The sequence below is a fragment of the Triticum aestivum genome, chromosome 2D (genome assembly GCF_018294505.1).
Source record: "Triticum aestivum cultivar Chinese Spring chromosome 2D, IWGSC CS RefSeq v2.1, whole genome shotgun sequence".
In the NCBI taxonomy this organism is placed as follows: domain Eukaryota; kingdom Viridiplantae; phylum Streptophyta; class Magnoliopsida; order Poales; family Poaceae; genus Triticum; species Triticum aestivum.
In genome coordinates, this window is record NC_057799.1 from 562,000,361 (window position 1) to 562,072,449 (window position 72,089).

Here is a 72,089-nt window from a genome sequence, read left to right on the forward strand (position 1 = left end):
AAGTTTGCCTTAAGAAGGCTAGCACAAACTGGGATTCAGATCGAACGAGGCGCAGGCCTCCTGCCTGGGATCCTCCTAACTACTCCTGATCGTCGTCAGCGGCCTGCACGTAGTAGTAGGCACCTCCAGTGTCGTAGGTGTCGTCGTCGACGGTGGCGTCTGGCTCCTGGACTCCAGCATCTGGTTGTGACAACCAGATAGAAAAGAAAAGGGGGGAAAGAGGGAGAGAAGCAACCGTGAGTACTCATCCAAAGTACTCGCAAGCAAGGAGCTATACTACATATGCATGGGTATATGTATAAAGGGGCATATCAGTGGACTGAACTGCAGAATGCCAGAATAAAAGGGGGATAGCTAGTCCTGTCGAAGACTATGCTTCTGGTCATCTCCATCTTGCAGCATGTAGAAGAGAGTAGATTGAGTCCTCCAAGTAGCATCGCATAGCATAATCCTACCCGGCGATCCCCTCCTCGTCGCCCTGTTAGAGAGCGATCACCGGGTTGTATCTGGCACTTGGAAGGGTGTATTTTATTCAGTATCCAGTTCTAGTTGTCATAAGGTCAAGGTACAACTCCGGGTCGTCCTTTTACCGAGGGACACGGCTATTCGAATAGATAAACTTCCCTGCAGGGGTGCACCACATAACCCAACACGCTCGATCCCATTTGGCCGGACACACTTTTCTGGGTCATGCCCGGCCTCGGAAGATCAACACGTCGCAGCCCCACCTAAGCACAACAGAGCGGTCAGCACGCCGGTCTAATCCTAAGCGCGCAGGGGTCTGGGCCCATCACCCTATGCACACCTGCACGTTGCGTACGCGGCCGGAAGCAGACCTAGCCTAGTGGCGTTCCAGTCCAATCCGGCGCGCGCCACTCAGTCGCTGACGTCAAGAAGGCTTCGGCTGATACCACGACGCCGGGATACCCATAACTACTCCCGCGTAGATGGCTAGTGCGTATAGACCAAATGGCCAGACTCAGATCAAATACCAAGATCTCGTTAAGCGTGTTAAGTAACCGCGAACGCCGACCAGGGCCAGGCCCACCTCTCACCTGGGTGGTCTCAACCTGCCCTGTCGCTCCGCCACAAAGATCCACTTGCGGGTACTCCTACGAGCCGACCCGACTTTAGTCATCACATGTGTCATGTATAAAGTATATAAGTATATACCCGTGATCACCGCCCAGGTGATCACGGCCCGATAGTATAGCACAGCAGACGGACAAGAATGTAGGGCCACTGATGGAAAACTAGCATCCTATACTAAGCATGTAGGATTGCAGGTACAAGTATCAGCAGTAGTAGCAAGGATAGGCTATGCATTAGGATAGGATATCGGAAAACAGTAACATGCTACACTACTCTAATGCAAGCAGAATAGAGAAGAGTAGGCGATATCTGGTGATCAAGGGGGGGCTTGCCTGGTTGCTCTGGCAAGTAGGAGGGGTCGTCAACTCCGTAGTCGAACTGGACAGCAGCAGTGTCGGTCTCGTAGTCTACCGGAGAGAAGAGGGGGGAAGAAACAGTAAATACAATGCAAACATAAGCATGACGATGCGTGACATGACAATGAGCGGTGCTAGGTGTGCCCTAACGCGACAGTAGGTGGTACCGGCGAAGGGGGGGAACATCCGGGAGGTATTCCCAATGTTTCGCGTTTTCGGACAGACGGACCGGAGGGGGAAAGTTGCTAGTTCGATAGGTTAGGGAGGTGTGGTGGACGAACGGACTGCGCATTCGGATTCGTCTCGTCGTTCTGAGCAACTTTCATATAGAAAACATTTTCATCCGAGTTACGGTTTAAAAGATATGAATTTTCAAAGTTTATTTGAATTTCTGGAATTATTTAAATTAAGCAAAAATGAATTATGACGTCAGCATGAGGCAATGCTGACGTCAGCAGGTCAACAGGTCGGCTGACCAGTCAAACCAGACAGGTGGGTCCAGTGGGACCCACATGTCAGCCTCTGTTAGTCTAATATTAATTTAAACTAAACTAACAGTCTAATTAGAGGGGTGGGCCCCATATGTCAGTGAGTGATTAGTTAATCTAATTATTTTTTATTTATAAAACAATTTTCTTTTTCTCTTTTTTTTTAATTTTGCGGCGGGGCCCGCATGTCAGTGGCTGGGCCTGCCCAGTCAGCAGTTGACTGGGTCAACCCAGTCAACTGGGACCCACGGGGCCCACTGGCAGTGGCCCTGGGGTGGCCCCAGGCCGGCCACGTCGGCGGCCGGCGCCGGAGCAACTCCGGCGACCAAAACAGCGGCGGCCCCTCGCCGGAGTTGGCCGGAATCGCGCTACGGGGCTCGGGGAGGAGCGGGGCTAGGCCCATTCGAAAGGGCTCGCAGCGCCGCATCCAGGGGTGGCCGGGGCTTCGCCGGACTTGGCCGGAATCGGCGCCGGCGAGCGTCGGAGGCGGCGGCGCGCACGGGTGCCCGACGGAAACGAGGCTACGGCGGGCTATCGAGCAAGCGGAGGGGCTGGGGGGCATCTACGCGAGGTGGGGAGTGCAACGGGCTTGAGCCCGTGACCAAAAGGTCACCGGAGCCTTGCCGGCGGCGAGCTCCGCGGCGCGGCGTTCGGGCGCGCGTGGGGAAGCCGCTAGGGGGCGCGCGAGAGAGAAAGGACAGGGGAGGAGGGGGAGAGGCTCACGGCGAGGCTGTAGGGGGACGGCAGCGTGCTCGGGGAGGCTCGAGGCGGCGAAACGGGGCGGCGATCGACGGCGGCCGTGCGGGGAAGACGAGCTCGGGGAGGCCGTTGCAGTGGCTCGGAGCTCCAACGGAGAGGTGGAGGTGGTGTAGTCGAGGGCGGCGACGGCGTACGACACGGCGAAGTGGCGATTGGGGCACGGTGGCTGCGGGAACGACGGTGAACGGCGGCGAGCACGCTCGGGCAGTGGGGATCGAAGGGGAGAGGGAGGTGGATCTGACGGGGGAGGCGCAGAGGCCGAGAGGGAGAGCGGGGGGTGAGTGGGAGAGGGGCCCGAGGAGGCGGGGGGCTGGCGTCCTTATCCTCCCCGTCGCCGGCGAGGGGGTGCGGCGGGGACGGCCCCTGTTCCGACCCCGGTCGGGGGAACAGGGAAGGGGGCGAGCGGGAGAGGTGGGCTGGGCCGGGGGTCGGCCCAGTCGGGCCAGGGGTCCAGTGGGGGAAAGGGCCTTCTCTTTTTTTTTCTTTGCCTTTGCCTGTTCTGTTTTCTGTTGTATTTTCTTTTTATTTATTTATTTTCTTTTCTGTTTTATTTCATTTAAAAGTATTTAGGTATTTTATAAAAATGTGTTTTCTCCACCATAATTACCAGTGTATTATTTGGCACCCACCGAACATTTTTGTTTAAATTTTTGAAAACTTTTATTTTCCACTTTGATTTTAATTGAAGTTTGAACTAGGAGTTTGAAAAGAAATGTGATGCAATTGTGATCAAGCCCTGTTTAGCAACATGATTAGCCTAATCTCAGAGAGTTACTGTAGCATGATTCTCGGGGTGTTACAACAACGGCAACTAATCAATTTAGAGAGCAGGGACACGAATCATGGACAGATATGTATGCATGTTTTTGCAGTTTGCTGCTTGTTTTTTAGTTTTGCCATCTTGATATGCGGTGTCAAGTCTAGTCCCCTTGCAGAATTTGCCAACTGGAATTGGACAATGTTTGTGCACTATGTTGCCTGAAAATTCAGAGTTTGTGTACTTGAACATGTTTTTATCTGTACTTATGTTTTGAACAAGATATATCTGTGATTCACAAGTAAATGATGGCACCAGAACTGCTAGTATATAGCAGAATTTAGCAGTTTTGTAGTCCCCTCGCTGAATTCACGCAAACTGGAATATGTTTTGCGTCTTGTCCCCTGGCTGAATTCGCTAACTGGAATATGTTGCGTCTAGTCCCCTTGTCTAGTCATTCAGTGATTTGTGAGCATGGGAGGGATTTTGTATTTTGTTGAGATTGCGTCTTAGGAGAATGTACGCACCTAAGAACGTTTTACAATTTAGGTCTGCACAATTTTGTTGCAAACATCCTTCCTGAGTTTAGAAGCAAAACATTCAGCCGGATGAAACCATTTTTTTGTGAAAGAATGCAGCATGCTCCAAGATGGCAGGTGTCTTTTTTGGGATAATTTTTTGTCGCTGTTTCAAACCCAAAAAATATACTATTTGTGATTCTCTTTCTGCTACTTGCAACTCTTTTTGAGAAATGAAGTATATATTAGGCCATATTCCTCTTTGAGGACAATGCTCGGTTTATTTTCCTATGCGTAAATTCCTCTTAACCAATTCTAAACCATATCCCGGCTCTGTATCTTATTTTCTTAGCTAAGTGGCACAGTAAAGTTTTTGAGAGGAAATCCAGTGATCATTTTTATTTTTTGTCTTTTGTGTGTAAATCCACTTTTGTGATCTATATTTTTTAAATTAATGCGCCTCTTTTTTTTATGGAGCAGTGTCTGATGGATGCCCGCAAGAAGATTGAACACGAGATCGAAAGTAAAGCCAAGGCGTCTTTGAAAGAAGGGTTAGGTCAAGAGCTTAAAACTGTACGCACTCGAATCTCATCATCATTTTTTTATGTGTTTTGATTTAACCCCTTTTTTGTACATTTTATTATGAATCTCATCATCATTTTTTTTGGGCATGAAGTTTGTGGAGATGGAGTATATGGTGTGAATATAGATTCTGGGATGGAGTTTTTGGCAATGCCTGTTTGAATTTTTTTCTGAGGCATTTGGCATAGTGAGGTAGTTGGTTTTTTGTTTTGAGACAATGTGTGTGTTCTACACCAAGCTGGGCCAGTGTTGTGTTATACATAGTTCTGTTTCTAGGCAATTCTAGCCAGACTCCATCCCCTCACACAAATCTAGGCTGAGCTAGTACTTGCGACGGAGGGACACGTGGGTGGGCGGCAGCGGCCAATGTGGGGTATGCGTGCGTGCGTGCTTCGCGTGGCGCGACGAGCATTGTGGTTGGGATTGGATGTCCACACCGCGAACCAGGCTGTGACTTTGAGTATTCTTTTTCCTCACACACGAAAAAATAAACCTACTACTTTTATTAAGTATTGTTTTTGCGTAACTGCATCTCACTCAGCAACACCTTTCTCAAGCCTACACTACTAACCGAATCAATCATTATCTGAATTTAGACTCCAAGATCATAATCCTTGTCTCTGATGCATAACTTTTTTGAATGATTTTGGTGCAGTATTTTTTTCTTTAGCTAACTGCACAGTAAAGTTTTGAGAGGGAATCAAGTGATCATTTATCTTTCTCTTTTTTGTGTTTGTGTTAAATCCACTTTTTCTTTTTAGCTAACTGCCTCTCTTTTTGTTAAATGCAATCACCCATTTTTGTATGCTTTTTACAATGTCAACTGCTTGGTTTTTCGTTAAGCATTAGCAAACAAGGGAAGTTACCCTGCAACATATGTGTGTTGTTTTTGCTATTTATCTTTTTTTGGCCTAGAGTATGTTCGCAAAAGATACATGTTACTATGCAACACTAATGTATCATATGCACTTTTTTTGTGAACACAGCCACACCCAGGTACAGATATTGAAGATGAAGAAGGAAACCCTGGTAGTGATAGGAATGAAGAAGGGAGACATCAGTGTGTGGAAGATACTGATTTAGATGAGAGAGGCTATGATGTCGAGATCACCGACACTGAAGCATCAGACGATTTGCTGTATCAAGAAGTTCTGACGGTGGTGTGTAACTCTTTATATACAAATACACACTTTTTCTTTTTCCAAGGTTATTAGTTCATATAGGAAGTTTTTAACTAGGCAACACATGTTGAAAGAGAGGCTATGATTTTTTTCTTTTTTGATGTTTAAAAAAATAGCTAATGAATGATTTGTGTTGCCTCTTTTTTTCTTTGCTCCACCCTAATGATTTTTTTCTCTTTTTTTGCTTTTTTCTAGCTGACTAAGAGTGCTCAAAGGAAAGAACATCGGAAAGCTGTTTTGCAACGAAAAAAGAAGGTACGTCACTGCTCTTTTCTTTTTTTCATTGGTTGGGGTTCCATTCTTTTTATAGTTGTGTAGCTCAAAAAATTTCACACACCTTCTCTTACCTTCTATATTTTTTCTTTTTTGCAACAAGGAGCAAGGATTGACCCAAACACAATCAAAGCCACAATTGATGAGATTGCGACCAAAGCTTACAGCCGGTGTAGCGTGCCATACTTCTCCGAGATTGTGAGTTTCGTGTGTAAGAGCCACCACAGGGTCCAGCTTGTTAGGAACAGCGGTTTCGGCTATCTGTTGGAGCTGGTTGACTGTCCTGTACCCAGGGGTTTTGTGCAGTGGATCGCTGACAATGTTGACACAAAAGCAGAAGCAATTGTTTTCAACAAGAAGAGCATTCCACTTGCTCAGTCAGTGGAGTTTGTGTTGGGGATTCCTTCAGGGGAAACAATCATAAACACTAAAACAAGTATAAGAGAGTAAGCATATTTTTTCTGTCACACATGGGGGAAAGGGCAGTCGGATATGTACATATGTAAATGAAATCATACCTCACAAAACCCCCTGCCACCAGAATCTTGTTGTTGACCAGAATGTTGAGATCTACCAATACCAGCCTGTGACCACAAACATGTTATGTAGTTTATATTTTATTTGTTGACATTTTTCAACATTTTTTGTTTCCACTATACATGTCAAAGTCAACAATATAAAGGCACTTATAGTACCTCTTGATCAGCAGCCATCAATAATTGTGTGTAGCTCATGTAACCACTTCCAAGGAAATTCATTTCCTGCATTATTTCCCCTTTTTGCATGTTAGAATTTGGTAATAGTATAAGTTACTTTCTTTTCTTTTTTTATGTTCTTCAGAGTTATAAGTGTCTGCAACATAGCAGAAGAACAAGTTTTTTCATGAAAAGCACATGACTTGAAGAGGGCACAAGCTATCATTTTTTTCATGAAAGCACGTACATGCGTTGCAAATGGACTTGAAGATGTTTGAAATGCCAGTCGCGTCCCAGCTTGTTGCTGCTGCACATATTGGGCACCAACGTATGGCTCAACTGGGACTGGTCCACGACTGATTGGAATTCCTTGTGCCATAGTTTCACCCGGCACCTACAAAATGAAGAGGAATCATTAATTGTGAGGTATACATTTTCTATCTTCTGTAGTCAGCAAACAAGATGTTACATATACTGTACATTTCCATCTTTCTGTATAGATCCAGAGGGGGCAGGGGCATGTATGCTTTTATATGCTTTTTCTTATACAACCCACTATAGCAGATCTTGAAAAAAAGTTCTGTTTTCACTGTATTTGTACTGGGGTAATCATGGGAGGGGGCATGTATAAGAATTTGCTGAATTTTTACACCTAGGTAATTCTGTTTTTTTTTTGCCCTGAAACATGAAATCAAAACAGCTCATATACATGTTTCTGTAGGGAACTGTACAGCATCAATTTCCATGACATATGTTTATCTTTTTTTTGTCTCATGCAAAGAACCATGTTCATTAGTTTATCATATTCAAAAAGTGTCAACAACAACAACAAATTTTCAACTTCTCTGTCCAAAACAAGCATACAACCTTTTCTCTATCCACAAACAAGCGCACTACATGTTTTTTTCAGTGTGTCTTGAACTGTATGTGTGTTGGACATACACAAAAATAGTAGCAGCATGGAAATTATTATCCTTTATGTCATCAAACCACTGAATACCCATGCTTCTAATATACTACATGCTTCTAATATACTACAATTTTCTTCTTCATTTTTTTCTTCAGAGAAACTTTGAACAACATGTGAGACAAAGATGGAGTTTTCCTCCCATGAAGTTATCTCAGAGACAAACCTGCGTGCCCATCAGGAAATTTCCATACTGCTCCAAGATTGCTGCAGAAAAACAAAGGGAGAAGAAGAAATCAGAAGGTTTTCAGATCCAAAAAGAAGAAGGGAACAAGATCAGGAGAATTGAAAAAGAAAGGAGTTGCAGATGGATCCATGGACGCACAAACTCACCCTGGTGAGTTTGTTTCCCCTTATCCATGTTCTTATCTTCATCATCTGCTTCTTTCATGTCCAAGAACAGCCGCCACCTACACTAGGGTTGGGTAGGGGAGGCAGGGACGGGGAGGAAGGAGGGGAAAGGTGGGAGGGGTGAGGACTGGCGTGTTCTCTCAGTGTGGGAGGGTGGGGGTTCAGGGTTTTGACAGAGGAGCAAAAGTTTTCCTGTCTTTTAGCTATACATGGGCTTTCTGCTTTTTTGTTTGTGTGTTTAGTGCATCCAGGGATAGGGACACAGGTACAACAGGCCTGACAAACAGCAAAAACCCAGCAGAAAGCCCATACAACAGTAGCAGCTTGTTGGTCCAGCCTCAACCACGACAAACAAAGTGAGAAGCCCAGCCCAAAGTAACAAACAAACAAAATAAGCCCAGATGCTAAGCCGTTTCAACCCAGCAGAAACAGAGCTACTTAACAGGCCTAATCTGCATGCGATGACGTCAGCTGACTGAGACTTCGCGAAGTCTCAGTCGACTGAGACCTAGACACTCCCATCGGCTATTGATTAAAGAAGAAACCGTGCCTCTAGGAGAGACCATCGAACGTTGATTTACCACACACACCAAACTATCGCCGGAGAGAACCACATGCATTCTCGTTTCTGGCCGTGGGGCGTCGATCCTCCCTGCAGACAATGAGGATTGACAGGAAGCCGTCAGGACTTCCCATGCCAGAGCGAAAGGGGCACTAAGATATGATCCGAGCTTGCCCGCTGGTAGAACGGGACTGGAGGGTAGCCGAGCTCCACGACAACGCCCCCAAGTGGGTGATGACTCAACACAACGTCGTTATTGCGACCGAAGGTATGGTCAAGGGTTTTCACTTGAGCCCTGTCATGGGGAGAGGGACCACAACGACGCCACCAAGAGAGACATGACACACACATGCATCGCCATAGCCAGTGTCGGAGCACGGAAATTTTTGTCGTAGTCCCATCACCGCACACACCGAGGTGTCATGGTCCCAAGTATCCCGCCACCAACCAAGCCTCCACACCACGATCTGGGGGTGCCACTACTGAAGCACCGCCGCCTCCAATATCCCCATCGCCTCACTCCTCGCTGTCCATACAACCAAGGAGAAACGCCCCCACCACCGCAACGTTGCTAGCCGTATAGACAATCGCACTACCTCGTCATCATATGGGCCACTGCCCCAACATTTTTAAGAACCCCAAACCCCTGCACCACCGTCAGTCAACACATACTTCACATGTAGAAGGCTACCCACCATGAACCATGTCGATGGCCCCACGTTCAACTAATGGTGCGAGGCACGGGGAAGCAACCCGGTGACAGGAATACCAGGCAACGTGCAGAAGACGGCAGGCACGACCTCGTAGTCACGACCGCCCATCCAGCTCAACAGCCCCCCAAACTACCCTAATTCTTGGTATGAGTGGGCACCTCGGGTAGCAAGCCACTGGCCCAAGGCCGGGCGAGGTGGCCAATGACGCCCTCGCCCTACCTCACAGGAAAAAGAAAGTCACAAGCCCCCCCCCCCCAAATTGTGACACCTCGTCGGGCCCCAGATCTGGTCTGGATCGGGCTCCTAGTCGGCGCGCCCCCAGGCCAAGGGGAGGCAAAGCGCTGGCCCTTCTGGCTAGCTATGTCGACCAGCTCCTAGGACGCCCAACCCCTAGCGGTGCGACGTGGTGGTCAGGTGACGATATCGAGCTAGGGTTAGGGATAGAGGGAAGCGAGGGGGAGCAAAGGAAGGAGGAAAAATGCTCCACCGTCGCCAACCCATGGCGAGAATTTGCTCGATGGGTCGACTGATGGCAACGAGGGGGAAGGGCGGGGTCGGTGGCGACCGGAAGGGGCTCCGTCTGTGTCACCCTTTGGGGACGACATAGTGACATGAGCATTTTTTTTCAGAACAAAGTTAAGATGTTAACTAGCATTCATTGTGTACTAATTATGTATTTTAAAATTTTGTTTCTCACGTATTCTAGTTTTTTTTGCCATGTAATTAAGCAATGTTTAACATGTATCCTAAAAATGTTCAACATATTTTTAAAATACATTCACCGTGTATTTAGAAATATGATCGACACATATTTTATGTATTTAAAAATGTTTAACATGTCTTTAAACATTGTTTGCTGTATATCTATTTTTTTCAATATGTATACTAATATGTTCACACATTTTTTTGTAAAGTTCAGCGTGTATTTAGATTTTTTTACTTATATTTAAAAAATGTTTAACTTTCCTCGCAAAAAAAGAAAATTGTGTAACTTACATTTTTAAAAATATTCATGATGTATTTAAAAGTGTACAGCACGATTCAAAATTTGTTGGACAAGTTAGAAAAATATTCACCATGTATTTTTAAATATATTTGATATGTACATGAAAAATGTTTGACGCATGCATAAAAATGTTCGACACATATTTAAAAAATTTCCAACTAGTATATATAAAATATTCAACATGTTTTCAGAAAAAGGTCAGCGTGTATTGAAGAAAAATAGAAAGCAAACAGAAAAAAGAGAAAAACAAGAAAACACATAAGACAGAAAAATAAGTAAATAAAATATCAAATAAGTATAGAAAATATGTTTAGAGTGTATACAAAAGGTGAGATAGTTCAGATGCCTCAACAAGCAGGTATGACGATCCGGGTGCTAGCAACAAATTTTTTACGAGCAAACACTCCAAATCAGCCTACTCGCAAGCGGGACCATATATGGAAGAAGCCTGCGGTGGGAGCTGTTAAAATAAATGTCGATGCTTCTTTTCATGCGGATAGGTTCACGGGATCTTGCGGTGTAATTGCCCGTGACGACCACGGTAAGTTCCTAGGTGCAGCGACTCATCTATTACCGCATGTGGCGAGTATAGAAGTAGCAGAACTAATCGCTATTCGATGTGGGTTAAATCTGGGGTGCACGAATTTGGCAGTCGAGTCTGACTGTCTCAATGCACTTGAGGCCATCTCTGATCCAAACACATATATTGGAACAGGCATACCAATCATAGCCAAGTGCTCCCTCCTGGCACTGGAGTTTGCTAGTATCACTTTTGATCACTGTAGTAGAGAGGCCAATTCGGTCGCGGATGATTTAGCAAAACATTGTGTTAGTTCTGGCAAGTCTGAAGCATGGGAAACTGTCATCCTTGACTTTATTCTCCACCATTATGTAAACAATCTAGCTATCATTTGATGAATAAAGTTTATGATGCTCAAAAAAACATTGTTCAAATTGTATTAAAAAATGTTCATACACTAAAACTGGGCGGATTAACAAAAATCACAAGTTTGACGTAAAACATAAAACAAAGAAAAACAAAAATTAAAAAGGTGAGATTGTAAACCAAAAAAATTAAAACAGAAAAATTAGAAGATAAGACTCAAAATAAAAGGAAACACAAATGGACAACAAAACGAAATGCAGAGAAGGAAAAAAACCTGGCTCGGAACATTAATCGAACTGCCAAAAGGCGCTTCCTATTACGTGCGTAAGTCGCTGGATAATAACCTAAAAAAAATCCCCCCTGCACGCTTTGTCCTCCCTATCGGCCAGGCCATTCTGGCCTTGGAAAAGCCCTGTACCATTTTTTCTTTTCATATCTTTATTTTCTTATGGTTTGTTTACTTTTTTTTCACTTTTTTATTCAAATAAGTGAACTTTTTTCAAACTCATGTATATTTTGAATTCGTGAAGTTTTTCCAGATCCATGAATGTGTTTTTTCAAATCAAGGAACATTTTTTTAAAATACGCACAATTTTTGTCTAATTTGTGACCCATTTTCAATTTGTTCAACTTTTCTAAAATATAACAGCAATTTTTGAATTCATAAATTTTTTGAAATCCAAGAGTATTTTTTGAAATCCATGAACATTTTTGAAATATGGGATCAATTTATCAAATTCGTGAACGTTTTGTGTATCTACTAACATATTTTGAATCGACGCAGATTTTCTTAAATTTTGGAACAACTTTTGGAATTCACAAACTTTTTTGGGAACTCGCAAACAGTTTTTGAATCAGTGATCATTTTTTGAAATTTAAAACATGTCTTGAAATTCATGGAGTTTTGAAATCGATGCATATTTTTAGAATTAAAAAAACAAATTTGTGAATATTTACGTAAATGCAGATTTTTTCGAATTTGTGATTATTTAAAAAAATTTGAGACTCTTTTAAATTTTATGAAATCCTTGAGCATTCTTTTTAATTCATGAACATTTCTTTAAGTGCGGGAACATTTTAAAATTTGCAACATTTTTGGATCATGAATGTTTTTTAAAATATGCCATTTTTTTAAATCTCAAATATTTTCTTAAAGAAGAAAATAAAGAAAAGAAAAGGACAGAAAAATATGAAAAAGAACATAGGTGCCCGATGCCACAATGGGTCGGCCGGTTGACTCAAAGCGCTCACGAGATTGTGGGTTTGTTTCCCTAGCGCCGCGTAGTGCGCGGATTAGGAGCTCCCCTGTCGAAACCAGAGTAGAAGGTTCCAAACTTGCTCTCAGTCATATATAGATTCATTGAAGAACAAAGTGGAGGCGGGCCAAGGGTAGCGGAGCGACCCCGAGCTAGGGTTCCTCCCCTGCTCCCCCCGCCGCCGCCGACCACCCTCACCCCCTCCCGCCCGTGCCGGCCGCCGTCACGCACGCCCCCAGCCCATCTCCCCCTCCCCCGGCGCTCCCGTCGCCCCCCGAGGCAGCGGAGCGCCCCCTGCCCTCCTCCCCGTCTCGACCCCCTCCTCCTCCATCTCCCTTCGCCGCCGCCGGCAGCGGCCTCCGGCATGCTCGGGTGGCGCCGACGGCGGCGGACGTCCCTTCCCCGCGCGCTTGGAGGGCGAGTCGGGGCTCCCTCCTGCCCGGCGGCGGTGCTGTTCGGCTGGCGGCGGCGGGGCTCAGCGGCGGAGTTCTGCAGGCCTTGGGTGACCTCGACGCGGCGGCGTGGCCGCTGGCTGCGGGGCAGCACGGTGGGCGGCTCGCCGGCGACGCCCGCTCGGCCCAGATCTGGGCCCTTTCAGGCCCCATTTGGGTTGGGCGGGCTAGCGGCCCAGGGCGCGATGGCGTAGCTCCCTGGTGGTGTGGCGAGGCGGCCGTGGCTACGGTGGTGATGGCTCCGGCGGTCGGCGTGTTGCAGCGTGGCTGATACGTCTCCAACGTATCTATAATTTTTGATTGCTCCATGCTATATTATATTTTGTTTTGGACATTATTGGGCTTTATTATTCACTTTTATATTATTTTTGGGACTAACCTATTAACCGGAGGCCTAGCCCAGAATTGCTGTTTTTTGCCTATTTCAGAGTTTCGCGGAAAAGAATATCAAACGGAGTCCAAACGGAATGAAACCTTCAGGAACGTGATTTCCGGAACGAACATGATCCAGAGGACTTGGACCCTACGTCAAGAAACAAAAGAGGAGGCCACGAGGTAGGGGGCGCGCCTACCCCCCCAGGCGCGCCCTCCACCCTCGTGGGCCCCCTGTTGCTCCACCGACGTACTCCTTCCTCCTATATATGCCTACGTACCCCCAAACGATCAGAAACGGAGCCAGAAACCTAATTCCACCGCCGCAACCTTCTGTACCCACGAGATCCCATCTTGGGGCCTGTTCCGGAGCTCCGCCGGAGGGGGCATCGATCACGGAGGGCTTCTACATCAACACCATAGCCTGTCCGATGATGTGTGAGTAGTTTACCTCAGACCTTCGGGTCCATAGTTATTAGCTAGATGGCTTCTCTCTTTTTGGATCTCAATACAATGTTCTCCCCCTCTCTCGTGGAGATCTATTCGATGTAATCTTCTTTTACGGTGTGTTTGTTGAGACTGATGAATTGTGGGTTTATGATCAAGTTTATCTATGAACAATATTTGAATCTTCTCTGAATTCTTCTATGTATGATTGGTTATCTTTGCAAGTCTCTTCGAATTATCAGTTTGGTTTGGCCTACTAGATTGGTTTTTCTTGCAATGGGAGAAGTGCTTAGCTTTGGGTTCAATCTTGCGGTGTCCTTTCCCAGTGATAGCAGGGGCAGCAAGGCACGTATTGTATTGTTGCCATCGAGGATAACAAGATGAGGTTTTTATCATATTGCATGAATTTATCCCTCTACATCATGTCATCTTGCTTAAGGCGTTACTCTGTTCTTATGAACTTAATACTCTAGATGCATGCTGGATAGCGGTCGATGTGTGGAGTAATAGTAGTAGATGCAGGCAGGAGTCGGTCTACTTGTCTCGGACGTGATGCCTATATACAAGATCATACCTAGATATTCTCATAACTATGCTCAATTCTGTCAATTGCTCAACAGTAATTTGTTCACCCACAGTAAAATACTTATGCTCTTGAGAGAAGCCACTAGTGAAACCTATGGCCCCCGGGTCTATCTTCATCATATTAATCTTCCAACACTTAGTTATTTCCGTTGCTTTTTACTTTGCTTTTATTTTACTTTGCATCTTTATCATAAAAATATCAAAAATATTATCATATCATATCTATCAGATCTCACTCTCGTAAGTGACCGTGTAGGGATTGACAACCCCTTATCGCGTTGGTTGCGGGGATTTATTTGTTTTGTGTAGGTGCGAGGGACTCGCGCGTAGCCTCCTACTGGATTGATACCTTGGTTCTCAAAAACTGAGGGAAATACTTACGCTACTTTGCTGCATCACCCTTTCCTCTTCAAGGGAAAACCAACGCAGTGCTCAAGAGGTAGCATCGGCTCCGCGCGGCGGTGGAGGTTGTTCCCTCCTGTCGGTTTCGTTGCGGTTGCCACCGAGCCCGGTGTCTTCTCGTCCTACCTCCAAGTCTCATGTTGGTGGCCTCAGTGAGACGGTGAAGATGGTGCGCTGTCCGTGGTGGCACAGGCTAGTGGGCCACATGTTGGGCGGTGCGCTTCCGATTGTCTGGATGGCGGTGGTGGTTTCGGGGCGGGAGAAATCTCTGGTGGCTCGTTCGCCACCGGCGCGGCTGCGCCCGTGGGCGCTGCCGGACCCTCCTGAGGGGCGTCAGTGATACCCCTTCCCCAATTCCATCCGCGTACCGGGGGAAACCCTAGGACTTGTCCGGGCAGCAGCGGCGTCGTCGTCGCATTTCTTCATGAAGATGTTGCTTGGTACGCGAGGCTTCGGAGTGCTTGGCGGGCAGTGGTACTTCTCCGGAGGGTGCAGCCACTACAAGAAAGATGTCAACTTGTGACCATCACTATTGGCCGCTGAAAGGTCATAGTTTTTCATTTGCGACCTTTTTGTGACAAAAACAGAAGGTCAAAAGCTGGCAGTCGTAAACTGAAATTAACGACCTTCTCATAGAGGGTCATTGAACCCATGACCTTTTGTTTTGGTCACTGGCTGTTTGCCCAGGCCACGTCGGATCCGACGTGGCAATCTGACGTGGCAAAATTGCGACCAATTGAAAAGGTCATTACTTAGAATCAGACCGGTCCATTTCGGTGCTTTAGATGGGCCGAGCCCATTAATTCAGCCTTTTTAATATATATTTTTTCTGTTAATTTTCTCTAGCTACATGGGCCTGGCCCAACAATTTGGCCTTTTTTATTTTGGGCCATGGCCTTTTTAATGTTTCAGTCAATATATTTTTCAAGCTGGTCCCACAAGTCAGATGGGTCCCACTTGTAATAATCTCCTATATTGGTCCTACATGTCAGAAATGTGAGAATTGTTTAGATTATTTTCAGAAATGGGTCCCACTAATCAAGTTTCCATTTCACACGTCTTCGAATCACACAAATAATCAATATTTTAAATATGAATAGAACAAATGTAGAATTTCCTAGGCCTGGAGCTCTTGTACATAGTCTATTACATTCTGTGCATAGTCTATTACAACCCAGATATGCCTACTATTACAGTACTATAATCTTTACAGTCTATTCCAGCCAAACAGAACAAATCTTTGCTGCGTAGGGCTACACGCGACTTCGAACTTGAAATTTCCTAGGCCTGGAGCTCCTGTAAAAGGGTGAACACAAAGGCATTAGAGTAGCCTTTTCATTCATGGAGTAGATATTCAAACCTCCGGGTTTAGTGTACAGACCATCAGGAAATAACATATTTAACGAAATTTCACAGAAATGCAGATTTATGGACCGAATGTATGATAAAGCAACAGACTCAAACAACTTCCAATAACTAGATGTTTTAGAGACCAACTATATTAGAACACTAGATGTTTGTGATGCATATTCGCAGAACCTAGGCATACTCACAAAATCTTAAATTAATCCTAAAGCAATGTTGCCTACAAGGAAAACTTAACACATTATTTATTCTTTACAAAGTAGAATTTCCATATATATCATTATCAGACACCAAATAGAAAGTAACATGTACAGAATGCGACAACATTTAGTTCACTTTATTGTACAAGCTGGGTCTAGTTTACTTAGTTGGACAAGATGCATTTTTTAGCTGCGAAGAGAATGACACTATTATGCGATATAACTGTTGTGTCGCTAACAATCACCATGTAAGAATGCTTTGTTGTGTTAATACATGCACATCAAGTGAGAGTGGCATTCTGCTCTTACCACAGCGGCACAAGTGAGATGATGCCCGATACGACTTGCTTCTCCACAAGACTCGACCAGCAGCACGCATCCTCAAAGGAACCAGCGGCACTGCTTGCTCCCTTTGCTCAGCTCCTTGCTGCGGAGGACAGCTGGGACTCGGATGCGGAGATCCCTGCGCACGGCATATTGTGTCAATGCTTGCAGCAAATAGAAGGACCTCACATATCATAGAATTTGCAGCAAGTTCAAAAAGATGTAATAGAACTGATATAGGTGTACGAAGCAATAGGTCAACTGGAGATTCATGTCTATAATTTGCTAGAGAAGAAAATAACAAGCCAGAATACATATTATATCTGTCAAAAGAAGGACCGATTTCAATCCCCTGCTCTCCCTCTAGCTTGTAGCTAGCCTACCAGTAGTTTAATAACACTAATAGATTTGCATCTGATGCTGCCACTTAATTTCAGCACATGACAAGACAAAAAGCATGGCATCAACAGGAGCATCAACAGCATACTAACACCTAAATTGATGGATTGGAGGGGAACTGGAACGTAGGAGCCAGGGATCTTATTCAGCAGTTCAAGAACATGAACATGGAGTAGAGCAACGTATCAAAGACAGTTATTTACTTATTGCAAAGCACAAGGGGTGCAACAACCAATGTGACAAAAGATATCACTCCATTTCAAGGTTTCCTTAAGACCGAAAAGCTAGTTTTTCGCATAAATACCACAAGTTTCTGAACCAAAAATAGGATTCATGCAACATTCATAGTACGACTAACAACAAATGATCCTCAGCAGAGCAAAATTAAAGCTCCTCATGACAATCATAGAAACAGCAGGACTACCAGAGAGCAGTAAGTTTCTTGATTGCCACGAGTAGAGTTGAAAGATAGCCTACAGCCTCCTTCCCCTCCTTCCTCCCTTCCGGCGGGTGCTGTCAGTGGGAACTAGAGTCATGTCCTCTGCAGCACCAGAACAAACATTATGGTTAGCCATATGCAGAGACAATAACATGGACATATGTGCTTCCACAAACACTATATCAGAAGAAGCATGGCGTACCAATACGCCCAATTTTCATCCCAGAACGAGCAAGAGCCCTGAGAGCAGACTGAGCTCCAGGACCTGGTGTCTTGGTCTTGTTGCCTCCAGTGGCACGGAGCTTAATGTGCAGTGCGGTGATACCAAGCTCCTGAAAGAACAGAAACAACTCTGAGACACATCCAAGGAGAGCAATGCAGGACTACATCCTAGTCATGTACCAGCATTCCATGATAGTTGGCAAACATCAGTCTAATGAGCAGAACACAGCTGATAATAGAAAAAGCATACAATTGATGTGACATAACAAACTAGACAACCAAGAAATTGATGTGACATAGCTAGTTTCCAGCAATATCCAACGACAAATTGATGTCACATATATGTATCTATCATGCAACAACAAATACAGGACATTCAAAACAGAAATGCACAGGTGTAGCCGATGAGCAGGTAATAGTCCTAATTCAGGTCATGTTATCATATCAGGTATTTCATAAGGACATCTAGGGACATATATAAAAGATCCTCAAATAATCAGCAGACGCCACAATTAGCTCATTCTGGTCATCGAACACATCCCCTGCATATGTAGACACACACCCAGACAAACTAAGCATTAACTTGTGAGGATCAGAGCAACCTACCTACTACAGTAACTTACAACGATGAGCAAGTGAGTGGGTGAGAACTAGTTATCACAACAAATGAAGGAGGATGTGTAGGATATATAATCCGCGAGCTAGGAAAGAAAGCAAGTATGCTTATTACATAGTAGTGGTTGAAAAAATCCTCTGAAGGCTTGATAGAGACTTTGTAGTGGTTGGCAAGTAGCTGGATGGGCTGCCCTTCTTTCCCAATCCATTGGGAGGCCTGGCCATTATGTGCCTCCTAGGTTTTGCTGGCTTGCTTGGAGGTGGCGGTCGCGGTTCGCTCTCACTGGCAGTCGTCAGCCTATCAGCCTCCGGACCCTGTCCTTCTCAGTGTTCTCCAGCAGCCCCTGCATGCATCATCCACAACAGCAGACCACCACATCAACCGCAGCTCAAGGAAAGGATTTTTACAACAGTATTAGGTTGCAAAAACAACTCTAAGAGACTGATATTGTAAGTTCATTGACATTCACAAGCCATTTGCATTTTTATTCAGAACTATGCAACACCATTGACATTACTTTCACAACAGAAACAAGAAACCATGGTGCATTGTAAAAAATATATGCACTCGTTTGTCACTTGAAAGGAACTTCCAGAATGAGTGTGTAGTGTATATATTCTGGTGAGCCAGTATTGATCCAGTATGAAAGATCTAACACAGAACCATCATTTTTTTCCTCTATGGAAATACAATGCTAGCATCCAGAGGCAAATATAATACTTAGTGAGAACTTACTACTGTGCATGGAAACATGAATGTACACAAGACTTTGCAAACTGGCAGACTTTGCCAACCATAACAGACAACTAAATATCGTTTTGGTCATGTATTTATGTATGTCTAGCAGCACATGACAAGTAAGCACAGCGGCGGGGGGTATATGATCAAGGATTTTCCAACAAGGGGGGTTATCTTCAATTGTCCCGCACAAGTTCACATCAAATCTGGATGAATGTTGGCAAAAAATCAAAAGGGGCTGCTCATCTTGGCAGAGGAACTCATGGCCAACGACTGGGAGGAGGGGAGGGGGCACGAACGAGGGTCCTTCACCTAATTGGGTCGTCGGCCGGAGTGGGGCACCGTTCGCCGGAGTGGTGCCCCGGCCGGACCGACCAGGAGCTGCTACGAGGGAGGAGCCGCGCCCTAGGAGTCGCATCAGAGGATGGAGAAGCGGCGGAAGATGGGCTCCTACCCGCCGTCCAATGTGGACGGAGCTAGCCGCGACGAGGAGCCAGAGACCGGCGGTGGCCTCTCCTTCAACTATGCCTTCACCTCGTACACCTTGGCCAGCCTCTCCTTCAACTGCGCCTGCGCACAAGCACACGAGCGCTTCAGAATTGCCGACGAAATGCAACAGAGCTAAGGAACGAGAGGAAGGGGGCGAGATCTCGAACCTTGGAGACCTTGGCGGACTCACTGGGCCGCCGCTCGTCGCCGCCCCGGCCGCAGCCGCCATCCCCGCCAAGCCTCCTCCTCCTCCTCCTCAGATCGTCCGCATCAAGCAGTCACTACCACAGAAGCAGTAGCGCCCGCATTGGATCCAGCCCCGCGCGGCCGCGGTGCGCGCCAGCGATCTGGCATGCGATGGAAGCGTCGTGACGCGTAGCGGGGAGTGGGCGGGGATTAGGAGTTGGTTAGGATTTGGTGCTCGGGTGGATGACCTCGAGCACGAACTGCTTGCGGGCGAGCAGGCGGTTGGTCATGAACTTGCGGGTGCGGAAGGGAGCGGGAGCGGCGGCGGCGATGGGGAAAAGTGAGCTAGGGTTGCGTGGGTGGATGAGGATGATTCGGGAGGGGGGAGAGCGATGAGGGGGGTGTGGGCTACCGTTGGATCCGGGTGCATCCGACGGTGCTTAATCCATGATCCGCGTGAGATGGTTTTGGACCAATCAGAACGCAGTACCCCTTTGATGATGTTAAGACCATTTAAATTGGTCATAACCGATTGAAAATAAGATGTTAAATCATGTCTGCTATTTGACGGCCTAGGAAATTTATAAAAACAAATAGAAATCAAAAACCTTCGCATTGTGTCGCCAAGTGTGACCTACTTTTCAGTAAAAATAACAAACTTTGAATAATGCAAATATCATTAAAAAGTGTTCTAAGAAATGAGTTTTTTGTAAGAAAGTCATTTTCCGAGTGCCCAAAATGATTCTTTTATGAAGAACCTAGCAATTATTTGTTGCAAATTTGTACCACATAGATTTTATAAAATCATAGGTCATATTTAATGTTCAGTGGACCAAATGGTTGGGTGTCAAAAGCTTTGTTCCACCTGTGGTGAAAAAGACAAATTTCCGCCGATTCAGTAGGAAACGGGTCAAATTTGAACCGTACCTGCCTCATAGTTTGCTTTTTATTTTTCGAAAACTCATTTCTAGGTACATAAGTATCTATTTAATAAGAGAAACACCAAAAGTTTTCCAAGATTCAACCACTAGCTAGGAATGGTCATGCCCGCCGTTTTTACCGCATTTTCAAACGGGCATAAAAAATTCAGAAAAAAATCAAAAAATTGGAAAACCTTCGCATTGTGTCATTACATGTGACCAAGTTACTAGAAAAAATAATAAACTTGTAATACGACAATTCTTTTAAAAAAAATGTTATAAGAAATGAGCTATCATGTGTGAAAATTCACGGCTTTCAAGCCAAATGATCAATCTTATGGCCACATTCATGGCATAGTTTGTTCAAATGATCTCATATTGTGCACAAGGGTGCATGTTGGAATGGCAAACAATGTTGCCTAAGGAAGTTTTCATTTTCTTTGGACGAAAAAATCATTTTCCATTTTCCGAGTGCCCGAAATGAGTTTTTTTGTGAAGGACCTACCAAATAATTGTTGCAAAATTGGACCAAATCATTTTTCTAAAATACTAGGCCATATTTAATTCACAATTGACCAAATGGTTGGGTGTAAAAAGTTTTGATCCACCTCTGGTGAAAAAGACAAATTTCCACTGATTCAGTAGGAAGCGGGTCAAATTTAAACTGCGGTTGCCTCATAGTTTGCTATTTATTTTTTCCAAAAATCTTTTCTAGGTACAAAAGTATCTATTTAATCAGAGAAACATCAAAAAAATTCCAAGATTGAACCACTAGCTAGGAACGGTCATTCCCGCCGTTTTGACCGCATTTTGAAACGGGCATAAAAAATTCAAAAAAAAATCAAAAAATTGGGAAACCTTCGCATTGTGTCATTATATGTGGCCAAGTTCCCAGGAAAAATAACAAACTTGTAATACGGCAATTATTTTAAAAAAAGTGTTCTCAGAAACGAGCTATCACGTGTGGAGATCAATGGCTTTCAAGCCAAATGATCAATCTTATGGCCACATTCATGGCATAGTTTGTTCAAATGATCTCATATTGTGCACAAGGGTGCATATTGGAATGACAAACAATGTTGCCTATGGAAATTTTCATTTTCTTTGGACGAAAAAACATTTTCCATTTTTCGAGTGCCTAAAAGGAGGTATTTTTGTGAAGGACCTCCCAAATATTTGTTGCAAAATTGGACCAAATCAATTTTATAAAATACTAGGACATATTTAATGCACAATTGACAAAATGGTTGGGTGTAAAATGTTTTGATCCACCTCTCGTGAAAAAGACAAATTTCCGCCGATTCAGTTGGAAGCGGGTCAAATTTGAACTGCAGCTGCCTCATAGTTTGCTATTTATTTTTTCCAAAAATCATTTCTAGGTACATAAGTATCTATTTAATCAGAGAAACACCAAAAAAATTCCAAGATTCAACCACTAGCTAGGAACGGTCATTCCCACCGTTTTGACCGCATTTTGAAACGGGCATAAAAAATTCAAAAAAAATCAAAAAATTGGAAAACCTTCGCATTGTGTCATTATATGTGGCATAATTCGCAGGAAAAATAACAAACTTGTAATACAGCAATTAGTTTTAAAAAGTGTTCTCAGAAACGAGCTATCACGTGTGGAGATCAATGGCTTTCAAGCCAAATGATCAATCTTATGGCCACATTCATGGCATAGTTTGTTCAAATGATCTCATATTGTGCACAAGGGTTCATATTGGAATGGCAAACAATGTTGCCTAAGGAAGTTTTCATTTTCTTTGGACGAAAAAACATTTTCCATTTTTCGAGTGCCCAAAAGGAGGTTTTTTTGTGAAGGACCTCCCAAATAATTGTTGCAAAATTGGACCAAATCAATTTTCTAAAATACTAGGACATATTTAATGCACAATTGACAAAATTGTTGGGTGTAAAAAGTTTTGATCCACCTCTCGTGAAAAAGACAAATTTCCGCCGATTCAGCTGGAAGCGGGTCAAATTTGAACTGCAGCTGCCTCATAGTTTGCTATTTATTTTTTACAAAAATCATTTTCTAGAGCGCGTAAACAACCAATTTAATCATAAATACATGGTTTGGTGGCGATACGTCGAGGTTTGGGCGGTGGCCGAGGGCCCCAACTCTAGAGCGCGTAAACTCGCATGCCCGCCACGTGGTCACCGCGTGACCGTGGAGTTGCCATGTGTTCTGGACGGCCTAGGCATGTCTAGTGGGTTGGGAGCTCCCCAGGTAGGTGATAGGAAGAAAATTACAACATAAGATTCTCACGAGGAGACCGATCGATGCTCAAACATGAATTAGCAGCCAAGTGTTTGATTAGCGGTACGGGAAATGTACATGGCTAATGGGCGTGAGTTTTGGCTGAGGATGATCAGTTACTAAGAAGACCGTCTTCACAAATTTTTAGCTCAAAAGGAGGAGCCTAGGTGGTACTTGTTTTGCAAAGTACCACACTGGACATAAATACGAATGTTGAAGCTGGGCTCAAAATAATGAATGGATTGAGCTGGCATTTGGTGGAGGATGGTTATTTGGGCATAGGAAAGCATTGTAGAAAATGGATACTATTTGGACATGCCAAAGTGGTACTTCCTTCACAAAGTGTTGCTCTGAACAGAATAGGAAAATGAATATTGTTGAATTATTTTTGAACTACGCAAGGAAGGTTTTTGACATATTTGATGAAGATATGATCCAAACAATTTATGAGAATTTTTTGGGAATTTTTGGAATAACAGAAATATAGGTTGCTTCACAACCTAGGGCAAAAATTGACACATGGACATGACACATAGGAAAAACTGATGAGATGGCGCCTAGTCATCGCAACCCACCACAATTTACAAGGCTATGACCATCTATATTGGTCGTTAACAACTAGAAATAAGGCAGCGGACTAGCGTTGTTTGCTTTATGACCATTTCGTGTAAGGAAATTACGACCTTTCTGACCAAAATGGTCGCAATGGTTTAGGGTTTGGAGCCCCCCGAACAGCTTTTGACCAATTGGTCTCAAATGGTCATAGATCTATGACCAATTCTTCCAGGGTCACTGACAGAAGGTCACTAGTTGACATATTTCTTGTCGTGAGCGGGTGTCGGCCATCTTTGCTTAGTTGAGCTGCCGGCGTCGGCATTTGTTTTTCTCTCTCCTTTTTCTTTTGGGCTTGTTTGTGCTGCGGCCCTGGCAAACTGGTTGTATCGGTTGGTTGTTGCTTTATAATCTAAAGCGCCCTTTTTGTCAAACTTGGTCTCGATCTACTACTGGGCCATGGCTAGCTCGCGATTGCAGTTGGCGAGTGATATATCCTTCTCGTATTTGACGAGATATAGCACTAGTGTTCTATGCTAAACTCCAATACTGCCCATCGCATGATCTAAAGGGGTATGATGACCGCATGGTCAGGGTTCTATGCTAAAGGGGTATGATCATTAGTGATATATATATCCTTCTCGTTTTTCATACCCCTTTAGATCATGCGGTCATCGTATTTGATCAGGGTTCCAAGCTTAAACTGGGCTGGTCCATACTCGAATGTGTGTCTACTTTCTTTTATAAAGAGACCGCCCCCTCCGATTTTCATTAGTGGAGACCACAATTTCTATTACATGTACCAGAACAAACATGAAATAGATGATGACCGCATGATCTAAAGGGGTATGATGAGAACTACCCATCAGCTTCAAAAGACCACAAGGGGATAAACTCAATAGACTCCAACTCCATCTCGTGGGACTCTACAAGTCAGAAATCCAGGAGAAGGAATAAAACATAGGTTTTCTAGTTTCATACAAACGGTAGATGAGACTGAAAGAAAAGCATAACAGTAAATGGAGTCTTAACAGCAGCCTGGGGAGGGGGTAGAGGACTTTCCTTACAAATCATCTAGTCATGATTCTGTCAGACCCAAATCTCCATACATGTGTCGCCTTGAAGTTCTCATTGGCAATCAGCGCAACCATTCTTATGCCTATTTTGCTAAGTGGTCCATGAATCTGGTACTATTAATCTGCATACATGGTTTCGATTTATTCATAATCAATCATGGGCCCATAAGTTCTCATTGGCAATAAGCGCAACCATTCTTTTAATCAATCACTAGCCCAGACTCCGTCTCAAAATAAGTGACTCAACTTTGCACTAACTTGAGACGAAGGGAGTAGATATTGTTAAACTGTATATTGTTGTGATCTAGGAGGCTGTTATTATCTGTACTTATCTCCTGTAACAACTTGTGTAATCTGTGCCCTAACTGCACCCATATATATACATCCCAAGGCCACCATATTGAGTGCGCCGATCGAATCTACTTTTCCTTCGTTTCACATGGTATCAGAGCCAAGAAGTCTTGAGTTCAAAACCCAGCTGGTGTAATTAAATTGCAGCCCACTTTCGGTCCACGTTTAGGCCTGAGGGAGCCACACATGAGGGGGAGTGTTGACGTATAATGTGCTGCCAAGTCTCTTCCATCAGATCGGTCTTTTGGTTGCATTGGCTAGAGCATGCACTTCTACACGCGTAATCGCACGATGGGCTCCCCTACGGCTTCCGCCTCCTCCTCCTCTGCCCTAACCACGCTCTCCCTGCCCGCCGCCTTCAACGGGCCGCCGGCCTCTGCCGTTCCCCCTCCCTCCACTAGTCTCATCACCGCAAAGCTTACTACCTCCAACTTCCTCCTATGGAGGGCTCAAGTCCTTCCTCCCCTGCGCATAGCCAGAGCCACGGGCTACGTTGATGGCACTCTCCCAGCCCCTGCCAAACTCCTGGACCCCGATGACAAGGGGGTGCACGCTCCCAATCAGGAGTATCTCAACTGGTACCGCCAGGACCAGATTGTTCTCAGCTACCTCCTTGCCTCTCTCTCTCCGATGAGGTCCTGCAGCAGGTGCATCGGTTGGAAACTTCTCGTGCCATCTGGGCGCATGTCGAGGAGATGTACACCACCCACTGCCGCGCCAGTATCGTCTAGATCAAACTGGACATGGCAGTCTTCAGGAAGGGAAATCTTTCCATGGCGGACTACTTCGCCAAGATCCGTGCCAACGGTGATCAGCTTGCAGCTGTCGGCCGCGCCATGCGTGATGAGGACATCATCACAGCCGTCATCACTGGCCTCGACAGCGACTACGAGCCGCTCATCACAGCTGCTACCACCCGCCTTGAGGGCATGTCTCTTGGGGAGTTCTACTCCCATGCGATCGCCTTCGAACGCCGCCGCGAGTACAACGCTGCTCGTCTTCACCTTCGGCCCGGCGGCTCCTCTGTCAACTACGTCGCCCGGGACTCGAACGGCAACAACAACACCACCAACCGGGGCAAGGGCAACTACCGCGGCAAGGGTCACGGCAACTCTGGAGATCACGGTGGCTACAACAACAACTCTCGCGGTGGTGATCGCGGGAACCGCGGTGGTGGTGGCCCGCGCCAGCAAGGTGATTTTGGTGGCACCCGCGATGGTGATCGCGGTGACTACGGCGACCGCGGTGACAACCGCGTCCAGTGTCAGCTCTGCCGTGGCCCTGGGCATTACGCCTGGGAGTGCGGCCAGCGCTACAACCATGCCTTTCAGCCTCAACAGTCCAAGATGGCAGGGCTTGCTGCTGCTTCTCCTCCATCCATCCTAGGTGACCCCGCCTGGTTCACTGACACCGTGGCCACAGACCACATCACCGGCGACCTGGATCGCCTCACGGTCCAGGAGAAGTACCCAGGGAGAGATCGCATCCACACAGCCGATGGCTCAGGTTTGCACATAGCTCATCGTGGTCATGCAATTCTTCCTACTCCTTCTGCAAATCTCAAACTTCGTAATATCTTGCACGTTCCTAATGCTGACAAGAACCTTCTTTCTGTCAATCGTCTTGCCATTGATAACTGTGCTTATCTAAAGTATTACCCTACTCATTTTCTTATGAAGGATTTGATCACCAAGAGGGTTCTACTTCAAGGCAGATGTGAAAACGGGCTTTACCCCATTCAACCATCATCTCATCATGCCCTGTCTTCGGTTAGGTTGTCAGCTGAAGATTGGCATGCAAGGCTTGGCCATCCGTCCACTCAAGTCGTTCAGCATGTTTTATCATCCAATAAACTAGCTTCTTCTAGTCGGTCTATGACCCATGTGTGTAATGCATGTCAACAAGGCAAAGCACACCAGTTTCCTTTTCCTAGATCCTCGAGTGTTTCTTCCTTTCCCTTAGAACTTATTTTCTCGGATGTGTGGGGACCAGCCAAAACATCATCTGGTGGGTTCCAGTACTATGTCTCATTTATTGATGATTATAGTAAGTTTGTGTGGATTTATCTTCTCAAAAGAAAATGTGATGTGTTTGATGTTTTTCGTGACTTTCTTGCTCATGTTGAACGCCTCCTCTCTCATAAGATTTTATGTGTTCAATCTAATTGGGGTGGGGAATACGAAAAGCTTAGCAACACGTTTTTTTCGTCAAATTGGCATTATGCATCATGTATCCTGCCCACACACACACCAGCAAAATGGTTCAGCTGAAAGGAAGCATCATCATATTGTTGACATGGGGTTGTCTCTATTATCACATGCGTCTATGCCGCTACGGTTTTGGGATGAGGCCTATCTCTCGGCATGTTATCTTATCAATCGACTTCCTAGTCGTGTCAGCAACCTTAGTCCTATGGAAAAATTGTTTAACACCAAACCAGACTATACGTCACTTCGTACGTTTGGTTGCGCTTGTTGGCCCAACATGCGTCCCTACAACATACACAAACTTGCCTTTCGATCTCAACAGTGTGTGTTCGTTGGTTATAGCATTCGCCACAAAGGGTATAAATGTCTTCATCTGCCCACAGCCCGCGTTTACATCCTCGTGATGTCACGTTTGATGAGAAATTTTTTCCTTTTGCCAGCCCTTCTGCCTCCCCCATACCACCTCGAGTTGCAGTACATACCATCCTGTTATTTCCGCATGACCACATGAATTATGGCATATCTACTTCGTCTACTAACCTGGATGCAGGATCTACCCCGGCGCAGATGATCCCAAGTGCAACAGCGCCTGGCTCCCAGGAGGATCCTGGCACAGGATCCGGAGCGGATCCGGCCTCGGATCGCGCGACACCTGCCGACAGCCACGCAGCCTCCCCTGCGCCAGGCGAGCGCAGGGCGTCGTCCCGCCCGTTGGCCCATGTGGCGGCCTCGGATGGCCCGGTCGCCTCTCCACCCGCCCCGTCCCCCTTAGTGGCAGGGCCCGCCTCTGGCCTGGTTCCCTCCAACCCCGACCCGCCACAGGCTGCCGTCCACGTGCCCCTTCGCCAGCCGGTGGGCCGGCCCTCTTCCACGACAGGCTCGCCAGTGTCGCCTGGTTCCTCCTCGGGATCGCCGCTGGATCCATCTGTTGGATCTGCAAGCGTGACGGGATCCCAGGGTGATCTAATTCCCTCCTCAGCTGCCTGCGCCCCCGGATCTTCTGTGCCTGGATCTACTGCAGCTCCTGCCCATGCAATGGTGACACGCACACGTGATCATACTCGCAAGGTCGTGCACCGTACGGATGGTAGCATCAACTACGATCTGTCTCGGCGTGCATTTCTAGTCTCCAGGGAACCCACTGATCATCGTGAGGCCATGGCGTCTCCTGCTTGGCGTGCTGCTATGCAGTTCAAGCTTGATGCACTCCGTCACAATGGCACATGGACCTTGGTTCCACCACCACCTCATGCCAATGTGATCGACTGCAAATGGGTTTTCAAGGTCAAGTACAAGGCTGATGGCTCTGTTGATCGTCACAAGGCTCGTCTTGTTACGAAAGGGTTCAAGCAACAGTATGGTCTCAATTATGATGATACGTTCAGTCCGGTTGTCAAACCTGTTACTGTTTGCCTGGTTCTTTCCATTGTTGTCTCTCGAGGTTGGTGTCTGCGACAGTTGGATGTTCAGAATGCATATTCCATGGGGTTCTTGTGTATATGCGACAACCTCCTGGTTTTGTGGATCCTGCGGCTCCTCGATATCCGTGTAAGCTGAGGAAAGCTATCTATGGACTCAAACAGGCCCCTAGAGCCTGGTATTCTCGCTTAAGCTCTCGGCTTCTCCAACTTGGTTTCTTGGCATCTAAGGCAGACACTTCTCTATTTGTCTTTCATCGTGACAATGTCACCATGTTCATGGTTGTTTATGTGGATGACATCATTGTGGCCAGCTCATCGCCTACTGCAACAACCAAGTTACTTGTTGATCTTCATGCCACGTTTGCTCTCAAGGATCTTGGTCCCTTGCATTTTTTTCTTGGGGTTGAGGTGAAGTCGTCGCCACGGGGGATTGTGCTCTCTCAACAGAAGTACATTGGCGACATTCTTCACCGTGCTAACATGGAGAGTTGTAAGGTTTCCACTACTCCCATGTCCTCGAGTGAGAAAATCAGCAAGGATAGCTGGGCACCTCTCTCTCAGGATGACAGTACTAAATACCGCAGCTTGGTTGGAGCACTCCAGTACCTGACGTTGACCAGGCCAGATATTTCTTTTGCTGTGAATCGTGTTTGTCAGTTCCTTCATGCCCCGACGACTGCACACTTCTCGGCAGCTAAAAGGATCTTGCGGTACTTGAAGTATACTCATGGTATGATTCTATCCATCAGAAAGTCACCTTCAACGATGTTGAGTTGCTTCTCCGATGCGGACTGGGCCGGGTGCAGTGATGATCGCAGGTCTACAGGAGGATTTGTTGTTTTCCTTGGATCCAATCTTGTCTCTTGGAGCTCCGGAAAGCAGGCCACAGTCTCTCGATCAAGCATGGAGTCTGAATATAAAGCCATTGCCAATGGTATGGCTGAGATAATTTGGATACAGTCAGTCCTTGGAGAACTTGAAATCTTTATGTCACGACCTCCAATTTTGTGGTGTGACAATCTGGGTGCCACTTATCTGTCTGCAAACCCAGTGTTTCATGCCAGAACCAAGCATATAGAGGTGGATTTCCACTTTGTTCGAGAAAGAGTTGCAGCCAAGGCATTGGATGTTTGGTTCATCTCTTCGAAGGACCAAGTTGCTGACATATTCACCAAACCACTAGCTGAGGCACCATTTGTCTCAAATAGATACAATCTGAATCTTCGCGAGGGAACTTCAGATTGAGAGGGGGTGTTAAACTGTATATTGTTGTGATCTAGGAGGCTGTTATTATCTGTACTTATCTCCTGTAACAACTTGTGTAATCTGTGCCCTAGCTACACCCATGTATATACATCCTAAGGCCACCGTATTGAGTGCGCCGATCCAATCTACTTTCCCTTCGTTTCACAAATATCTCTATATTTATCACTACTGCGAGCTTGGAATGCCATGTTTTCGTCCCATTCACTTCGTTCCAAGACCACAGACGAGTAAGAGACAATGAGCCACAGCCACTCAAGCAGTAACCGTGGGCAATAGAAAAACGAGCTAACATCAAATGCAGTCGTTATTATGTACTCCCTCCATGCATATATATAGGTCCTAATGAGTTTTTGAAGACAGCTTTTGACCATTAATAAGATTAATAGTATATGAGATGTATAATGTCCAAATTATATCATTGAAAGCTCCTTTCACATACGAATTTGTCAGCATGTTTGTGTAGCTTGCATGTCATATATTATTGCTCAAACATGTAGTTAAAGTTAGCCTCCAAAAACTCATTAGGCCCTATATATATGGATAGAGGGAGTATGCAGAGTAACACTGCTCAAACATGTAGTCAAAGTTAGCCTCCAAAACTCATTAGGCCCTATATATATGGATAGAGGGAGTATGCAGAGTAACATTTTAGAAGGAAGGCTTTTATTATTATTACTCGGATCTCAGGGTATCATGCATCCATGGCAGAAGATACATTCTACGGTAGCTCACTACAGCTCAGCGTACAGGCACGCCGCACGCGCGCATTTATTCAGTTATTCTCCCCTGACATCTCCTCCGGCCCTTCCCTCGCCTTCCTCTCGCACGATCCCGTGATCGGAACTCCTCACGCATGCGCGCATGGCGGCGCTGGCGCCACGATTGTGTAGGCTGCAAAAATCACGTGCGTGGATAAGATGAGCTAGTCCGTGGCAAGAAAAACAGTAATGGAAAAGAAGCATCAGGCGCTGGATGCATGAATGCTTACTCCCGCATTTGCTCCCGACGGGGAGGGCGACGCCGGCTTCGCGGGAGCAGCGTACGAGCTTCTCGGGGCTGATGATCCGCTCGTCGGCGGCGGTGAGCACGCGGCAGATGCAGGGCATGTCCACCTTCCTCGCCTCGAGGCGGCAGGGCATGTCTGGGGTCAGGTAGGGGCTCCCCTTCTTGATGGTCCACTTGCACATGCGGATGACGCTGTCCCTCTCGTCGTAGCAGTCCTTCTCCCCCGCGGCGAGATGCGCCGCGAACCCGGCCACGATCGACGCCAACAGCAGGAAGCGGACGAGGGTGGCTCCGGCGCTTCCCATCTTCCTGTGCTGCTGCTGAGCTGCTGGCTAATGTGCTTGCGAGTGGTGTGCATGATGCTGGCAGTGGGCACTCCATTATATAGCACGCGAGATCCCCCGATGCACTTTGGACTCTAGAGATCGACCTACCTGGTTGACGGCGGCGCTAGTTGCATTGAAAATTTTGAGTGGCGACATGAGAATAAATGTTTAGGTACTTCATTGAATTTGGGTCTATGTAGTAGGTGAGATCGACCGAGCCATCTGGGGTTCCAAGACACATGAACTTGACCATGGAAGCTGCATGCGTGGTTTTCAATGGAGGCAAAACACCCCCGTCCCTTTCTTCCATATGCCATCACTCGAACGAACAAAGCATAGATAGCTTTCATCGTCAAAACGAGTAAAATGCTTTGCGGTCATTGAACTTGTGTCGAAAGCTCACTTTGGTCACCGTACTTAAGGATACGGTTAATACGATCACTATATACGACTTAAGATGATTATACGGTCACTGGCTTATCGTATAACTCTGTATTTTATTCTGTTGACTGGTCAAACATCACAGCATCCTCTCTCTACCTATGTGGGTCCCATCTGTTAGTGGGAAAGAAAAAAGAAGCGTCGCTGGAGAATCATACCAAGGATACTCTGCGGAAGCCCACGTACGCTAACCTATGTGGCTCTCTCCTACACAACTTTGTGTTAAATCCATAGAGTGTTACAGTTATTTCTTTTTTGATGATCAACGTTACGGTTATTTAATTAACACGCACACAACACAGTTACATGCATGCACTGCATCCGCCGTCCGTCGAAAACCATACGCCGACCGCGATGAGATGAGCAATTGTTGGACTACTTAGACGACACGAGCTCGAGACGCGACGTCATATTGTCGCAGCTCTTCGTCGGCGTCCTGGGCGCCGTCGTCGTCGTGTTAACGTTTACGCGTAGCAAGGCGGATGCTGCAGGACAAGGCCTAAATATGTTAACCTTCGTCGTGCTCATATCATGGTGCCCACCTTGTCGAGCTAAGGGCTATGCGGCCGCGCGTGCATGCCGGTGAACGGTAACATGGCCGTGTTCAAGCGAGGACACCGGCTCAGCTGTTTGTGCCCCAGACGCTGGTTGAGAAGAACACACTATTCCGCGGGCTGTTGGCTGCGTGCATACGCATGCGCGTGGGCTCAAGAAGATGGTGAAGTGGTCAGGGAACTAAGAGGACATTGTCAGATTCAAAGCGAGTGTAAGAGAGACTGGTTTGTGCAAATCACACTGTTCATTGATCAGGAGATTACATGTATATGTAAGTACAGATTCTCTGGTTTCTGCAGAGGGAGCAGAAAGCCCCGTCCCGCCCGCGCACGATAGCGTGCATGCATGCACACACGCGGTGGTGCGGCTGCTGAATGTCCCTGGTTCGATTCTGTGCGATGCATGGCTTTTATTTCTTGTTTTTCCACTAACAGGTGGGACCCATATAAAGATAGAGAGAGGGTGCTATGATGTTTACCAGTCAACAGAATGAAATACAGAACTATACAGTGAGCCGGTGACCGTATAATCACCTCAAGTCGTATATAATGACCGTATTGATCGTATTTTTATGTACAATGACCAAAGTGAGTTTTTGACACAAGTTCAATGACCATGGATGCATTTTACTCCACGAAAACGGCTTCACGCGCAAGAACTAGCCAGGGCAGCGCATATGTGTTCATTCATATCATGTAGGGTGGGTCGAAAGAGCCGGAGAGAAGCACACAAGTCGCCATACATTTGCAAAGTATCCCGTGATGTTTAAACTCTAGGCCAACTTTAATATTCGCTCTAATGCACATGTAGTGCCCTTCATAATGTTTTGAAAATACTAAAAAAACTGACGTCGGAGATTTTTAAACATGGCAAATTAAAAGATTTTCATGGCAATTAATATTATCACGAGGATGGTAAATTTAGTTTGCAAGAATGCAATTCCCTGACAAGAAGTGAACTGAGACGGATTTGCAATGCTTGCAAACTGAACTTGCCATAAAAAAGTTAGATTTGCCATGCCTACAAATATGATATTCGCTGGATGTTCGGGTTCTAATTTTTAAGGTCTTCAATTATCTCTTTATTTTCATTCCAACACCTGTACTAAATGTTTCGCAATATTTTATGGGCTATCATGCATATATTTTTTAACAAGTCACATGCACAAAAAACAAAGGATTCAACCAATATATACAACACTTCTGCTTCAGCACACCCCCTTAACTGAATCAACGGCCAAGATTAAAAAATGCCCCTTCAGATAGGAGGGCATGATGGTTAAAATTAACCGCTCTGTTTTTTCAAGAATTAATCAGTCCATTATTTGGTACACCACTTTCCATTCAAAGCGTATGTATTCACATACTTTGTCCTTCAAGGGCATATCCTATTTGGGCTTTTCCGGTTTTGAGTTTTTTGTTGGTTATTCTGCATATTTTATTTTCATTCTTTCCTTTCTTTTTTTACCTTTTTCGTATTTTTCTATTTTCTATTTTCGTTTGTTAGTTTCCATTTTTATTTTTAAATTCCTATTTTTTTCAAATTGGTGATATTTTTTTGGAATTCAAACATTTATTTTTCAAAATTATAAACAAGTTATGAAACTAAAACACTTTTTAAATTTGTGAATATTTTTTGAATTTGTTTGGAACATTATTTGAAATTTACAACTTTCTTTAATTCGTGAACATTGTTTTGAGTTGGTGAATATTTTCAATATTGGTTAATGTTTTTGGAAATCATGATTATTTTTCAAATTTATCAATATTTTTTTTAAAATCCGTGAACATTTTTTAAAACCAAGAAAGTTATTCAAAGTTTTTATTTTTTTTCTAAATCATGAATAAATTTTGAAATTCGTGAACAGTTTTCTGAAATTCAAAACGTTTACTGAATCGTGAACATTTTTTTGAAATCCAGGAACATTTAAAAAAATCATGGACTTCTGAATTTGGAAAACTTTTTCAAATTCAGAAATATTTTCAAAAGTTCAGAATTTTTTTGAAATCCTGAGTTTTTTTTTTGAATTTGGGATTCATGAATTTTTTTTAATTAAAAGGCAAAAAAAAACTAGGGCGCTCCGCCCCGCATATGGGTCAACCCAAAGCACGCACAGGAAGGAGGGGTGTGTCTTGGCTGGTTTTCGAGCACGTACCGCGCTAAATAAAATGTCCCTCTTTCAAGTACGTCGAGGTTAGTTCGTGGACTCTTAGACTAGGTTCGATTTCTACTCAGGTGGCAAGGTCATGCGTGGAGTGCACCTGCTACGGCGTCGTAGAGTCGCAATCATGTCGGGTTTAGAGCAAGTACAATAAGGTGACATAAGCAGGCTATAAGGACTAGAATATTATATCTTTGCTTAGTTGGAGGAGAGAGAAGAGGAGAGAGAAGAGAATTGGACTCTTAGTTAGTAGCCGGCTCTAGCACGAGACCCAAAACGTTTTGTGAGATTGTAAGGTGGGCCAACTACTAATAAAGTACTCCCTTTGTAAAGAAATGTAAGAGCGTTTAGATCATTAAAATAGATGACATGGCAATAACCATGCTCTTATGGGGACAAGTAAATCGAGGGTGTGTCTCACGATATCGTTAAATGATGTGGAGATTAGCAGCGAGTAGCCTCGCTGGAGTTGTGTGGGGCATTCCGAGTGAAGTGGTACAAGATGCGGAGATCGCCGCCGAGCAAAATGAGATGAGATAGAGAAAGGAAGATAGGCAAACTCATTCTCCTCGCATGAACTAGACAGAGGCGATCGGTTGCATTGTGGCAACGACGAGCGAGCCCCGCTGGCTCCTTCTCCTCCAACAAGACGTCGGAACTGCGTCTCCTCCATAGGGCTGGCTCTTCCGCAGTTCATGGAAACGCTCCTCCCCTCCCTGGTGTCATCGCGAAAGCGCGACGCTAACTTTTCTCCATGGCACAATGGTCGGACGCTCGACGCCGGTCTAGCGAGATGAGTGGCGAGGTGCTCCCCCCTTGCCCTCACGGCAAAGCGGCCCTGCCTTTCCTACGCAATACAATGCTCGGCCGCTCGATGCCTATATAGCGGGATGAGTGGCGGCAACTGTTGCGGGACACACACTCTCCTTCTAAGGGATAGTCCTGCGTATCCATGTACATGTTTATACATCAAACGACCTAGGACTAGACCAGGCCCAGGTTTGGATTTGGATTAGATAGACACATGTAATTTTAAACACTATACAAACACTAATTAGTATGTTATGTACTCCCTCCGTCCCATAATATAAAAGTGTTTTTGAGTAAAAGACACACTTACCCTTTTAAAAAATTAAAAGGGGAGAGAAGTACTGAAGCAAACTTCTATGTACAAATTACATGTCGATGTAGGGGCGTGTGCACCTTCCCCTTCTTCAGGGTGTGCACTATCCCATTCTCCAGCATGTGCAACCTCCTCTCCTCTGGTATGCGCACCTTGCCCTCCTCACCGTCTCCTCCTCTGGTGTGTGCATCGTCCTTCCATGCCATCCTAGAACACATGATCTCCGCTAGTGTGAACTTCCAGAATGATGTTTCCAATGGATTCATGGTATTCAGATCCAACATGATAAATCGGTTCTGCTGGGCTATTCAAGTTTGCATCAACCGTTCCTCCTCAATTTGTAAGCCTACATCTTCCTTCTGCCTTGTGCTTTCTTACATAACATCTCACATCGCCCTCCTCTATTGTAGCTGCTCCTCCATTTCCACCTTTTCTTACATATTCTTCTTCGCGTATTCATTCATTGACCTCATCAACTCATTGGTTTTGCTTTTCATTGGCTCCACTTCTCCTTATCTCTTGAGCATCTCCTTTACTCACTTCCTCCTGTCGGGCCGACCCATGGTAGACATCAGAAATGAACTTCTAGGAACCCTTTCCTCCCCATCATCTTAATCTTCCTCATAGCCATCCAATTTCAGAGAGGAATTTTTTGCGACTTGACTTCCCATGTTCTAGAGGAGCCTCATCATTCCCTGAGCTCTATTTCTTGTTTCCTTCCAACATATTCGAACAATGTTGGAGGCCAAACAATTTGCCCTTCGACTTGGCCATTTGTCGATACCTCTCTTGGGCTATATTACCCTACAACATAGAATGCTCAAAATTCTCAATGTGATGTAAATGTGGTAAGAAAAAAATAATAAGAGTGCTCACATATTGGTCAATGGTGGCACCGCTAGGAGGAGCGTGCCTCACTTGGTCCAGGCAACCCGCCCAACAGTTGCACATCTCTTGAATCACATCCATCGATTTGTGAGAGATTTCAGGCTGCGTTTTGATTTATGCTCAAGGTGTTGATGGAAATTCTCCTTAATGTGCCTCCAATTATTTGCACTCATTTGATATTTCTCAACGACAACATCAAGAATGATCTCTTGACATCCCCTCATAAGAGCAACATCCTCTTTCGTGGTGTACTTTGCTGTCAAATTACTTTCTTCCATGATGATTCAGAGGGTTGGAATGGATAAAATCGGTATCTTGGACTCTGTATCCAATTGTTCAAAGTTTTCTACTGATGCACCATCAAGATCGAAATCATTGGTCCCAACAAAATCACTCATCATACTATTTAGTAATGATTCATCACTGATTGTAGATCCTCTCAAATGCACAAAATCATCGCTAAAACAAACATTGCACAATTGCCACTATTACTTCACAATCACATTGCATTTAATCAAACCAATTGAAAGATAAAAAATGAAGGAGGGTATTTTACTTCATCGGCAAATCTCTGAGTGGGTCGAACTAGGTAGGCACCTAAATTTTGTCGGCCGGCGTGACGAAGGTACGAGGGCGGCGGACACTAGGTGGTATTGTATTCATCCTGTGTTTCTTTGTTGTGAGGCGTTGTGGTGCGTGTGGGCCCTAGAGTCGAGGACGCCAGTGGCGGCATAGTATCTTCCACATCCGTGTCTAAGTCGTCAACAACAAAGTGGATGAGGTGCTGACCTAGGAGGTGGCAGGTTGATACCGGTGCCAACAAAGGGGTAGGAGGTGCAACACGTGTAGTCAGGAGATCCGCCTCCAGCCAAGGGAATAGGACATAGGTCGAGGCGAAGTCCATGTCATCGTTGGCGGGACATTGGCTGCCGCAATCGGCTTATCAATGCGGGCATACTGGCTATGTGGCGGCAACACCGGCTACTCCTTCACATGGCGTCCGATTTGGACGTCACGGTTGCGACGAGGGAAGGGAGGCTCCAGCTGACGCGTGCGAGAGACGGCGACGCCAGCTCCCCTTGACGCGGTGGAGCGACGGCGAGGGCGACACCGGAACACAATCTCAAGGAGGAGCTCCAGGTGCGCCTAGTACTCCTTGTTGGTTGTCGCGGCCTCTGTGAGGAGGCGTGCGTGTTGCGGCTCCTATTCCTCCTCATCGTTGGAGTAAAGGATGATCTCTCTTCCTTCCCGAAGGAGCAGGCCGCCTTGGACTTGGAGGATGATGACCTCGAACAGCGACGACGGTGGCACCATGATGTGGATCCGGAAGGAGATCCTCTTGGAGAACCAAGACTTCGTCATCGTCGTGTAAAAGATAAGAAGCTCAATAGTAGTGAGCGAATATGAACGGAGCGGTGATGAGCAGAGAGGAAAGGATATGTGATATGTATGCCGTCAGAGCCATGCATAAGTAGTAGTCGCGGCACGGCGAACGGGCGGGCAGTTGGCTTCAATATATATAACACACCTGTACGGAGTAGGCTTCTCGGCCACCCGCCAGCATTGAACCGCCTGTACGGAGTAGGCTTCTCGGCCACCCCGCCAGCATTGAACCGTGCAACGTGGCCCAGTGGAGCGGCTTACCGGCATGAATTAATATGCGGAAACTGTTTCACATGGACGAGGGTTTAGAGTTTGGCGAAGCGGGCGTGACGAAAACGTAGAAGAGGGTTTTAGCAGCAATTGTTTCACATAAAAATGGTTTTAGAGTTTGGCATGGCGGGCGTGGCGGAAACCTAGAAGAGGGTTTTAGAGTTTAGCGTGGCGGATGTGACGGAGGAAGCATGGTACAGGGTTTTAGAGTTTGACGTACGTGACACAAACAGATTTTAGAGTTTGACTTGGCGGACAACCTTCCCTAATTTGTGCATTTGATTTGCTGAAAAACGGACACAGGAATTGGAATAAGGTTTTAGACACAAGAATTGAAATGAACAGTTGTAGCCTACATAACCTACCTACCCATAAGGTTTTAGAGTTCGGTGACGACCGTCCAGACGTCTTGCGGCCGATTTGCGGGAAAACAGGAAAACAAACACAAGAACTGTAAACATCCTTTGATTTGCATCCAATTTGCGAAAAAACCGAACACATGAACATGTTCGCAGACAATTAAGATCCGCATCGGATGGCAAACTACGTCTCAACTCTTTGGTTTACGGGTTTATGGGTGTTTCGAGGGACGTGTGTGGTCCGGACGTTTACCAGTGTTTTGAGGGTTCGTTAGAGATGCCCTAAGAAAGAGCAACCATCAACATACGAAATCGAACTTCATACAACAACACTCAAACTAGAACATCGAAGGCAATATTTACAACATGATACATTTTATTCCGGCACATGGGTGTGCATGCACACAGCATACACTCGTGCACCAACTACGTACCACAGACGGGCAGGTTACAGACTAAAAGCTAGACCCTGCTCCCCTGGCCATCTCTAGATGTACTTCTCCGCCGCCGGGTGCCAGCCGCTGGCCGGGTACGCGGGGTCGGGGGCCACGGGGGTGCCCACGGGGCCGTAGTGGCCGCGCGTCCCGGCCGCGCCGTGGCGTCCCGCTGCCGCGTCGGCCTTCTCCTGGTGCTTCTGCGCGTCGGCCTGGGCCTTGCGCGCGCGCTCCTCCTCCTTGGCCATCTCCTTCTCGCCGTGCGTGGTCGCCGCGGCCTTGCCCGCCTTGCCCTGCACCTCGGCCGATCCCTCCTGCGCCTTCTCCTTGGCCGAGCTCACCATGTCCTTCACCTTCGCCGTCTGCATCGTGTACGTGTAGTGTATCGCTCCTCCAAAGGCCTCTTGTGTCGCGTGCTGGTGTCTGGTCGTGTGGATACTTCGGTGTCTGTCTTGCCTGTGTGAGCTCTTGTGTGTGGTGGATTTGTAGGCGCTGATTGCTCGGAACGGCGGCGGTGCAGTTTGGTTTCTTGCCGGATGCGAGCGGCGTCCTCTCGCCTCGCGGCACGTCAGCTGCGGGGTGGCTGGTGGCGCGCATGCGGCGATTCCAGAGCAGAGGGAGCTGCATGTCGCGGCTTGAGGTGGCAAACTGGCAGCCCGGCAGCCCGATAACGTTGGGCCTGTGCGGCCGCGTAGGCCGCGCCGCACCGCCGATCTGCCATGTGGAACCACTCAAAAACATGTCTCAAAATAAAACAAAAACAAAAAAAATCTGCCATGTGGTGGATGATGGAATTTACTCTAAAACTAAATAAATATCCTTCCCGCTTCTGTAAGATTTCAGATCCTGATAGTTTGGTTTGTAATTATTTCTCTGAAAATAGGGGGTGGCACATTGATTTCGGACGATTTCTGTTTGGCAGTGATGGTTCAGAACTATGCGCGCCTGCTTGCGATCTGGAAGATGTTCAGTTTAATGAAACTGCTGATAGAGCTATCAGGTTACTGGATAAGAAGACCCGCAAAAAAAAAAGGTTACTGGATAAGAAGGGATATTAAGAAAAATTCCACAAAGAGGCAACATTGTCTTTGTTCTTCAGCTTCCTTGCGTGCGACTTGTGTTGTTTTTCTTTCGATCGAGCTTACTGTCCTAATTGGGTTTTCTAGTATGGGGTGAGCCAGGTTTATGAAAGAACTTTGTTTTTTCTTTGGCTTCCTATAAAAGCCGGATAATGGAGGTTGTCATTTCTCTAAAAATGTTCGAGAAACATGAAGGCATGATTTTTGGAAATGTAAGAACCATACAGTTTAGAAATGAATCAAATTCATGCACTTGTAAACTAAAAAAATAAATCATGCATCAACTTATAAATTGAGTAACCAAGGCAAAAATATACACATAGAAAAAAGATAAATGTACCTCACCTGAGGAACCATCATAGCACATTATAAGATCTCATGTGTAATGTGTTCACAGTTTCTGATTCACGCATTTCGACCCAACTTTCCTGCTTACAAGCAAAAGAAACCCAATAGACCAGTGTAAATTCAATAGTTGAATCAAGAGAAAACATGCATAACCACAAGCATGCTAGTGTAAAATGTATGATTCATCATTGAAATACATCTTATAATTATGAATGATACATAATTGAAATCCAATGTAAATTGATCCAACATAATTAAAGAAATGGAGAATTAGTTCTATCATGTGGCAGCATTCCAAAGTGTTAACAATCTGAGACATAAAAGCCAAACCCTACTCCTTTCATTTCTCTTATCCACCTCGACTTCCCCATTTCCGTCTCTACTCGCTAACCTTGCACCCATGCACAGGGGACACCCTCATCGTCCAGTGGAACAACCATATTATTATGAGTTTATGAACACACATGTTTCTCCTCTACACTTCTGTTACGATCACGCATATACAAATTATACTAGCATAACCAAAAGGCCAAAAGGTAAACCTTGAAGGATCATCCTGAGCACAAGGAATGTGCGAGGCTAGATCATCAAACAAACACCACACAAAAAATGATAATTTATTCTCATATCGTACACTTTACGCATGATCCTGAACTTAATATCCAAGTATAGTACGGATCAACCAATCTACAAGAACGCAAACCCAACATTCTCCCCCACTGTGTTTATCTAGACAGTATCATTATCCTCAACACTGTAATCTGACATCCTCAAATTAGCATACATCTCTTGCAAACAAATGACATCCACCAGCAACCAGGTGTCCCCATTGCATAGCCAGATGTGAAGTTGAAAATTCCTGGAACTTTGGAATCATCATCATCAGGTGATAACTAGGTGTTCGTCTCGCCATACTCCACCCCATGTAGGTGCGGAACTGTTAAGAAACTTGAGGACCCAAAATCTAAGACAAGAGTCATTCCGGAAGCTCGGTATATATATTCTATTGCCGACAAGTAGAGGTCCTAGAAAACATGGCCAGTAGCAATAAAGGGAAGTGTGTTGTAGCCGAAGTATGCAAGAACCAAAACTGTCTTTAAACATATAAAAGTTGTACCTTGCCACACGGTGGGCGACGACAGCAAGCTTGGTGGGCTGAGGCAGCATCAGGGTGAAGAGTTAGGGTGTAGTGAGGTAGAAGTCGAGGGGGCGAGGAGGGTGCGACTTACGGAATCGGCAGAGGAAGGCAGGGTAGGAGGCGTGGAGGAACCAACGCTTGCAGACGAGGGTGGCGCCGATTAGTGTGGTGGGGAAGCCAAGGCGGACGACGATCTCAATGAGGAGGTTATTGTCGTCGAGCACCTTGGACACGGGGTCGGCAACACAAGCCTTTGATGAAATGGGATCGGCCCTGATACAACAGTCGCAACAACAACACTATTCAAAAGTCGGTCAATTCAGCAATTTATCGCTACTGGGGGGGATGGTTATCGATAAGATTATGCCATATCATTATCGTTTGTCATTTGGTCTGATTTATCGCTCCGGCAAGCGATTTGTCAGGAATCTAACGATAAACCAGGCCTATTCCTAGAACATGTTTATTTGGTTTTGTGGATCTTGCTATGTAATATGTACCTCTGTTTTATTTATTTGTAATTGTACAAGGATTTAAAGGCAAGGAATCCAACATAACACTTGTGTCCAATATTAATTTTGTGTTGAATGTAGCATATTTCAGCTATGTGAACTTGAGATTGAATAAAAATGGCTGATTAATAGCCCACGGATAAAATCAATTAATCAACTAATTTTTTATTAATCTCTAATCCTCAGCCGACCAAGGTGCTAACGATAAGCGATAATTTTTATTAATCTCTAATCCTCAGCCGACCAAGGTGCTAATGATAAGCGATATCCTTAACATTCAATATTCAGTAGCAGCTACGACTGAGAAATGCAACAATCCAGCTCAAAACTGAGAAACTGCGCAAAACAATAAGAAATTAGATAAAACTGCGCAAAACAATAAGAAATTACATGTCATCGTACGTATCGTCCCTGTCTCAGCTTGTACGGCGAGTAGTATTTTCCGCAAGTGACTTTAATAGTTCGGGCTTCCTAAAACTCAGTCGATTGAGATTTACTAAGGCTTAATCGACCTTGTAGCATTTTATTCATCGTTTGCAATATTTCTTTCTACCGGTTACAACAACCGACTTGTTGGTTGTAGCATGTCGTCCATCATTAATTGTATCACGTCATCTCATCGGTTATTGATTGTATCCCGTCATCTAACGGGTTTGATGCATCCTTCATCTCACCGGTTCGACGCATCCTCCATTAACGGTTGTAGTACTTTAGTTAGAGAAGTTGTAGCATATGCATCATTGCTTGCAATATCCAGTCACGCCTTATCGTTGTGTCACAACATTTCTCATTGCTGTTTGCCGCATCCAGCCATGCCAATCGTAGCAGCACAACTACGACCGACTCCGAGTTCAATAGTTTGTACCGGGGTATGGAGCTATCAGCAGGCCTTTTAACTGAGTTGTTAAAGAAAGGTGTGGAGAAGAAGCCAGAAAAGCAATGACCTTTCCGGAATTGGAAGTATTCGTCGCCCTACCCTAAGAAAGTCTCTCTCTCTCTCTCTCTCTACTATCTGCAGGTAAATATTTTGGGGAACTCTCCACTATCTGCACGTAAATATTTGGGGCAAATCAAGTTGGGTTTCCCGCAAGAAAATAGAAAAGAGAAGAGGTAAATTAGTAGGGGATCGAGAAGAAGAGGAAGGAGATAGGGTCGCCTGACCTCGAACCGCCGGTGACTGGTGGGTTGAGATCGCCCCATTCTCCGGTGGCCGTTGTGCTGAGTGGAGACTGAATGAGCTGAGCGACGCCCTCTTTGGCTAGAGGGCCGGCATGCATACGCACCACTGCGTTGCTATCCAGCTCCACATCAAGTTTGTTCACGTCCATTTCTGAGCATCTGATTTGCACGCACACCAAGCGAATAAGTAAGTACGAAGTCACAAATTTTGTGATGAAAACAGGCAAGAGCGCTCAAGTCACAAATTACTAGTACATCAAAGGTGCATTTTACAACTGACCGATACATTTTATTCGGGCACACGCATGTGGGCACAGCATACACGCGCGCGCCACCTACGACACACGGGCAGGATAACTAGCCACACATAAAAAACACTAGCTGCCAGCTCCTGTCCCTCGATCATCTCACGTCTACACGTACTTGTCCGTGGTCGGGTACGCGCCGGTGCCCGGGTACGCAGGGTCGGCGGCGGCAGGAGCCGCGCCGACGGGACGGTGGTGGCCATGCGGCCCGGTGAGGGGCACGTGCGTGGCGCCGTGGCGCCCGGCCGCGGCCTCGGCGCGGTGCTCGGCCTTCTCCTGGTGCATCTCGGCCTTGGCCTGGGCCTTGTTGGCGCGCGTCTCCTCCTTGGCCATCTCCTTCTCGCCGTGCGTGGTGGCCGTGGCCTTGCCCGTCTTGCCCTGCGCCTTGGCCGTGCCCTCCTTCGCCTTCTCCTTGGCCGAGCTCACCGCGTCCTTCACCTTCACCTTGGCCGTCTGCATCCTCGCCGCTCCTTGAAAAAAAAAAGCTTCTTCTGCTTGCTGTGTGTATGTGCTGTTGTGTTCTTTGTGTGGGTGCTTGGGTGTCTGGGAATGTTTAGATGTCGTGGCGGTCGTGTGGTGTATTTGTAGGCGAGGATGGGTTGGGTTGGAATGGCGGCGCTGGCGCTTTGGGTTCTGCCGGAAGCGAGACGTGGGGTGGTAGGTGGCGCGCATGCGGTGGTTCCAGAGCAAGCCGGAGTTTACACGTAGCGGCGTGAGGTGGCGCCCAAGGTTGGGGCAGGCGGGCGCGTGTGCAGTGTGCTGTGTGGGGCTCTTCGAACGAGCCGCGTGCCCCTGCCGTGGGTGACGGCGGTGTGCTCATGCTGCTGATCAGTGCACGTGAACGGCATCTGGATCAACATCAAGTAAGTGTGGCTGTGCAGGTCTGGTTCCGGTGCGCGATTGCTATTGGAGGCCATACGCTGCATGTAGCGCCCATTAATCGCATCGGCCTGCAATCAGTACGGCCTTTGGGAATATATATAGGTACAGTTTATTCCAGATTTTGATATATACAAATAATTATAACAAATTAACAATCATGTATTACAGAAATATTTGCCCCTATAAAAAAGAAGTATCTATGTAAGTAAAGATAATGTTTATATTTTTTTAAATGTGTTCATGTATGTGTATTATAAAATATGTTCTTGAATTAGAAAATGAATTTTTTTTATAATTATTTATTTCATATAAAAGGTGTCTATATATGTTCAAAAGGTGTCCATGTGATTTTTAGTGTTAGTGCAACTTTAAAAGGATTTTATGTACTTAATAAAATGTTCTTGTAATTTTAAAACGTGTTTATGTATTTCAAAAAGTGTTATTGAAATTTAAAAAGTTTAATGTTTTTAAATGCTTCTGTAATTTATTTAAATTTTTCACATGGTATTTAAAATTGATGAAAATTATAAACTACTCGTATTTAGGAAACATGCCTAAAATTATAATTAATGTTCATCTAGTTGTACAAATTGTTCGTGTAATTTCAAAATGTGTTTGTGACTTTTATAAAACGTTATGTAATTTTAAAAGTGTTAACATGTTTAGTAAAAGTGTTATAGACTTTTCAAAAGTTAATATGAAAACATGAAATAGAAATTAAAATACATAAAAATAAACAGAGAAAAGGAAGATCACATAAACCCGGGGCAATCGGACATAAGGTGAAAAAACTAGACGCTAGTGGATCTCGGCCCATGCTTGAGCGCTTCCACATTGCATGATCGCATGATCGTGTGCAGTAGTTTCCTGTGTGCATTTTTAGGAGGGGACAAAGATATCTACCAACACAGTTAAATGGGATAATTTACAAATCATGTCGTATATGATTGAATTTATTTTATAGTATATATGTCGGGCCCGGATATTCAATTCGGCGCTCGGGCTCATCTGCACCAGGTGAATTGTAAAATAAAAATATATAGCAGAAAAAAATTATGCAAGATGATTTAGTGCACCAGTGCGTTCAAAGTTTTATGGCTAAATGACATTCGAGGAGCTCGTCGAGGACAAAATGACCTCCGAAGAGTGTTCTTTTCAAAAGTTTCTCACATGACAAAATTTATCTTTTTTCTAAGAGCGACTGAAATTTCTAAACTCCATGAAATTCGGAAGGGAGTTCACGCACATGAGCATCTCACAATTTTTTACTATTTTGAAGGATTTTACTGTTCACCCATGACCGTGAGTGCAGATGCACCCGAGAGCTAAAACGCCACTTCCGTAAAGGCAGTCCTTTTGTTTGTGGATAATTTATAGACGCATTGCAGATGCCTTAAGCGAGAGGAGGAAGTTGTCTCAACTCTCAACAACATTCTACTTTCTTATGGGCCGAATAGGATGCAACTAACTAAAAGTTAACCCTTGAGACGCTCCCGCTAGCAGTGGCGTAGCTTGAGCATAATCCAAGAAGTGGTCATTACTTAAAGGGGAGCAAATTTATAGGAAAGGAGGAGCTAATCTCTAATTTAAGCACTAGTTAGGCCTAATGTATACATATTCTTTGAGGAATGCAAAGATTGTGGGGGGGGGGGCATGGCCCCTCTTGGTCTGCATGAAGCTCTGCCACTGCCGCAGGAGTCATTATTTGGCATGGGAGCATGTTAAGTGGTCCGCCTAGCCATCGCCGCATGTCATGTGTTCGGCGCTCTCTCGGACTTTTACTTTTTATTTTTCCATACACATTTTTTTGGTTTTAGATACTTTTTTTTGTTCTTGCCTGATTTTCCCTAGGTTTTGAGGGGGGGGGGGGGGGTTTGATTTTTTTTTGCTAGGAAGCAGTCTTTTCCGTAAGAGGTGCTTACGCGCCCTATGTTGTGCTTCTTCATGGGAAGCATGTGCTTCTCCAAAGGGGAAAAGCAGAACTGTCTTCACCGTAAATAGGAAAACATATAGTTGTGCTTCCGTGAGAAGCACACCCTTACTTTCGTGTAAAGCACAGTCTATGCTTCCTCGAATAAAGTGAACAACACAATATGTGCTTTCAAAAAAGTGAAAATCGCAACCGTTCTTCCGGCCTCCAGTTCTTTTCATACTCTTTTTTTATTGCCGGTTTTTCGGTTTTCGTTTTTTTATTTTGTTTTCGCTTTTTGTTTCCTTTTTATTATTTTTTTTGTTGTTTTTTCGTCGAAACCCATTAACTTGGGATCCAGTTTAGAAGATCTCGACGCGAGAAATTCAAAGATGAAAACGGTTCGATATTTGGACGCATGATTAGGGATAAAATATTTTGAAAGAATCTTTCCATAATAATAAGGCACGGATTGACTTTGAGGCGGCGTGGCTGCTCGACGCAGAACGAAGGCGGCGGCCGGAGCTTGCAGGGGATGGATTCGTGTGCGAAAGGGGCTGGGGAGGCGGATCTGGAGGCGTTCGGCGAGGCGGGGTTCGCCTGTGACGAGGAGGATGGCCGGAGCGCGGCTTCCCGGGAGGATCCATAGCACCCGCAGCTCCAGGACAGAAAGGAGACACGGTGGTGAGGGAGAGAAGAAGGGAGAAAGGAGGGGCGGTGCGGTGACCTAGGCCGGAGCTCACCGGTGTCCGGCAACGGCGGACGGGCGCCACTGCTACTGCATCCCTGGTATTCCTCCTCTCACCTCTCCCGCCTTAACGACATCTGCTGCGTCGCCAAAGCCTCGGCCGCACATCACCAGCATCTCCGGCCTCGAATACTCCTGCCACTGCACCCAGAGGCCCGTCGCCATGACGGATCCAGTAAGGTGCCTCTAATGCCCACCCTCTTCCTCATGGCACATGTGCTATTTTACTCGGAAAGGCCATTGCTCACTTTGAATTTTGGCATCAGCTCTGTTGTCGTGCTTCAGTTCTTTGCTGGAAGAACCTCAATTGTTTCTTTGCTTCGGTTGTTCTTCAATCTTAGCTCTCAATTCTCAACATATGCATTACAATATGTTTGTTGTCTATAGGGATGGAGTGAAGAAATTGGATTGGGGTCATGGAATAAATCAACTAGAGGATGCAACTCATGTTCTTGTAGGTAGTCATTCAGACATTTCTTAACTCTGCTGCAAAATCAGCTGCCACAGCTCTGCGCTGCCGGTCATGGAAACCTCTCATGTATCCCCTCTTGTCGCTTCTCACCAGCAACGTCTCTATGCCGTGGCAGCGGCGCTCCCGCCCTGACGATCGAAGCTGCTGCTCCCGATCTATTGTGTCTGGGCAGTCCCAGCCACTCCTCCTTAGCAAACTTGTGCTCTTCCTTCGGCTTGCCTTCCATAGGGTCTGACACCACTTCAATTATAATCTGCAGGACATACACAAGTTGCAGACAAATCGATTGAAATAATGTGCTAAGCCTTGGGCTCCATTGCCACTTTGTCAGCTTGTTGATATTAGAGGGAGGATCAAAGGGGTGATTGGTACTTTCCCTTACAGCAGCTGGTGAAACGCAACGAATTTTCTCAACCAATGAAGCTTTCTCTGTGGTGTCCAGGTTATGAACTCCTACAATTTCAGGTGTACTGCAATCCAGGAATGCAGCAGGCCAGAACAATGGACATGGATCGTACTATGAGTGGCTAGGTATTGGCCTACCGTGGCAAGATGCCAGTGACTCTATGAGGTGTGTAAAATATGGATCTGTAAATGTCCCAGGTTTCCTTGGGGGCCAAATGCCGCAAACAGGTCAAGGTTAGTTATATTTCTCCTTTGCCATTTCTCTGGATAATCCTCTCTAGCAAGATCACTTAGGGTGATATAATCTGCTATTTACTTTCTATATGATTTCAGTATGAGAACATCACTTTAGGACAATATAATAAGCTACCCATGTGATATTTACTTCCACTGCGTTTCAGCATGTTCAATCTCTGTACAAGCGCGCAAATGGACATATTTTGATTTGGCGACTTCGTGTTTTAATTGTTCTTACTGAATATTGGATCCTGGCCCTTATGTTATCTACCTGTAGTATGTTTCTAGCTGGATGTCTACTGCTTCTCTTAAGGCCACAGTAGTTTAGATCGACACTATGTATATCTAAATAACAATTTCATTTGCATCACATAACATTCTTTTTCCTGAAAAATCACGTGGTTTATTGGACTTGAATTAGCAGTGTGGTTCATGTGCACATTGTGCTTAGTTATCCTTTCTGTTATCACAAGTCGATGTGATAAACACGAAGTATGCACTTCCATCTATACTTCTGATAATATTGGTGTCAAGTGGTATTAAAAGTCTGAAACTGCAATCACATAGTTTAGGTTGTTCAAACAAATCTGCATTGGGTGTGTTTCTAAAATTGTACGAGTAGTAACTTTGTAGAAGGAATGCAGTCCCTTAATCTAATAGCAATTTAACTTTTTTAAGTGACATAGAACAATCCTGTAACTTTGAAGACACCTCTAGATGTTGTGATTCTGCAAATTATCTGGTACATGCTTCTGCTTTTGCAATACCTCTCTGATTGTCTACCAAGCTGCAAAAATGCTATGTGCCAAACATTTAATATTCGGTAGTTAACTCTAAACATGATAACACTGCCGTTCTACACAAGCATGTTTCTTCCATAAAAAGAAAATTATTATATAAAAAATCTGTATCTAATATGTTGTATTGGAAGTAATAGTGTGAGGGAAGCAAAGCAAGTTTCCGTCAGGGAAGAAAACATTCTAAAACTTCTGTTTTCCTCAAGTCAGTCAAAACACAAATATGTTTTCTGAGAATTATACTATTATTTATTCTGATAGAAGGATGTGCTTCGTGACGTATGCATGCTAAATGTGAGTTGTATGTCGATGATTTCATTTTATTAGTTGTTCAGAAGAATAATGACAATAGTTGTCTTACTCCAATTCATGAAGTACAGTTTGTCTTATAGGATCTTCTTATATGACAGAAGCTAAGGTCCATTGTCACTCAACACAGTCTCCCTGAAATACAAATTCCAGCTTTAAAGTGTGACAATGACGCAAATTCCTTGCTGCAATCATAGGAGATCCAGTCAGGCTACAAAATTTTCCTGTGCTACCCTATGTACGACGCCAGCGGTGAGATGGGCGGGAACTCTTTGGCGTGCCAGCACGAACGACACAGGCCGTACACCCTGAAGGACACGTTCGTCAGGCTTGACTTGACCCTCTCTGATGCCACCTTGCCGCCTCTGTTGCTGGAGATCAGCCGAAGAGTTAGCTTGTTGCCGCTTTGCTTCAATGGTTGCTTCAATGCTCTTCGACTCTCCATAATGAGCAGTTGGTGGTGCTTGGACGAAACAATTGATCGAAAAATGGGTAGTGTTGTACTGGTGGTCTTGTGTCCGCCCACTAACTGTAAAACACCGAAGATGATTCTTCAGGACTTGATACATTCCAATTACTCATTTGGGTCTTCTTCTTACTCTTATACTTGGTTTTGCTTAGTAATCTTAAGATCAATTCTTTAGATTTATAACTATATGTAGAGCACAGGACCCGACCTTGCATGTGGCCGGTTTAATTTGTTTACTGAAGAAATTAGTTTAAAAATGTTCACAGTTTTACACATGTTCACATTATTTTTTTTTCAAAAAAATATGTTTGCACTTTTTTTAAAATCATAAAAATTCCTTAAAAATCCATTTAGAAATCTACAAAAAAATTCAATACATTCTTTAAAGAAAAAACATCTATTAAAAATGTGTTTTTTTAGAAATGTTCTAATTTTCATAAACGTTTAAGATTCTTAAAGAAGTGTTCCAATTTTTATGTAAACCTTAATTCTATAAAAAATAAGGAAATTTTCATGTTTCCAGAAAAGCCAAAAAAAAAACGATTGACAAACTTCCATGCAAGACTGCTCTTGCAACTGACGAAGAACGCTAAGTTGGTCTCTTCAGGTCCAAACTTGATTCTACAAAAAGCAATAATCAATATTACCTTATTATCGATGTTTATTAAAATTGGATATATAAAATAGTGCACAATGAAATATGGAGCTTTTTTTTTGCGGGTAATGAAATATGGAGCTGGTTATGTCTCTTTTTCGCCCGGTGCAATGCACGGGCATTTGTACTAGTAAATCTAAAAAAAGAGAGAGAACTCATAGGTTGTGCGCCACTTGTCAACACATGAGAATATAGTGAGTGGTCTTTGCAAAGGGTTACCTTTAACTAGTGATTGCCCATTATAAATTTAAACCATAGGCACAAATATGGACGAACATAATGAGTGGCCCAACTCTAAATACGCTGCAGCAGTTGTTTGGTTAGCTTTGGTTAGCAAGATTTAAAAAACATACAGAAGTCGGAATCCTACAGGAATAAAGTACACAAATATCAACAAGTTGTTTGTTTGCCCCATAAGAAAAATAAGGAATTTTGTAAAGAGATCAAATTCATATCATGGGTATCATAGGCACGAAGTAAAATTCAAAATTGATAAAAAAAAGTGTAGGATGACGATCAATACAGAGTTTGAAACATTTGTTCCTTTGAATCAAATACTAGATTCTATTGGAAAATATCTACAGATTTGCATACCACATGTAATTTATATAAAATTCATTTGAAAGAAAGAGCCCTCGTCTGCGGTACATCTGGACTCACATTTCAGTAGATTTCTTGTAATTGTAAGTACAATCCAACTAGGGAAGACATGCGTTTTATATTAGGAACAGTATAAGTAGGCTCCGCAACTCGATTAAGTGTAGTTGTTGGCGATGTCGGCGAGGTGGCCCGCCAGTTCCTCCGGCGCGGAGAGCATGGCCATGTGGTCGGCATCAGCCATCTCCCTCACCTCAGCCACGGGGATGCCTGCGATCATCTGCCTCTGGTACTCCTCGACCATGGCCAGGTCCTGCTTGGCGATCACGTAGACCTTGGTCACCGCGCCATACCGGGCGGCGCTGAACGGCGGCCGTTGCTGCTGGTCGGCCACGTAGTAGGAGCTCACCCGCGCCAGGCTCTGGCACAGCGTGTAGTCCTCCTCGGAAGTCAGCTGGTAGAGCTTCCGGCGCACGAACTCGGGGCCGAGGAACACCGACGGCGGGGCGTGCTCCTCGTCGACCACGCTGTCCATCCAGTCGGACACGGGAACCTCCTCGATGACGCGGGTGCGCGGGCCGTCGCAGTCGGGCATGAAGGCGGTGAGGAACACGGCGGCCGCGACCTTGTCGGGGAACTCCTCGGCGGCGAGCGCGATGCTCATGCCGCCGAAGCTGTGGCCCACGAGCACCGCCCGCTCGCCGTCCGGGAGGTCCCGGAGCGCGTCGAGCAGGGGGCGCGTGTAGTCCTCGAAGGTGGGCGCGTCGCTCAGCCGGCGCGCGTCGGAGCCGCATGCCGCGAGGTCCGGCGCGTCGACGCGGTGCCCCGCGGCGCGGAGGAGGGTGGCCACCTTGTACCAGCACCACCCGCCGTGGCCCGTGCCGTGCACCAGGATGAGGCGGGTCGACGTCGGCACGGCGGCCGCTGGGGCAGAGGAGGATGACGACATGTGTGCGCCGAGCACCTAGCAGCTTCGTTTCTTGGCTGCTTGATGGTACGCCTCGTCTGGCTTTATTTATGCATGCGGGCACCTTCTTGAGGAAAAGTGTGCAGATGGGGTATTGTCATGGCTGATGCAACGCTGGCAGGGGGTCAACACGCCGCTTCCTTTCTGCATTGTCATGGCAGCCTGGCTGCGGAGAAGATGATGTTCCGTGGACGTGTTCGTGCCCGTTGCCATCATCGCCATGAATGCGACGATTTAGAGCTCGCAAAGGGACGACGACTCGCAGCTTTGATTTCCGCAAGGAGCCAGCGGCTGTACGCTTAAGTTAGCGTTGACAGCAGGGAAGTGCACAGTAGATGCAGGTAATGTATCCACAGATATGATCGAATCTACAGAATTTTGACTCCGACAGATATTTTGGAACGGAGCGAATACTATTCAAAGTTTTCTTTTATGAAAAATCGCAAGGAATAGAACTTCTCTAATGCTTTACATTGGTGTATTCCTGTGAGTGTCCATCGGAACAGGAGGGAGGGTCAGGCTTCAGTCATCCAGATCAAATTAATGGAGTTCAACCACTTTGAAAAAGGAGATGCTTTACATTGTAAGTTTCTTTGTGGTAGTTGGTGTTTTTTCTTGATGTGTTTGCATGAGAGGTGTCTGCTTGTGCATATTCAGCTGTTCGAAAATGCATGTCATTCGTGTGCCAAGTTAATCAGCTAGGGAAAGTAATAGCAATTCACTTGACCAAATGGTAATAATGTTCGTAGGTGTATGTAAACCTAATTAGCAAGTCAACATGGCCTCGGTTAAACATACGTCGGTTTTTAGTTGCTGGTCAGTTATGTAGCTTGTCTCCGTTGACCTTTTTAACTCAAAACATTTCGTCGATCGATCAAATAGACAACAAGGACACGTAACAAATGGAAAGAAAGTAGCAAGCTGTTAAATTCGGAATTTTATTTCTGTGATTTCTGCTTTCATTTTGTGGAACCTAGCTTTTGAAATCTTCCTGTGTTTCTAACTTAAGCGCCTCCTGTGGTTTTAGCAATGGACTTGGCTCTAGCTCTTGAAAAGCTGGTGAGTGAGAAGTTCACAACCTGCACACCGTAAGTTGTGCCTTCATGCCTATTACAAGGAAGTTACTGTGAAAGGGATTTGTTTGTGAGTTTAACCAATTGAATTCCTGATTGATTTATCAGAACCAGTATATATGCAATGCTATGTCACACCATATTTGAAAAGTTCATTGAAATTTCAGAGGTAGCAACTGAAGGAAATATGCCCTAGAGACAATAATAAAGTTGTTATTTATATTTCCTTATATCATGATAAATGTTTATTATTCATGCTAGAATTGTATTAACTGGAAACTTAGTACATGTGTGGATACATAGACAAACAGAGTGTCCCTAGTATGCCTCTACTTGACTAGCTCGTTAATCAAAGATGGTTAAGTTTTCTAGCCATAGACATGTGTTGTCATTTGATGAATGGGATCACATCATTAGAGAATGATGTGATGGACAAGACCCATCCGTTAACTTAGCACAATGATCGTTTAGTTTTTCTGCTATTGCTTTCTTCATGACTTATACATGTTCCTCAGACTATGAGATTATGCAACTCCCGAATACCAGAGGAACACCTTGTGTGCTATCAAACGTCACAACGTAACTGGGTGATTATAAAGATGCTCTACAGGTGTCTCCGATGGTGTTTGTTGAGTTGGCATAGATCGAGATTAGGATTTGTCACTCCGTGTATCGAAGAGGTATCTCTGGGCCCTCTCGGTAATGCACATGAAGGAAATATGCCCTAGAGGCAATAATAAAAGTTATTATTTATTTCCTTATATCATGATAAATGTTTATTATTCATGCTAGAATTGTATTAACCGGAAACATAATACTTGTGTGAATACATAGACAAACAAAGTGTCACTAGTATGCCTCTACTTGACTAGCTCGTTGATCAAAGATGGTTATGTTTCCTAGCCATTGACATGAGTTGTCATTTGATCAAAGATGGTACTTGTTGGGTTGGCGTATTTCGAGATTAGGATTTGTCACTCCGATTGTCGGAGAGGTATCTCTGGGCCCTCTCGGTAATACACATCACTTAAGCCTTGCAAGCATTGCAACTAATGAGTTTGTTGCGAGATGATGTATTATAGAACGAGTAAAGAGACTTGCCGGTAACGAGATTGAACTAGGTATTGAGATACCGACGATCGAATCTCGGGCAAGTAACATACCGATGACAAAGGGAACAACGTACGTTGTTATGCGGTCTGACCGATAAAGATCTTCGTAGAATATGTGGGAGCCAATATGAGCATCCAGGTTCCGCTATTGGTTATTGACCGGAGACGTGTCTCGGTCATGTCTACATAGTTCTCGAACCCGTAGGGTCCGCACGCTTAACGTTTCGATGATAGTTATATTATGAGTTTATATGTTTTGATGTACCGAAAGGTTGTTCGGAGTCCCGGATGTGATCACGGACATGACGAGGAGTCTCGAAATGGTCGAGACATAAAGATTGATATATTGGAAGCCTATGTTTGGATATCGGAAGTGTTCCGGGTGAAATTGGGATTTTACCGGAGTACCGGGAGGTTACCGAACCCCCCGGCAACATAATGGGCCTTAGTGGGCCTAGGTGGAAGAGAGGAGAGGAGGCTAGGGCTGGGCCGCGCGCCCCTCCCCCCTAGTCCGAATAGGACAAGGAGAAGGGGGCGGCGCCCCCCTTCCTTCTTCCCCCTCTCCTCTTTCCCCCCTCCCAAGTCCTAATCCAACTAGGAAAAGGGGGGGAGTCCTACTCCCGGTGGGAGTAGGACTCCTCCTGGCGCGCCCCAAGGCTGGCCGCACCTCTCCCCCTTTGCTCCTTTATATACGGGGGCAGGGGGCACCCCATAGACACAACAATTGATCGTTTGATCTTTTAGCCGTGTGCGGTGCCCCCCTCCACCATATTACACCTCGATAATATCGTAGCGGTGCTTAGGCGAAGCCCTGCGTCGGTAGAACATCATCATCGTCACCACGCCGTCGTGCTGACGAAACTCTCCCTCAACACTCGGCTGGATCGGAGTTCGAGGGACGTCATCGAGCTGAACGTGTGCTGAACTCGGAGGTGCCGTGCGTTCGGTACTTGATCGGTCGGATCGTGAAGACGTACGACTACATCAACCGCGTTGTGTTAACGCTTCCGCTTTCGGTCTACGAGGGTACGTGGACAACACTCTCCCCTCTCGTTGCTATGCATCACCATGATCTTGCGTGTGCGTAGGATTTTTTTTTGAAATTACTACGTTCCCAACAGTGGTATCAGAGCCTGGTTTTATGCGTAGATGTCATATGCATGAGTAGAACACAAGTGAGTTGTGGGCGATATATGCCATACTGCTTACCAGCATGTCATACTTTGGTTCGGCGGTATTGTTGGATGAAGCGGCCCGGACCGACATTACGCGAGACTGGTTCTTCTGACGTGCTTTGCACAGAGGTGGCTGGCGGGTGTCAGTTTCTCCAACTTTAGTTGAACCGAGTGTGGCTACGCCCGGTCCTTGCGAAGGTTAAAACAGCACCAACTTGATAAACTATCGTTGTGGTTTTGATGCGTAGGTAAGAACGGTTCTTGCTAAGCCCGTAGCAGCCACGTAAAACTTGCAACAACAAAGTAGAGGACGTCTAACTTGTTTTTGCAGGGCATGTTGTGATGTGATATGGTCAAGACATGATGCTAAATTTTATTGTATGAGATGATCATGTTTTGTAACCGAGTTATCGGGAACTGGCAGGAGCCATATGGTTGTCATTTTATTGTATGCAATGCAATCGCCATGTAATTGTTTTACTTTATCACTAAGCGGTAGTGATAGTCGTAGAAGCAATAGTTGGCGAGACGACAACGATGCTACGATGGAGATCAAGGTGTCGCGCCGGTGACGATGGGGATCATGACGGTGCTTCGGAGATGGAGATCACAAGCACAAGATGATGATGGCCATATCATATCACTTATATTGATTGCATGTGATGTTTATCTTTTTATGCATCTTATCTTGCTTTGATTGACGGTAGCATTATAAGATGATCCCTCACTAAATTATCAAAGTATAAGTGTTCTCCATGAGTATGCACCGTTGCGAAAGTTCTTCGTGCTGAGACACCACGTGATGATCGGGTGTGATTGGCTCTACGTTTAAATACAACGGGTGCAAAACAGTTGCACACACGGAATACTCAGGTTAAACTTGACGAGCCTAGCATATAACAGATATGGCCTCGGAACACGGAGACCGAAAGGTCGAGCGTGAATCATATAGTAGATATGATCAACATAGTGATGTTCACCGTTGAAACTACTCCATCTCACGTGATGATTGGACATGGTTTAGTTGATATGGATCACGTGATCACTTAGAGGATTAGAGGGATGTCTATCTAAGTGGGAGTTCTTAAGTAATATGATTAGTTGAACTTGAATTTATCACGAACTTAGTACCTGATAGTATCTTGCTTGTCTATGTTAATTGTAGATAGATGGCCCGTGCTGTTGTTCCGTTGAATTTTAATGCGTTCCTTGAGAAAGCAAAGTTGAAAGATGATGGTAGCAATTACACGGACTGGGGTCCGTAACTTGAGGATTATCCTCGTTGCTGCACAGAAGAATTACGTCCTGGAAGCACCGCTGGGTGCCAGGCCTGCTGCAGGAGCAACACCCGATGTTATGAACGTCTGGCAGAGCAAAGCTGATGACTACTCGATAGTTCAGTGTGCCATGCTTTACGACTTAGAACCGGGTCTTCAACGACGTTTTGAACGTCATGGAGCATATGAGATGTTCCAGGAGTTGAAGTTAATATTTCAAGCAAATGCCCGGATTGAGAGATATGAAGTCTCCAATAAGTTCTACAACTGCAAGATGGAAGAGAATAGTTCTGTCAGTGAGCATATACTCAAAATGTCTGGGTATAACAATCACTTGATTCAACTGGGAGTTAATCTTCCGGATGATAGCGTCATTGACAGAATTCTTCAATCACTGCCACCAAGCTACAAGAGCTTCGTGATGAACTATAACATGCAAGGGATGGATAAGACGATTCCCGAGCTCTTCGCAATGCTAAAGGCTGCGGAGGTAGAAATCAAAAAGGAGCATCAAGTGTTGATGGTCAATAAGACCACTAGTTTCAAGAAAAAGGGCAAAGGGAAGAAGAAGGGGAACTTCAAGAAAAACAGGAAGCACGTTGTTGTTCAGGAGAAGAAACCCAAGTCTGGACCTAAGCCTGAGACTGAGTGCTTCTACTGCAAGCAGACTGGTCACTGGAAGCGGAACTGCCCCAAGTATTTGGCGGATAAGAAGGATGGCAAGGTGAACAAAGGTATATGTGATATACATGTTATTGATGTGTACCTTACTAATGCTCGCAGTAGCACCTGGGTATTTGATACTGGTTCTGTTGCTAATATTTGCAACTCGAAACAGGGGCTACGGATTAAGCGAAGATTGGCTAAGGACGAGGTGACGATGCGCGTGGGAAATGGTTCCAAAGTCGATGTGATCGCGGTCGGCACGCTACCTCTACATTTACCTTCGGGATTAGTTATAGACCTAAATAATTGTTATTTGGTGCCAGCGTTAAGCATGAACATTATATCTGGATCTTGTTTGATGCGAGACGGTTATTCATTTAAATCAGAGAATAATGGTTGTTCTATTTATATGAGTAATATCTTTTATGGTCATGCACCCTTGAAGAGTGGTCTATTTTTGTTGAATCTCGATAGTAGTGATACACATATTCATAATATTGAATCCAAAAGATGCAGAGTTGATAATGATAGTGCAACTTATTTGTGGCACTGCCGTTTAGGTCATATCGGCGTAAAGCGCATGAAGAAACTCCATACTGATGGACTTTTGGAACCACTTGATTATGAATCACTTGGTACTTGCGAACCGTGCCTCATGGGCAAGATGACTAAAACACCGTTCTCCGGAACTATGGAGAGAGCAACAGATTTGTTGCAAATCATACATACAGATGTATGTGGCCCGATGAATATTGAGGCTCGTGGCGGATATCGTTATTTTCTCTCCTTCACAGATGATTTGAGCAGATATGGGTATATCTACTTAATGAAACATAAGTATGAAACATTTGAAAAGTTCAAAGAATTTCAGAGTGAAGTTGAAAATCATCGTAACAAGAAAATAAAATTTCTACGATCTGATCGTGGAGGAGAATATTTGAGTTATGAGTTTGGTCTTCATTTGAAACAATGTGGAATAGTTTCGCAACTCACGCCACCCGGAACACCACAGCGTAATGGTGTGTCCGAACGTCGTAATCGTACTTTACTAGATATGGTGCGATCTATGATGTCTCTTACTGATTTACCGCTATCGTTTTGGGATTATGCTTTAGAGACGGCTGCATTCACGTTAAATAGGGCACCATCAAAATCCGTTGAGACGACGCCTTATGAACTATGGTTTGGCAAGAAACCAAAGTTGTCGTTTCTTAAAGTTTGGGGCTGCGATGCTTATGTGAAAAAACTTCAACCTGATAAGCTCGAACCTAAATCGGAGAAATGTGTCTTCATAGGATACCCAAAGGAAACTGTTGGGTACACTTTCTATCACAGATCCGAAGGAAACACTTTTGTTGCTAAATTCGGAAATTTTCTGGAGAAGGAGTTTCTCTCGAAAGACGTGAGTGGGAGGAAAGTAGAACTTGATGAGGTACTGTACCTGCTCCCTTATTGGAAAGTAGTTCATCACAGAAACCGGTTTCTGCGACACCTACACCAATTAGTGAGGAAGTTAATGATGATAATCATGAAACTTCAGATCAAGTTATTACTGAACCTCGTAGCTCAACCAGAGTAAGATCCGCACTAGAGTGGTACGGTAATCCTGTTCTGGAGTTTATGTTGCTAGACCATGACGAACCTACGAACTATGAAGAAGCGATGGTGAGCCCAGATTCCGCAAAATGGCGTGAGGCCATGAAATCCGAGATGGGATCCATGTATGAGAACAAAGTATGGACTTTGGTTGACTTGCCCGATGATCGGCAAGCCATTGAAAATAAATGGATCTTCAAGAAGAAGACTGATGCTGACGGTAATGTTACTGTCTATAAAGCTCGACTTGTTGCGAAAGGTTTTTGACAAGTTCAAGGGATTGACTACGATGAGACCTTCTCACCCGTAGCGATGCTTAAGTCTGTCCGAATCATGTTAGCAATTGCCGCATTTTATGATTATGAAATTTGGCAAATGGATGTCAAAACTGCATTCCTGAATGGATTTCTGGAAGAAGAATTGTATATGATGCAACCGGAAGGTTTTGTCGATCCAAAGGGAGCTAACAAAGTGTGCAAGCTCCAGCGATCCATTTATGGACTGGTGCAAGCCTCTCGGAGTTGGAATAAACGCTTTGATAGTGTGATCAAAGCATTTGGTTTTGTACAGACTTTTGGAGAAGCCTGTATTTACAAGAAAGTGAGTGGGAGCTCTGTAGCATTTCTGATATTATATGTAGATGACATATTGCTGATTGGAAATGATATAGAATTTCTGGATAGCATAAAGGGATACTTGAATAAGAGTTTTTCAATGAAAGACCTCGGTGAAGCTGCATATATATTGGGCATCAAGATCTATAGAGATAGATCAAGACGCTTAATTGGACTTTCACAAAGCACATACCTTGACAAAGTTTTGAAGAAGTTCAAAATGGATCAAGCAAAGAAAGGGTGTGAAGTTGAGTAAGACTCAATGCCCGACCACTGCAGAAGATAGAGAGAAGATGAAAGATGTTCCCTATGCTTCAGCCATAGGCTCTATCATGTATGCAATGCTGTGTACCAGACCTGATGTATGCCTTGCTATAAGTCTAGCAGGAAGGTACCAAAGTAATCCAGGAGTGGATCACTGGACAGCGGTCAAGAACATCCTGAAATACCTGAAAAGGACTAAGGATATGTTTCTCGTTTATGGAGGTGACAAAGAGCTCATCGTAAATGGTTACGTCGATGCAAGCTTTGACACTGATCCGGACGATTCTAAATCGCAAACCGGATACGTGTTTACATTGAACGGTGGAGCTGTCAGTTGGTGCAGTTCTAAACAAAGCGTCGTGGCGGGATCTACGTGTGAAGCAGAGTACATAGCTGCTTCGTAAGCAGCAAATGAAGGAGTCTGGATGAAGGAGTTCATATCCGATCTAGGTGTCATACCTAGTGCATCGGGTCCAATGTAAATCTTTTGTGACAATACTGTTGCAATTGCCTTAGCAAAGGAATCCAGATTTCACAAGAGAACCAAGCACATCAAAAGACGGTTCAATTCCATCCGGGATTTAGTCCAGGTGGGAGACATAGAAATTTGCAAGATACATACGGATCTGAATGTTGCAGACCCGTTGACTAAGCCTCTTCCACGAGCAAAACATGATTAGCACCAAGTCTCCATCGGTGTAAGAATCATTACTGTGTAATCTAGATTATTGACTCTAGTGCAAGTGGGAGACTGAAGGAAATATGCCCTAGAGGCAATAATAAAAGTTATTATTTATTTCCTTATATCATGATAAATGTTTATTATTCATGCTAGAATTGTATTAACCGGAAACATAATACTTGTGTGAATACATAGACAAACAAAGTGTCACTAGTATGCCTCTACTTGACTAGCTCGTTGATCAAAGATGGTTATGTTTCCTAGCCATTGACATGAGTTGTCATTTGATTAACGGGATCACATCATTAGGAGAATGATGTGATTGACATGACCCATTTTGTTAGCTTAGCACACGATCGTTTAGTATGTTGCTATTGCTTTCTTCATGACTTATACATGTTCCTATGACTATGAGATTATGCAACTCCCGTTTACCGGAGGAACACTTTGTGTGCTACCAAACGTCACAACGTAACTGGGTGATTATAAAGGTGCTCTACAGGTGTCTCCAAAGGTACTTGTTGGGTTGGCGTATTTCGAGATTAGGATTTGTCACTCCGATTGTCGGAGAGGTATCTCTGGGCCCTCTCGGTAATACACATCACTTAAGCCTTGCAAAGCATTGCAACTAATGAGTTTGTTGCGAGATCATGTATTATAGAACGAGTAAAGAGACTTGCCGGTAACGAGATTGAACTAGGTATTGAGATACCGACGATCGAATCTCGGGCAAGTAACATACCGATGACAAAGGGAACAACGTATGTTGTTATGCGGTCTGACCGATAAAGATCTTCGTAGAATATGTGGGAGCCAATATGAGCATCCAGGTTCCGCTATTGGTTATTGACCGGAGACGTGTCTCGGTCATGTCTACATAGTTCTCGAACCCGTAGGGTCCGCACGCTTAACGTTTCGATGACAGTTATATTATGAGTTTATATGTTTTGATGTACCGAAAGGTTGTTCAGAGTCCCAGATGTGATCACGGACTTGACGAGGAGTCTCAAAATGGTCGAGACATAAAGATTGATATATTGGAAGCCTATGTTTGGATATCGGAAGTGTTCCGGGTGAAATCGGGATTTTACCGGAGTACCGGGAGGTTACCGGAACCCCCCAGCAACATAATGGGCCTAGGTGGAAGAGAGGAGAGGAGGCTAGGGCTGGGCCGCGCGCCCCTCCTCCCTAGTCTGAATAGGACAAGGAGAAGGGGGCGGCGCCCCCCTTCCTTCTTCTCCCTCTCCTCTTTCCTCCCTCCCAAGTCCTAATCCAACTAGGAAAAGGGGGGAGTCCTACTCCCGGTGGGAGTAGGACTCCTCCTGGCGCGCCCCAAGGCTGGCCGCACCTCTCCCCCTTTGCTCCTTTATATACGGGGGCAGGGGGGCACCCCATAGACACAACAATTGATCGTTTGATCTTTTAGCCGTGTGCGGTGCCCCCTCCACCCTATTACACCTCGACAATATCGTAGCGGTGCTTAGGCGAAGCCCTGCGTCGGTAGAACATCATCATCGTCACCACGCCGTCGTGCTGACGAAACTCTCCCTCAACACTCGGCTGGATCGGAGTTCGAGGGACGTCATCGAGCTGAACGTGTGCTGAACTCGGAGGTGCCGTGCGTTCGGTACTTGATCGGTCGGATCGTGAAGACGTACGACTACATCAACCGCGTTATGTTAACGCTTCCGCTTTCGGTCTACAAGGGTACGTGGACAACACTCTCCCCTCTCATTGCTATGCATCACCATGATCTTGCGTGTGCGTAGGATTTTTTTTTCGAAATTACTACGTTCCCCAACAGCACATCACTATGAGCCTTGCAAGCAATGTGACTAATGAGTTAGTCACGGGATGATGCATTACGGAACGAGTAAAGAGACTTGCCGGTAACGAGATTGAACTAGGTATGAGGATACCGACGATCAATCTCGGGCAAGTAACATACCGATGACAAAGGGAACAACGTATGTTGTTATGCGGTTTGACCGATAAAGATCTTCGTAGAATATGTAGGAACCAATATGAGCATCCAGGTTCCGCTATTGGTTATTGACCGGAGATGTGTCTCAGTCATGTCTACATAGTTCTCGAACCCGTAGGGTCCGCACGCTTAACGTTCGATGACGATTTGTATTATGAGTTATGTGTTTTGATGAACCTAAGTTTGTTCGGAGTCCCGGATAAGATCACGGACATGACGAGGAGTCTCGAAATGGTCGAGGCATAAAGATTGATATATTGGACGATGTTATTCATACACCGGATGAGTTCCGAGATGTACCAGATAATTATCGGAGTGCCGGAGGGTTATCGGAACCCCCCGGGGAACTAATGGGCCTTAGTGGGAAGAGAGGAAGGGACACAAGGGGCTGGCCGCCCCCCACCCCTGGGTCCGAATTCGACTTGGGGAAGGGGGCGGCGCCCCCTTTCCTTCCCTTCCCTCTCTCCCTTCCTTCTTCCCCCTCTTCCTTAGGTGGAAACCTACTAGAACTTGGAGTCCTAGTAGGATTCCCTTCTCCTGGCGCGCCCTAGGAGGGCCGGCCGGCCTCCCCTCCCCTCCTTTATATACGGGGGCAGGGGGGCACCCTAGGACACACAAGTTTCTCTTAACCGTGTGCGGTGCCCCCCTCCACAGTTACACACATCGGTCATATCGTCGTAGTGCTTAGGCGAAGCCCTGCGCCGGTAACTTCATCATCACCGTTGCCACGCCGTCGTGCTGACGGAACTCTCCTTCGGCCTCAACTGGATCAAGAGTTCGAGGGACGTCATCGAGCTGAATGTGTGCTGATCGCGGGGGTGTCGTACGTTCGTTGCTTGGATCGGTTGGATCGTGAAAACGTTTGACTACATCAACTGCGTTACTAAACGGTTCCGCTTTCGGTCTACGAGGGTACATGGACACACTCTCCCCGCTCGTTGCTATGCATCTCCTAGATAGATCTTGCGTGATCGTAGGTAATTTTTTTGAAATACTGTGTTCCCCAACAGTGGCATCCGAGCCAGGTCTATGCGTAGATGTTATATGCACGAGTAGAACACAATGAGTTGTGGGCGATAATAGTCATACTGCTTACCAGCAATGTCTTACTTTGATTCGGCGGTATTGTTGGATGAAGCGGCCCGGACCGATATTACATGACCGCGTTCATGAGATTGGTTCTACCGATGTGCTTCGCACACAGGTGGCTAGCTAGTGTCTGTTTCTCCAACTTTACTTGATTCGAGTTTAACTATGCCCGGTCCTTGTTGAAGGTTAAAACAGCACACTTGACGAAAAATCATTGTGGTTTTGGTGCGTAGGTAAGAACGGTTCTTGCTAGAAGCCCGTAGCAGCCACGTAAAACTTGCAACAACAAAGTAGAGGATGTCTAACTTGTTTTTGCAGGGCTTGTTGTGATGTGATATGGTCAAGACGTGATGATATATAAATTTTTGTATGAGATGATCATGTTTTGTAACAGTTATCGGCAACTGGCAGGAGCCATATGGTTATCGCTTTATTGTATGAAATGCAATCGCCATGTAATAGCTTTACTTTATCACTAAGCGGTAGCGATAGTCGTAGAAGCAATAGTTGGCGAGACAAAAACGATGATACGATGGAGATCAAGGTGTCAAGACGGTGATGATGGTGGTCATGACGGTGCTTTGGAGATGGAGATCAAAGGCACAAGATGATGATGGCCATATCATATCACTTATATTGATTGCATGTGATGTTTATCCTTTATGCATCTTATTTTGCTTAGTATGGCGGTAGCATTATAAGATGATCTCTCACTAAATTTCAAGGTATAAGTGTTCTCCCTGAGTATGCACCGTTGCTACAGTTCGTCGTGCCGAGACACCACGTGATGATCGGGTGTGATAAGCTCTACGTTCACATACAACGGGTGCAAGCCAGTTTTGCACACGCAGAATACTCGGGTTAAACTTAACGAGCCTAGCATATGCAGATATGGCCTCGAAACACTGAGACCAAAAGGTCGAACGTGAAACATATAGTAGATATGATCAACATAGTGATGTTCACCATTGAAAGCTACTCCATCTCACGTGATGATCGGACATGGTTTAGTTGATATGGATCACATGATCATTTAGATGACTAGAGGGATGTCTATCTAAGTGGGAGTTCTTAAGTAATATGATTAATTTAACTTTAATTTATCATGAACTTAGTACCTGATAATATTTTGCATGTCTATGTTGTTGTAGATAAATGGCCCGTGCTACTGTTCCTTTGAATTTTAATGCATTCCTAGAGAAAGCTGAGTTGAAAGATGATGTTAGCAACTACACAGACTGGATCCGTAACTTGAGGATTATCCTCATTGTTGCACAGAAGAATTTTGTCCTGGAAGCACCGCTAGGTGCAAGACCCGCTGCAGGAGCAACACCGGACATTATGAACGTCTGGCAGAGCAAAGCTGATGACTACTCAATAGTTCAGTGTGCCATGCTTTACGTCTTTGAATCGGGACTTCAACGACGTTTTGAACGTCATGGAGCATATGAGATGTTCCAAGAGTTGAAGTTAATATGTCAAGCAAATGCCCGAATTAAGAGATACGAAGTCTCCAATAAGTTCTATAGCTGCAAGATGGGGGAGAATAGTTCTGTCAGTGAACATATACACAGAATGTCTGGGTACCACAACCACTTGACTCAACTGGGAGTTAATCTTCCTGATGATAGTGTCATTGACAGAGTTCTTCAATCACTGCCACCAAGCTACAAAATCTTCGTGATGAACTAAAATATGCAAGGGATGGATAAGACAATTCCCGAGCTCTTCGCGATGCTAAAGGCTGCGGAGGTAGAAATCAATAAGGAGCATCAAGTGTTGATGGTTAACAAGACCACTAGTTTCAAGAAAAAGGGCAAAGGGAAGAAGGGGAACTTCAAGAAGAACGGCAAGCAAGTTGCTGCTCAAGTGAAGAAGCCCAAGTCTGGACCTAAGCCTGAGACTTAGTGCTTCTACTGCAAAGGGACTGGTCACTGGAAGCGGAACTGCCCCAAGTATTTGGCGGATAAGAAGGATGGCAAAGTGAAAGGTATATTTGATATACATGTTATTGATGTGTACCTTACTAATGCTCGTAGTAGCGCCTGGGTATTTGATACTGGTTCTGTTGCTGATATTTGCAACTCGAAACAGGGGCTATGGATTAAGCGAAGATTGGCTAAGGACGAGGTGACGATGCGCGTGGGAAATGGTTCCAAAGTCGATGTGATCGCGGTCGGCATGCTACCTCTACATCTACCTTCTGGATTAGTTTTAGTCCTGAATAATTGTTATTTAGTGCCAGTGTTAAGTATGAACATTATATCTGGATCTTGTTTGATGCAAGACGGTTATTCATTTAAATTAGAGAATAATGGTTGTTCTATTTATATGAGTAATATCTTTTATGGTCATGCCCCCTTGATGAGTGGTCTATTGTTATTGAATCTCGATAGTAGTGATACACATATTCATAGTATTGAAGCCAAAAGATACAAGTTTAATAATTATAGTGCAACTTATTTGTGGCATTGCCGTTTAGGTCATATTGGTGTAAAGCGCATGAAGAAACTCCATGCCGATGGGCTTTTGGAATCACTTGATGCTTGCGAACCATGCCTCATGGGCAAGATGACTAAGACTCGTTCTCCGGAATAATGGAGCGAGCAACAGACTTACTGGAAATAATATATACCAATGTATGCGGTCCAATGAGTGTTGCTGCTTGCGGCGGGTATCGTTATTTTCTGACCTTCATAGATGATTTTAGCAGATATGAGTTTATCTACTTGATGAAACATAAGTCTGAAACATTTGAAAAGTTCAAAGAATTTCAGAGTGAAGTGGAAAATCATCGTAACAAGAAAATAAAATTTCTAAGATCTGATCGTGGAGGTGAATATTTGAGTTATGAGTTTGGTCTTCATTTGAAACAATGCGGAATAGTTTCGCAACTCACGCCACCTGGAACACCACAACGTAATGGTGTGTCCGAACGTCGTAACCGCACTTTATTAGATATGGTGCGATCTATGATCTCTCTTACTGATTTACCGCTATCATTTTGGGGTTATGCTTTAGAGACGGCTGCATTCACGTTAAATAAGGTACCATCTATATCCGTTGAGACGACACCATATGAACTGTGGTTTGGCAAGAAACCCAAGTTGTCGTTTCTTAAAGTTTGGGGCTGCGATGCTTATGTGAAAAAGCTTCAACCTGATAAGCTCGAACCCAAATCGGAGAAATGTGTCTTCATAAGATACCCAAAGGAAACTGTTGGGTACACCTTCTATCACAGATCCGAAGGCAAGATATTCGTTGCTAAGAATGGATCCTTTCTAGAGAAGGAGTTTCTCTCGAAAGAAGTGAGTGGGAGGAAACTAGAACTTGATAAGGTAACTGTACCTTCTCCCGAATTGGAAAGTAGTCCATCACAGAAATTAGTTCGAGCGATTCCTACACCCATTAGTGAGGAAGCTAATGACGATGATCATGAAACTTCGGATCAAGTTACTACTAAACCTCGTAGGTCAACCAGAGTAAGATCCGCACCAGAGTGGTATCGTAATCCTGTTCTGAAGTCATGTTACTTGACCATGACGAACTACGAACTATGGGGAAGCGATGATGAGCCCAGATTCCGCGAAATGACTTGAGGCCATGAAATCTGAGATGTGATCCATGTATGAGAACAAAGTGTGGACTTTGGTTGACTTGCCCGATGATCGGCAAGCCATAGAGAATAAATGGATCTTAAAGAAGAAGACTGACGCTGACGGTAATGTTACTGTCTACAAAGCTCGACTTGTTGCGAAATGTTTTCGACAAGTTCAAGGAGTTGACTACGATGAGACTTTCTCACCCGTAGCGATGCTTAAGTCTGTCCAAATCATGTTAGCAATTGCCGCATTTTATGATTATGAAATTTGCCAAATGGATGTCAAAACTGCATTCCTTAATGGATATCTTAAAGAAGAGTTGTATATGATGCAACCAGAAGGTTTTGTCGATCCAAAAGGTGCTAACAAAGTGTGCAAGCTCCAGCGATCCATTTATGGACTGGTGCAAGCCTCTCGGAGTTGGAATATACGCTTTGATAGTGTGATCAAAGCATATGGTTTTATACAGACTTTTGGAGAAGCCTGTATTTACAAGAAAGTGAGTGGGAGCTCTGTAGCATTTCTGATATTATATGTGGATGACATATTGTTGATCGAAAATGATACTGAATTTCTGAATAGCATAAAAGGATACTTGAATAAGAATTTTTCAATGAAAGACCTCGGTGAAGCTGCTTATATATTGGGCATCAAGATCTATAGAGATAGATCAAGACGCTTAATTGAACTTTCACAAAGCACAGACCTTGATAAAGTTTTGAACATGTTCAAAATGGATCAGTCAAAGAAAGGGTTCTTGCCTGTGTTACAAGGTGTGAAATTGAGTCAGACTCAATGCCCGACCACTGTAGAAGATAGAGAGAAAATTAAAGTCATTCCCTATGCCTCAGCCATAGGTTCTATCATGTATGAAATGCTGTGTACCAGACCTGATGTGTGCCTTGCTATTAGTTTAGCAGGGAGGTACCAAAGTAATCCAGGAGTGGATCACCGGACAACGGTCAAGAACATCCTGAAATAGGACTAAGGATATGTTTCTTATTTATGGAGGTGACAAAGAGCTCGTCGTAAATGGTTACGTCGATGCAAGCTTTGACACTGATCCGGATGACTCTAAGTCAAACCGGATACATATTTATCTTGAATGGTGGAGCTGTTAGTTGGTGCAATTCCAAGCAGAGCGTTGTGGCGGGATCTACGTGTGAAGCGGAATACATAGTTGCTTCGGAAGCAGCAAATGAAGGAGTTTGGATGAAGGAGTTCATATCCAATCTAGGTGTCATACCTAGTGCATCGAGTCTAATGAAAATCTTTTGTGACAATACTCGTGGAATTGCCTTGGCAAAGGAATCCGGATTTCACAAGAGAACCAAGCACATCAAAAGGCGCTTCAGTTCCATCCGTGATCAAGTCAAGGAGGGAGACATAGAGATTTGCAAGATACATACGGATCTGAATGTTGCAGACCTGTTGACTAAGCCTCTCTCACGAGCAAAACATGATCAACACCAAGACTCCAGGGGGGGTTGAATCATCACTATGTAATCTAGATTATTGACTCTAGTGCAAGTGGGAGACTGAAGGAAATATGCCCTAGAGGCAATAATAAAGTTGTTATTTATATTTCCTTATATCATGATAAATGTTTATTATTCATGCTAGAATTGTATTAACTGGAAACTTAGTACATGTGTGGATACATAGACAAACAGACTGTCCCTAGTATGCCTCTACTTGACTACCTCGTTAATCAAAGATGGTTAAGTTTCCTAGCCATAGACATGTGTTGTCATTTGATGAACAGGATCACATCATTAGAGAATGATGTGATGGACAAGACCCATCCGTTAGCTTAGCACAATGATCGTTTAGTTTTTCTGCTATTGCTTTCTTCATGACTTATACATGTTCCTCAGACTATGAGATTATGCAACTCCCAAATACCGGAGGAACACCTTGTGTGCTATCAAACGTCACAACGTAACTAGATGATTATAAAGATGCTCTACAGGTGTCTCCGATGGTGTTTGTTGAGTTGGCATAGATCGAGATTAGGATTTGTCACTCCGTGTATCAGAGAGGTATCTCTGGGCCCTCTCGGTAATGCACATTACTATGAGCCTTGCAAGCAATGTGACTAATGAGTTAGTCACGGGATGATGCATTACGGAACGAGTAAAGAGACTTGCCGGTAACGATATTGAACTAGGTATGAGGATACCGACGATCGAATCTCGGGCAAGTTACATACCGATGACAAAGGGAACAACGTATGTTGTTATGCGGTTTGACCGATAAAGATCTTCGTAGAATATGTAGGAACCAATATGACAGTTGCCACGCCGTTGTGCTGACGGAACTCTTCTTCGGCCTCAATTGGATCAAGAGTTCGAGTGACGTCATGGAGCTGAACATGTGCTGATCGCAGAGGTGCCGTACGTTCGGTGCTTGGATCGGTTGGATCGCGAAGACGTTCGACTACATCTACCGCGTTACTAAACGCTTCCGCTTTTGGTCTACGAGGGTACGTGGACACACACTCTCTGCTCGTTGCTATGCATCTCCTAAATAGATCTTGCGTGATCGTAGGTAATTTTTTTGAAATACTGTGTTCCCCAATAGCAACAAGGTGCAACGGTCCTCAGTGAGTGACTTTGTTGAGAGTCAATTTCTTTAGGAGCAGGTAAACCGTCTTCATACAGAGAGATCTGCCATAAACGCACTACTGTCTTGAAACACATTTATGACACTTTGATCCGATACTGCTTGAAGAAAAGTCTAAAGGCCAGGACAGGAATGCTCCAAGGGAATATGCATGTAAGGTCACAAATCATAACTCTCGGTAGCGGATCAACCAACCACTGGATGTGTTCCATGATTTATTTATTTCAGTGGGTTTACAAAGTGGTATGTACGGTGCACATGCCTCCAAAGGTATAATTTCTCTTCAGTTATCTCCTTGTGAGTTCTTTGATGCTTGTGAAAATGCGAAGGCTTGATGTGAACTTTGGTGCCGACAGGATATGAATGGCCGGACAATGCGGTATTTTTCTTTTGCACCAAACTATTTCAGACCATCATGTTGTTCTTTTTAGTTTGAATCTTCTTCGGAAGTTGCAATGTAAGTAGGAAGATAACAATACACAGTTCATTTTTGTATGTCCATGTAGTAGTGGTTTTGTTATTGACATTTAGGGATGATGTTATCAACAACTAAAGCAATGGTAAGGATATGTTGGTTCCATTTTCATCTTATTAGTGGGCTAAATCCATGGAGCTTTGATACGTTATTATTGATTGATAGACAGCTATATATGGATTTTTCTTTAGCCTTTTGTTTTTTCTCATGCTGCTACTGTATCAGTTCAATTTGAGAAGCACATTGTTCATGCGCCTATATGTGATATACTAATATGCACTAATGGAAGTCGGTTGCTATAGATAAATGGATCACTAATGAAATACTCATTACTGCTACCACAGTATATTCCATCACAATGCACGGGCACCTATAGTCAAGAGGAGGCACTTGTAGATAAAGTGATAGGGGGTAGCAAGTATGAGCATGATCTAACAATGGACCAATGGTAATTTCTGTGAGAGAGAAATGCTTGTGAGAATAATGCATAGTATATTTTTCTACTAGTAATTAAGTTTAGGAAATGTTTATATGTTTTTTTAAATGTGTTCATGTATGTGTATTATAAAATATGTTCTTGAATTAGAAAATGAATTTGTTTTATAATTATTTATTTAACATAAAAGGTGTCCATGTAAATTTAGTTGTTAGTGCAACTTTAAAAGGAGTTCATGTAATTAATAAAATGCTATTATAATTTTGAAAAGCATTTATGTATTTCGAAAAATGTTATTGCAATTTTAAAACGTTCAATGTTTTTAAATGCTTGTGTAATTTATTAAATTGTTCACATGGTATTTAAAATTGATGATATAAAATTATAAACTATTTGTATTTTTAGAAAATCAATAATTTTAAAAAAATGTATTCGCACATTTAGGAAACATGCCTAAAATTAGAATTAATGTTCATCTAGTTGTAAATTGTTCCTGTAATTTCAGAATGTGTTTGAGACTTTTATAAAAACAATTAAGTAATTTTAAAAGTGTTAAAACGTTTACTAAAAGTGTTATAGACTTTTCAAAAGTTAATATGAAAACATGAAATAGAAAATTAAAATATATCAAAATAAACAGGGAAAAGGAAGATCACATAAACCCGGGGAAATCGGATATAAGGTGAAAAAAATAGACGCTAGCGGGCCTCCGCATGATCGCATGCAGTAGTTTCCTGCGTGCATGTTTAGGAGGGGGCAAAGATATCTAGAACACAGTTGAAGGAGATAATTTACAAATCATGTCGTATATGATTGAATTTTTTTTTATTTTTTGAGGGAAGAATTTATTTATATATGCACTACCATAATGAAGCTTTCTTATGAGCTGGGCCAAGGCTCATTCTCGCCCCAACAAATGCTCTATCCCCCTAAAAAAACAAATGCTCTGTCACTCGTACAATGGATTTTCCCTTTTTTTTCTCGTTACTCAGTAGGATTAGTGTTTGGGTGATTGTTATACGCCACCTATTGCACATGATGGCGAGTTGATTGTCCACATTAGGCGTATTAGTGGGCATGCACAGCTCAAACAACCGACAGAACGGTTTTTAATCGCTAGCTACGCGAGGTGTTCTCTCGTGATTTTCTTTCAAACTTTTTAGTTCTAGTTTATGTTCCCTTTTTGATCTTTTAATTTCTATCGCTTAACTGTAGTTTTGTTTTATTTTTTACTATTTCTCTTACAAATTTTATACAAATTATATAAACCTTCATCGAGTAATATACACATATTCTACTCGATTTATTTTATTTTTCTGGATTTCCATTTTTCTACTTTCCATTTCCTTGTTTTTTTTCTTTTCTGTTTTCTTTGTTTAGTTTTCTCATTTTCCTAAGTTGTTTTATTTTGTTTCATTCTGCTTTTTAAAAATGAATACATACAATACTTGGAAATACATGAATATATTTTTGAAATGCATGAACACTTTTCTGAAACTACTTGAACATTTCCTAATAGACGTGGACACTTTTAAAACTTATACCATTCATTAAAGTAGTTGGATCTTTATCAAATGACACGAAATTTATAAAACAAAATGCTTGCAAACATTTTTAAAACCATGAGAACACTTTTAGAATACATGAACACTATTTATATTTATGCAAATACTTTTGAATTTGTTTGATTTGTTAAAGAAATGTATGGACACCACTTAAAATCAAACTAACA

At 44.5% G+C, this 72,089-nt stretch overlaps 4 protein-coding genes and 1 long non-coding RNA gene across 9 annotated transcripts; 1 reads left to right on the top strand and 4 right to left on the bottom strand.

Annotated features, from left to right (window-relative positions):
• Window positions 1–30,335: 30,335 nt before the first annotated feature.
• Window positions 30,336–31,082, bottom strand: LOC123049973 (uncharacterized). The gene is made up of 2 exons (XM_044472823.1): window positions 30,723–31,082; window positions 30,336–30,625 (listed from the first exon to the last, which is right to left on the bottom strand). The coding sequence occupies exons 1-2, from the start codon at window positions 31,042–31,044 to the stop codon at window positions 30,582–30,584; spliced, it is 366 nt and encodes a 121-aa protein (XP_044328758.1). The 5' UTR covers window positions 31,045–31,082; the 3' UTR covers window positions 30,336–30,581.
• Window positions 31,083–38,563: 7,481 nt separating this feature from the next.
• Window positions 38,564–39,158, bottom strand: LOC123049975 (late embryogenesis abundant protein 6-like). Its single transcript, XM_044472824.1, has one exon. It carries the CDS (start codon window positions 39,045–39,047, stop codon window positions 38,733–38,735), a length of 315 nt encoding a protein of 104 aa, XP_044328759.1. The 5' UTR covers window positions 39,048–39,158; the 3' UTR covers window positions 38,564–38,732.
• Window positions 39,159–43,163: 4,005 nt separating this feature from the next.
• LOC123049976 (late embryogenesis abundant protein 18) lies at window positions 43,164–43,803 on the bottom strand. The gene has a single exon (XM_044472825.1). It carries the CDS (start codon window positions 43,697–43,699, stop codon window positions 43,349–43,351), a length of 351 nt encoding a protein of 116 aa, XP_044328760.1. The 5' UTR covers window positions 43,700–43,803; the 3' UTR covers window positions 43,164–43,348.
• A 2,705-nt stretch (window positions 43,804–46,508) lies between these two features.
• LOC123054515 (uncharacterized) lies at window positions 46,509–49,605 on the top strand. 5 transcript variants are annotated; one of them, XR_006426212.1, is made up of 4 exons: window positions 46,509–46,959; window positions 47,167–47,237; window positions 47,345–47,890; window positions 49,101–49,605. It is a non-coding gene; the product is annotated as an uncharacterized lncRNA (long non-coding RNA). The 5 variants fall into 5 exon arrangements; XR_006426215.1 differs by having other exon boundaries at window positions 47,167–47,233; XR_006426214.1 differs by having other exon boundaries at window positions 47,167–47,890; window positions 49,083–49,605.
• Window positions 49,606–50,723: 1,118 nt separating this feature from the next.
• Window positions 50,724–51,823, bottom strand: LOC123054516 (salicylic acid-binding protein 2). The gene has a single exon (XM_044478302.1). The coding sequence runs from the start codon at window positions 51,667–51,669 to the stop codon at window positions 50,878–50,880; it is 792 nt and encodes a 263-aa protein (XP_044334237.1). The 5' UTR covers window positions 51,670–51,823; the 3' UTR covers window positions 50,724–50,877.
• Between the last annotated feature and the right edge of the window lie 20,266 nt (window positions 51,824–72,089).

What these genes read in the sequence shown, in the direction of transcription:
- LOC123049976 (XM_044472825.1), bottom strand. Translation starts at nt 43,699, where the DNA reads ATGCAGACGGCCAAGGTGAAGGTGAAGGACGCGGTGAGCTCGGCCAAG.
- LOC123049973 (XM_044472823.1), bottom strand. Translation starts at nt 31,044, where the DNA reads ATGGGAAGCGCCGGAGCCACCCTCGTCCGCTTCCTGCTGTTGGCGTCG. An exon ending in CGTCGGGAGCAAATGCGGGA is followed by an intron (nt 30,626 to 30,722) that starts GTAAGCATTCAT and finishes TGATTTTTGCAG; the next exon opens with CCTACACAATCGTGGCGCCA.
- LOC123049975 (XM_044472824.1), bottom strand. Translation starts at nt 39,047, where the DNA reads ATGCAGACGGCGAAGGTGAAGGACATGGTGAGCTCGGCCAAGGAGAAG.
- LOC123054516 (XM_044478302.1), bottom strand. Translation starts at nt 51,669, where the DNA reads ATGTCGTCATCCTCCTCTGCCCCAGCGGCCGCCGTGCCGACGTCGACC.